This window comes from Gymnoscopelus braueri (genome assembly GCF_963280865.1).
Source record: "Gymnoscopelus braueri genome assembly, chromosome: 13".
In the NCBI taxonomy this organism is placed as follows: domain Eukaryota; kingdom Metazoa; phylum Chordata; class Actinopteri; order Myctophiformes; family Myctophidae; genus Gymnoscopelus; species Gymnoscopelus braueri.
The window spans coordinates 14,808,403-14,880,008 of NC_137615.1; the positions used below are offsets into that span (position 1 = coordinate 14,808,403).

General features: G+C 41.2%; 4 protein-coding genes across 7 annotated transcripts in view; all 4 read right to left on the reverse strand.

Annotated features, from left to right (window-relative positions):
* Nucleotides 1-13,650, reverse strand: part of cyth1a (cytohesin 1a) — a 69,316-nt gene extending 55,666 nt beyond the window's left edge. For 2 of the 3 annotated variants that reach the window (XM_080447869.1, XM_080447872.1), the window contains exon 1: nucleotides 2,619-2,953. In XM_080447869.1, the coding sequence (XP_080303995.1) occupies nucleotides 2,619-2,697 (79 nt within the window). In that variant the 5' untranslated portion in view covers nucleotides 2,698-2,953. Of the gene's footprint in view, nucleotides 1-2,618; nucleotides 2,954-13,413 lie in introns of those variants that run through there. The other variant, XM_080447871.1, reaches the window with a different exon arrangement.
* A 1,897-nt stretch (nucleotides 13,651-15,547) lies between these two features.
* usp36 (ubiquitin specific peptidase 36) lies at nucleotides 15,548-37,560 on the reverse strand. Of its 2 annotated transcripts, none has more exons than XM_080447856.1 (20): nucleotides 37,467-37,560; nucleotides 30,828-31,093; nucleotides 29,969-30,193; nucleotides 29,758-29,868; nucleotides 28,631-28,733; nucleotides 28,470-28,537; nucleotides 28,095-28,165; nucleotides 27,905-27,987; nucleotides 27,456-27,567; nucleotides 27,204-27,344; nucleotides 26,554-26,654; nucleotides 26,323-26,461; nucleotides 25,019-25,378; nucleotides 24,212-24,436; nucleotides 23,608-23,729; nucleotides 21,364-22,128; nucleotides 21,039-21,250; nucleotides 20,526-20,720; nucleotides 19,397-19,512; nucleotides 15,548-18,710 (listed from the first exon to the last, which is right to left on the reverse strand). In XM_080447856.1, exons 2-20 carry the CDS (start codon nucleotides 31,078-31,080, stop codon nucleotides 18,579-18,581), a joined length of 3,534 nt encoding a protein of 1,177 aa, XP_080303982.1. In that variant the 5' UTR covers nucleotides 31,081-31,093; nucleotides 37,467-37,560; the 3' UTR covers nucleotides 15,548-18,578. The 2 variants fall into 2 exon arrangements, with proteins under 2 accessions (XP_080303982.1, XP_080303981.1); XM_080447855.1 differs by having other exon boundaries at nucleotides 21,039-21,253.
* A 1,432-nt stretch (nucleotides 37,561-38,992) lies between these two features.
* On the reverse strand, nucleotides 38,993-51,826 carry timp2b (TIMP metallopeptidase inhibitor 2b). The gene is made up of 5 exons (XM_080447883.1): nucleotides 51,477-51,826; nucleotides 41,849-41,949; nucleotides 41,633-41,741; nucleotides 41,265-41,389; nucleotides 38,993-40,335 (listed from the first exon to the last, which is right to left on the reverse strand). Exons 1-5 carry the CDS (start codon nucleotides 51,604-51,606, stop codon nucleotides 40,138-40,140), a joined length of 663 nt encoding a protein of 220 aa, XP_080304009.1. The 5' UTR covers nucleotides 51,607-51,826; the 3' UTR covers nucleotides 38,993-40,137.
* An 8,462-nt stretch (nucleotides 51,827-60,288) lies between these two features.
* Nucleotides 60,289-65,701, reverse strand: LOC308099210 (galectin-3-binding protein B-like). The gene is given in 7 exon segments (XM_080447857.1): nucleotides 60,289-61,166; nucleotides 61,169-61,388; nucleotides 61,796-62,096; nucleotides 62,899-63,030; nucleotides 64,049-64,267; nucleotides 64,973-65,082; nucleotides 65,488-65,701. Coding segments are annotated over 6 exon segments (1,683 nt in total). The 5' UTR covers nucleotides 65,061-65,082; nucleotides 65,488-65,701; the 3' UTR covers nucleotides 60,289-60,443.
* Between the last annotated feature and the right edge of the window lie 5,905 nt (nucleotides 65,702-71,606).

The window sequence follows — 71,606 nt, forward strand, 5'->3', positions numbered from 1 at the left end:
AAATAACAATACATAAGCAAAAACGCACTTGGGGTTCTTGCCTGTCAGAGCTAAGCCTGCAAATAAATCTATTTTCCCCCTCTTGTTGTTGTTGTCGTGACATTAAGCACAGTAACTCTGCTGTCACAGCATTCTCGACACCAGAAAAATCCGGCTCATGCTTTTTCACTTCCCCACCATGTGTGGGAAATGTCTTCTCTCACATGTCACTCCACTGCTGATTAACCTATTGCGACATCACGATCGACAGGAGCGACGCTTCCCGTAGTGAACTGGACAGCTTTCAAACCACATGCACCAACTCAGTGAAGCCCCCCAAGGACGTTGGACTGTTTAACAACAGCCCCCCTGGTCGCTATAGCACACATAGGTTGCATACGCTGCTAATTACAGTATGATAAGTTACTGTGCCTGTCTAAGACCCTAAGTATTATTAGGGTATAGTCCTATATCTGTATATATTATCTTTTTATTATTGTCATTCTATTTTATTTTCTTGCATAATATTTTACAGTATGTTCTTCTTCGTTATATGTTGCACAATCTGCGGGACAAGTCCCAACAACATTTTGCTGCTTGAACCGGTATAATTTTATGCAGTTATTTTTAGTATTGACCATCTGTGTATTGTGTACTGCACAAACAAAGTTCCGAAAGGAAAATAAAGTAGTTTGAAGTTGAAGTGAAGTTGAAGCCTTTGGGCCCATGCTAACACTGTCTATAGACAAGAAACAATAAGCAAAGTAGTACACACACCACAAACAAGACGTTTTACAGCCAACACGTGTCAAATCACGTATATCCAGACCAAAGGATTAATAAATATTGAAAGCAGCTGCTTGACAAAACCTTCATTCAGCGGTCAATTTATTGAGTTATACTTTGTCCTGGGCCCAAATGAGCCAATCCGCGATGCGTTGTGAGCTTGTAGATCTGCTATTTCCGGTGCGCGACACAGTCGTAAAACGGAGCCTGAATTAGGCTGGGACGGATTACGACTTGCCAGAGACCCTGGGCCAATTACCCAAAAATCTTAGAAATCCTTGTCAGCTCTATTAGTCAGACTGCTATAGGAGCGGGGGGGGCTCAGTGGCCTTATGGTCAGAGTGTCCGCCCTGTGACTGGGAGGTCGGAGTTCGATCCCTGGCCGGGTCATACCAAAGACTCTAAAAATGGGACCCAATGCCTCCCTGCTTGGCACTCAGCATCAAGGGTTGGATTGGGGGGTAAGTCCCTCTGCGGCATACTAGCGTCATGTCCAGGGGGTGTACTTGTACGTCTAGCTGCCTCACGCTACAGAAACAGGAGACAGGCTCCTGCCCTATGGGCCACATGGCTCAGCAAGGCTTACTTATAGGAGGGGGGTTTTAATGTATAGACCGAGTGGCCCACATATTTGAGTGTTAACCTGTATACATTTTTGTAAATTGTAGAACAGTCTTGCGGCCCAGGGCCCAACTGGCCCACTGGCCCTCTTTGCCTAGGTCCATAATCCACCCCATGGAATTAGGCATTCTGCTTACATATTCTGACGTATGACGTTGTCGCACCCCGAAAAATGACAGATCAACAATCTAGTCGCAATGCGACAGGTTTGTGAGCTTTTAGATCGGCTATTTTTGGCTCGTGGACAACGACAAAGTATAAACCAGGCTGGCCCACAACACTCCTGAGCATCGGCAGGCTTATCTGTTTAGAGCTAATGATGCCCAGTAAACACATCCAGACACACGCAGCAACTCGTGGAATGTAGACCAGAGGAATCTGTCTCACACTCCACAACAGTGGAACACAGAACTTCACCAAGGAGGAATTCACAGGCTGGAAAAGCAGAAATGGAAGTGCAGCATATGCATGATATAGCAAAATGCCACTCACTGTGTGCAAAAACACCACAGATACTGTCGCGGTCAAAATGAGTTTGTCTCAATCTCAAAATCTGTGTGTGTGTGTGCGTGTGCGTGTGCGTGTGCGCGTGCGTGTGCGTGTGCGTGTGTGTGTGTGTGTGTGTGTGTGTGTGTGTGTGTCTGTGTCTGTGTGTGTCTGTGTGTGTGTGTCCAAGTAGAGATTACACCTGCTTAGTACTGAGTTAGCAGGGTTCTTTTCCTCCCTGGAGGGGAGTTTAAGCAGTGCTTAAAGCAAGTACCTTATTAGCTACAACAAGCTCTAATTTTGTCAGTCTATATGTTATCATCTCTTGGGGCAGCCACGTGTTTTTGCTATTGCTCATGCACTATCATGCCTACACACACATACACACGCACACGCACACGCACACACACACACACGCACACACACACACACACACACACACAACAACATGCCATACTATGTAATTGCATCCCCCTGCACACAAAACCTGTTGCGCTATATGTGAATTCTTGACAAGAATGTCAACAGGCTTGCTTCTGTGCTCTCACAACAGACATGCCAGACAAATCATGATCCAGGTATCCATGGTACTTTAAGGTAAGCGCTGATGTCTGCAAGGGACACAGTTTCCAATAAATCATGATGCGACCCAGCATGTCATTAGGAAGGTTGCGCTGCCTAGTGTCTACAGTAGCATCTGCACTCATAATGTACATATAGCTGCTTCCCTGAGCAGACAGCCTTACCTGAAACATCCTGGACGACCACTGCTGGACACAACATCGCCTGGAAGCTGGACACGCAAAGTTCACTCACTGTCCCCATGGCTGCAGTCAGACGAGTGCGGTACGTGTGTATGTGTATGTATTGTATTGTGTGTGTGTGTGTGTCTGAGTAAAGCGTTCTCCTAATGATTGACACAGGAGAGTGGAGAGTAAAGGGGGCGCGGTGCTGAGGCCAGCCCCCACGTGGAGAGGCTCGGTCTCAGCCAGGCACGCTGACACTGTACCGTAGAAGGATTTCCAGTCTCTAGTCCAGTGTAATCCCTGATGTGCGATCCCTAATCCCTGATGAAACCTTCCTCTCCTCTCTCTCACCCTCTCCCTCTCTCTGACTCTGAATTCAAAACCTTACAGCCCTTTTCAGTGCATTCACTTCTGCTTTCTCCCTCTTCCCCTTTTGCGCTGTTCTTCTTTTACTTTGCCTTTCTCTCCCTCCCTCTCTCTCTCCCTCCCTCTCTCTCACTCACTCACTCATTCTCTCTCTCTCTCTATCTCTCTCTCCCTGTCTCCCCCTCCCTGTCGTTCTGTCACCTCTTTCGTGTTCCCTTGCTACTTGCACAGTAACTCTACAAGATATTCTTAGACCTAACAGACTGTGCACACAAACACATAAAAAAAACCCAGGCACATTCTGGACAAAATCTCCCTACCATCACCCTCACTATATTCAATTTCACGCACACTTACACTCAAAGGACTACAATGGAAATAAGCTCTCGAGCTTTATTGTATTTGTGTCCTTTTGACAGATACTGTATGTACAAATATATGTTCATGTATAAGCATTTTTTGTTACTAAAAACGTAAATCAATCAAATCTCTCTCTCTCTCGCTATGTCGCGTGTGCGTGCATGTGTGTGTTTGTGCATGCGTGTTTGTGTGTGCGTGCATGCATGTGTGTGTGGGACATGGCAGTGCGTTAGCCTACATCTCATCTGCCCTCTGTTGTTTCAGTGACGCATCATCATTTGGCTACTAAAAGCAGAGGCAAAAGTAAATCAAGATTTCATAGTTGCTTGGCAACAGATGGGGAGAAATGATTTGTTCCTTGATGGAAACATTTGTTTTAATAATATTATTCACTCTTACTGTTCTTCTAGAAAGCCAATATCACACTATCACAGCCACATCCAGCTCTTCACAATGCAAGCCACATGCTTGCACGCATGTGCCAATGCGCGTAAATACTGTACACAGACATCATGCCTGCACGCGCACACGCACACGCGCACACGCACTCACACACACACACACACACACACACACACACACACACACACACACACACAAGGGTATTACTGAGGGCATCAACATTTTAGGATAGCAATTTTGGAAACAGCAAAGTCTTATGCACACCTGATCAGCTCAGAGACAGGTGCGTAGGCAAGGATCAGACGTATGGAATTAAATAAATTGACCCGCACACTGCCTACACTTGCACAATAAGGACAACTTTATTTAGGCAACTTCAGACCTTGTATTGTGAATTTGTACTTCCATGTACTGTTGTTCTCATGTCTTACTAAATAAAGTACATCAATCAATCAATCAATCAATTCAGGCATCTGCTGACAAATAGTAGCAACACGGATATATACAAAAACAGAGATCTACAACAACCAATCACAGTAACCCTCGCTGATGGGGTTGAGGTGCAACAGGTGGTGATCAGGTGGTGATCTATCTATATATTCAGTTAATACACATCAAGTCACTCAGTACAAAATACAATGACAGTGGATCGTCACAATGTATGAAAGAACATCAATTCATCAAAATACACCTCAATACCAAAAGATAAAATAAAGCACAGAGAATGTTTTTACATTTTTACAAAAAAACACAATAAAATAAAATAAACTCAGTTCAGGCAGAAGATTATGTGTAGTGCCTGAGTGGAGGGAAGGAATGAAAAACATTATTTTTATTCTTGACATTTGTCAAAATATAAATAAATAAATACAATTATATTTATTTTATCTTTTATACACATGGTATTGAGGTGTATTTTGATGAATTGATGTTCTTTCATACATTGTGATGATCCACTGTCATTGTATTTTGTACTGAGTGACTTGATGTGTATTAACTGATTGTATACAGACTGACTGTGATGAGATCGCTTATTCAAATGGGATCACCACCTGTTGCGCCTCATCCCCATCAACGAGGGTTACTGGGATTGGTTGTTGCAGATCTCTGTTTTTGTATATATCTGTGTTGATACTATTTATCAGCAGATGCCTGAAGAAGGTCTATTGACCGAAACGTAGCCTAAATAAAGTCGTCATTATTGTGCAAGTGTAGACGGTGTGCGGTGTGCGTTTTCTTGTATAGGGTAGCAATTTTGCAAATGCCATTTGTACTATTTCTTTGGCCATTTTGAACCCTAACGCTAGCTTCCGTTAGTTGCGTGCCATTGTTGCACACTCAAAATAGCCAAGTTACAAGCTTGTAGATCTGCAAAGCTTGGTGCATGACACATGCACACAACGCAACTAATTATGAATTGGGCAAAACTCTAACCACAACCGCTAAACCAACCTCTAAATTCATAGTCCTAAGCCTAACCACTGAATCTTTTTCTAATTGTAAGCCTAACCCCCCAAGGTTTTTAACCATAAAACCACAATTTCTCTTCTGAGGACCAGGACAATTGTCATCACAATTTCTGTTTCTGTTGCTATACTTGTTGGGACATCTGGCTCTCACAGGTGTAGTAATACAAGTTGGTTCCTTCCTTTTCTTTATGCAAAGTGACTTTGGGTACTTAAAAGCGCTATGTACATCTGAGCTATTATTATCATTATAAGTACACACGCACACACACCCACACACACCCCCACACACACACACACACACACACACACACACACACACACACACACACACACACACACACACACACACACACACACACACACACACACACACACACACACACACACACACACACGCTTAGATGCATGATGCATGATCGACTTTCACTTCGGATTTTCAATTTCCATTGTGAAGGAAAATGGAAATGATCACTTCAGTGGTAGAATGAGCAGGATTCAGCTTCCATCAGACAACAATGTCCACTCTCATTCGGCGCTCTTCACACAGCGGCTTCCTTATTCTTTGCCAATTGGGACCCTGCAGCAGCCGAGCATGGAGAGCAGTGTGACAATGACAGAGAACAGTGGCAACAACTGCAGAGTGCCGTGGCTTGGAGCTGGTACAGGCTGATAGAGATGGTATGAGGACAATGACACCCCGAGCTGTGCCAGCAGAGGAGGGCCAAAATGTTACTTGAGTAAAAGTACAAAAGTATTGGCATCAAGGTATACTTACAGTACCAACACTATGTATGAAGTACTCAGTATGAATGGCATATGTCACAATTATTTTCTAATGTAAAAAATTTAAAATAAGCACACAACACGTTGTGAGCTTGTAGATGAAGTATAAATTAGGGCTTAAGTGGTTAACGTATGTACTAAAAATCTAAATATGAAAAGTAACTAGTTACTAGTAGTTACCAAGTTTTCAAATGATTGTAGTGGAGTCAAAAGTACAACAACACTTTTGCATCTGAGATGTAATGGAGTAGAAGTATAAAGGAAAATGGAAATACTCAAGTAAAGTAAAAGTACCTCAAAACTGTACTTAAGTACAGTACATGAGTAAATGTACTTAGTTACTTTACATCAGTTCAGGTCACATGAGGAACAGGAGAGAGGGGCGGTACCACATCAGGGGTCATGTCCTCAGAAAGTGTTTTTCTTCTTTTTTTTTGCACAAAGTGCATAAGGTGCAAGCACAAGTTACTTGGATTTGTACTCTTGGATTTGTACACTCTTGGATTGAACACTTTTGTATTGGTACACTCTCAGATGTTACTGTGCGGCCTACGTGCAGCTGTATCTGAGTCATGCCCAGTGGTGGGAAAAGTACTCAAATGTTTTACTTGAGTAAAAGTATCAATACTGCAATGCAGAACTACTCTGTTACAAATAAAAGTCTGGAATTCAAAACTTAACTTGAGTAAAAGTACAAGAGTATTGGTATCGAAGTATTGGTATTGAAAATAGCAGATCTACAAGCTCACAACGTGTCGCGATGCGACGCGTTGTGAGCTTGTAGATCGGATATTTTCAAATAGCCTAGGTATATATAATAGGGCTAAAGTGGTTAATGTGTGTTTTATAATGTAATCATTTATATCTGCAAAGTAACAAGTAACTAAAGTTTTCAAACAATTGCAGTGGAGTAAAAGTACAATATTTGCCTATATAAGTAAAAGTATAGACAATTGGAAATACTCCGGTAAAGCAAAAGTACCTCAAAATTGTACTTAAGTACAGTACTTGAATGAATGTACTTAGTTACTTTACACCACAGTATCTGAGTCATGCCTAATTTATGTTCTGTCGTAGCAGGTTGTCTATTTTCTGCACACGACTCTGCCGTAATTGACAAGGTAAAAATCTGGCTTTAGATGTCACTTAGCTTGAAGGTAGCTGTCAGTGGAACTACGTACCGTGAAATTCAAAGCACCATGATTAGACTCTGGCAGTTTGTGTGCATGAGGCAAGGAGGAAGCCTTCCCCGGTGAGTTGAAAAGTACTGTACAGTCGTGTTAAAATTAGAATTTTACAGTGACGCACTGTGCTCCAAGCTCTGTTCCCTTCCATTTATCATTATGACATGCCAGTCCCCAAAAAGGGAGTGTGGGATCATATAAGTGAAAACTAAATGTTTTTTTCTGAAATGGCTGATATTGTAATGATATTGGGCCCGATTCACTAAGCTGTTTACGCCAATATTTTGAACGTAAAGGAATACAACTTCCCACGTTTAAGAGTCTGATTCATTCACGTTTTTCTGTCAGTTAATTTCGCGGGAGGTCCGCTCGTTCTCAAGTCTGCTCCGAAGCTGACTTACATGGGATCAAAGCTTGCGGATGTCTTTAGAATGCCTTATTCTTTATGAGAAATCAATTACGACCTCAAATAAAATATGTATGTGCCCGAGATCAATGTCAACACATACATAAAAAAAGAAAAAAGATGTCAAACGATTTATTGCTTGTAGCCTATGCATATTATAGGTCATGATGCAAATTCAACCAATTGTTATTTATTTTTAGTAAATATCAGTTGCATTTAGAGCTGAATTATTAGGTCCCTCAGTGTGTTTGCCAGTGTCGGCCAACTCAGCCAAAGTTTCACGTAATGATGAAAATAGACTATCATGCCTTAATGTCGCTGGAGGCACAGACGTGCCTCCATTGTGCCGTGGTGTTAATTTATAATACTGTACTGTATATTGAGCACATGATCGCCACACACAATAGCCTAATAAGAAGTCTTAACATCTGATGAGGAAACAGTGGATGAAAGCTGTGTCCAGAATAGATTCATTCCCCATTCCGACGTAGGACAGTGATATATTAATCCAAAAGACGAATTTCCCCTCAGTAATCAAGCTCTGGTCCATGATCTATCGGATAGCAGCGTGCCAGTATGCCCTGCTGGATCCTAGCATCATCTTTTTACCTCGCTAAAGGTGAGAAATGTTCAGTAGAAAAGGCTTATATCATATTATTGTTATTAGCCTATTATTTGGTGGTGGGATTAAACTTTGTAAACTTCTAACACGTGACATGAGAGTTGGCTATTTACTTTACTAACGTCTATTATCGTGTGAGGGACCTGCTTGTGCTGATCTACAAGTTGTCATGCAGTGCGTCGCGCCGCGTTATAAGCTTGTAGATCTGTCCCTTTTGGAGGGTCGCGTCGGTTTTCGTCTGTTTCCGGTTGCCTTTTATGGTCTTAAATGGAGCGTGGAGCAATGCAAATGATCTCCCACATGAACGCGCTTTTGACCTTCAGGCAAAAATGAGGAACAACTATGATCCGCACATATTAGGTATTTACACACCCCTTTGTGAATTGCACGTCGTTTTTTTGCTTAGAGAAAATACACCCTCCTTTAGTCACTTTATTTACACGTTATTTACGACCAGCTTAGTGAATCGGGGCCCATTGTGTGTTTGTAGGCACCTGCGGCCGCTCAGTCACTTGCTGCGTGTCAGAGGCCATCTCAAACCAACTAGAAGGGAGCTATGCTGCACCACCGGATGGAGATCAGGCAGCAGCTGCTTTGGGTGCTGTTGGGTCTGTGTTTGTAAGCAACAGAAGCAGAGACATCTATTCTGGGTGTGGTCTTCAACCGAGGCCACACAGAAGCTGGCTGAAGGAAGTGACTCCAGAGCAGGCTCTCACTCGGCATGTGCTGAGCGGGCGGCGGCAGAGAGGGGAACCGGAACAACGCATGCCTTCACAAGGCGGGCTTCACCCAACCCTCAGGGGCCTCACCTCAGCACTGCATGGAGGAGACCTGTGGGGTTGCCTGTTTGTGACCGACAGCGAAAGCAGCACCACCCTGGCACTGAAGGATGGGGCCGTTAATCTGCTGGTGGGGGTCACGTATAGGCCAGGGTGTCACCGGCCTCGCCCGTCCCTGCTAACATCCTACACTGCTTGGTATTTGGGTCGAGGACCTTGATCTTGTGGCTGTAGGAATCAGTCACTTACAGCATAGCCGCGATCTCCAGGCTTTTTTTTTTTTTTTTTTGCTCACTTACAGCAGGTTCTGCCCAGGAGAAACCCACTCCCATTCACATCCCCAAAGGCAGACATGATCATAATCCTCATCATTTTCAGTTGATAAAATGGCCAATCTATCCTCCATGTAAATCCATTGTCCCATGAAATAGCTGGAGAATGAGCACTCAGGTTTGCAAAAAAAGAAAAAGTGAAACCATAGACCGTTCTTGCCTTACAAAAAAGCATGAGTAAGTGCTTATGATATTTATAAGTTAAAGATACGGCATACGTTTCAGAGAAAATATGACAGCTGGTGTTTGAATGAGACGAGCCACACTCGCTGTCAGGCTGCATTAGAGCCGATAAGTGGTATGTGCCCTAACCGCTAGGCCAGCGGCGCCCCGCCATAAAAGCAATTATTGGGTGTCCGGGTGGTGCAGGGGTATAGTTCCTGCCCACCACCGTGGAGTTCAATTGGGTTCAATTCCTCCATGGTGTATCAGGCTTGGCAAGGCACTCCAATGAATACAATTGGAGGGACGGGTGCGGGAAGCCGGCAGGGGAAGGTGACCTCTGTCGCTGGCACTAGTGACTTCTAGTTTCGTCGGGTCACCTGTTCAGCAGGGAGAAGAACTAGGAAGGATAGCGTGTTCCTTTGCACTTGTTACTCCTCACTCAGGTGAAAGTTGTCTACTACACCCTTCCCAGAAGTAGTAGGGGTTGGCAGTGACAGGGACTACCGAATACAAACATAGAGTGAATAGACAGCAACTAACCAATTGGGGGGGCAAAAAAATTACATTGAATACAACCTGGTCATTGAAAAGAGGACTGGTGAAGGCTTGGTGGTTCTTTGACAGTTATACATGCAGTTATACATGCACCCCACCAAGTGGACATGACATGTAACAGCACCTTTCTGTTTCAGGTTACAGCTACCAACTCTTGCTGTATAATACTAACCGCAGTTTGTGACGTAGCAAACCTCACATTAATTCGGCAATGACATATACAATATAGTATAGGTCAAACAATACACTGGAATACCATACAAGTGGGACGTAGTAGGCTACTCAAATGTTGAAGGAAAATGTAGACTGCTGGTGAATTAAGTAAGAAAACAACAGCAGCAACAACAACAACAGCAACAACAGCATCAACAGCAACAATAACAACAGCAACAGCAGCAACAGCAACAACGGTGCAGAAACTCTTAAGAACATAAGTTGTGTCTTCTATAGAACAGACAGACTGAGAAGCCTGAATATAAGCTGGCTGTGTGTGTTGGTGGGTCTCCCACTCAGCAGCTTAATATAGCACCACCTTGACTGACTAACAATTGCCTTTGTTTTGTGTGTGTCCTGTTATTGATTTATGATTTCTTGACACATCTTACACAAAGACAATGCTATTTTGCAGGAGGAAGTGAGAGAGAGAGGAGCGAAGTGCTGTAGCACTCTGCACATTTTCCCCTACAGTCTTTTTTTTGTGGGCACTTTATGGGCACCAGATGCCCTGTCAGGTTGCACTCACATTTTCTTTCTCTGAGGCTTACTGCACTTCTCCAAGTGTCAATTATCGATCTATATTGGAGGGCTGTCCATCTTTCAGAAATAGGACTTCCCAGTTAGCTTACAAGTACAGTACAACAGTTCTACAGCCACACCAACCACGCATGCACCTGTCTCTATGCACCACACCCTAGTCAACCACCAGCACTTCCTCTGGTACAGTATGTGCAGACACTGATCAGCAAGCAGACTGCAGTGTTGCCCGATTTGGCTAGAGAAATAAGCAGCCAGGTATGTGAAAACAAGCCCAAAAGAAGCGGCTAGGCCACATTTAAACACTGCACACAGCACTTTAAACCTATATACATTGGCTATTTCAAAATAGCGGATCTACAAGCTCACAACGCGTCGCATCACGACACGTTGTGAGCTTGTAGATTGGCTATTTTCAAAAGAAAGTCTTGGAAAAAAGTGGAACATTTTGAATATTTTTTGAAACAACACAAATCTGGTATGGGGGTCCCTGGCACAAACTATTTTTAGATGGTGGGGTCGGTGGAAAAATACATTACATATTAATTTGGGGGTCCTTGACATGAGAATGTTTGAGAACAAACCTTAAACGACATTAGGAAACAAGCCCAAGCAACCGCAACCCACAACTACCAATATTTACAAGCAACTTTACAGAAAAACAACCCCAAAGTCGCTTGTCATAAGCAGACATGGCAACACTCATGGCAGACAGACAGCAGAGAGTGGCAAATTGCACCGGATAAAAGGATGAAACAGCAACAGATGACACCCAGAGCGTAGCCCACAGAGAGCATATGAGGTGAGAGACTAGAAACCAAGCCAAGCCACACCTATAGAAAGTCCCAAGATGGCTTTTTGGAGCACTAGCACCTGCACTAGCACCAAGCAACATTCTCACAGCAGAGTGAAAGAAGAGAGAAATGTGGCAGCTTTTCCCTTCTCCTGAATTACCACAGTAATCAGGCTGATGCTGATCATCCACGTCCATGTTAGGGATAGAACAATAATCGTTTATCGTGATAAAAGAACGCTCACAATAATCATATCGCAGAGATTCTAATTTATCGTGAAATTGTCCTCTGTCGTACACTAGGATGAATTCGCTTTTGTTGAGCTGCAAATTCAGTAGGCCTACCACTTTAAACCCTCTGAACTTGATAAAACTGACCTGTAAAGAGCGCATTTGGTACGCTCTTATTTCACTCTACACAAATCGATTCGCCCCAAAACAGCAGATCTACAAGCTCAAGCGGCTGTTTTTGGCGAATGTTCCCCCCAGAATAGGGATGCTGGGGTTTGAAGTGGTTAGCAAAAGTGGCATTTTAAGTGTTAAGCATATTTTGATTATCACGATAATATCGTTAATCACAATCATGTGTGCCACAATAATCGTGACATCTCATTTTCATATGGTCCCATCCCTAGTCCATGTCCAACACAAGGAATAATAATAACAGAATAACACTAGGTCTCGCTGATTCTATATGACTTCAATAAAGGTCTGTTTTGTGCTCTCAAGACCTGAAAGCCAAGGGATTCATTTTATACACTCTCCCTCTCAGACTCTCTCTCTGAATATGCTGAATCGTCACAGTGCTCAGGGAGAGATAGGATGATATGACATTCTGAATACTTATTTTCACTGAAATCCATGGGCCAGTGATCTTACTAAGGAGATGTCAGGGACAGTGAATGTTATTTGAATGTGCTGAGAGTACTGACACAGCCAATTTCCCACAGCAGGACCTGGTTATTACACAATAATGGCTGAAGTATGTAACTGAAACTTGTGAAAGAGGACATTACCACATACGCTACAATATATTTGAATTAAACTTGCAGTAGCCTACAAAGACATGTCTTTCATGTTCAAGTCGTTTGATAGCATCTAGAGAGTACAGACAGAGCCCCATTTCCATTTGAAAAGACCAGATGAAATCTTGCAATGAGGCCATTGCTGCAGGTTCTATTTTGAGATGCATTAAGATACTGTAGCAGCAAACTACACGGATAAATAATTGAGACCTGGGCTCTATGTAATCAGGCAATGAATCATCATACCCTGACATTATCATGGGTCCCTATATGTAGCTACATGATGTCATGTCAGGTCTGAATTTCCTGTAAAGATAGTGTGTTCCAATAATGAGGGCTGTCTGTCTCAGAAGTGTAGTCTTCTAGACCTATAAGTGCCATTATGATGATAATGGTAATAATGTTACTGAACGACGTCGACAATAAAGGCAATTAAATTATTTACAGCATCAAGTAGCCTATAATAAGCATAAAGTGTCAAATGTTGTGAGGCTTTTTCAATAATATTCATTCACTAGACTTGACAACAGCGTGTTCACACTTCATTCACCATGCAAATCTTTACATTCCATCAGTGAACCCGCTTCAAAGACTACCTGTTTATTACACCGAGCAAAGATCATCTAAAACTCTCAGAATTGAACTTGATGACTTTATGCAGAAGAACACCATTAAAGGCGATCGGGCAATCAAAATGTCAGTTTTACGTGGTCTTGGTGAACTACTGTATAGGTTTTGAGAGAACATGCCTGTATATTACGATCCTGTGCTAAAGGGGGGATATAAACAGACAAGACCCACCGTAATGCTGCTGTTGCCCCTCCATCCTCCTGGTGCTGATGCTGCTGCTGCTGCTGCTGCAGACTCCCACCAACCGTCCTACCGGGGGGCTTCTCTTCTCTTCTCTCTCTCTCTCTCTCTCTCTCTCTAGTCTCACCGCCCAGCAAGCAGCCGCTACAATTGTAGCGGGTTAACCCGGATACCTTGTAGCGGCGGTGCCCACCACGCCCCTGCTCAGACTGCAGGTCGCACTGTCCGAATGTGTCTAAAATGTTGTCCACTACAGTAGTGACTGTATAGGAGGTGACTTTTTTCAGCTGTACCGTGTCGTTGTAGTGTGACAGTGACAGCTGATTCTGGTCTGGGCTCACACAGTGGGCTGGAGGCTGAGATAGTCATCCACAGACGAGAAACATGAGCCCATGCTGGCCCCGCCCATCACAGATGTGATGTCACACAGTGGAACTTTATGCCTGTCATTTTCATACTATGAACAAAAAAAAAAGAAGAAAACAAATTATACTCCGTAGCAGGACGGTGTCGCTCGACAAAAAGAACGGATCATTTTTTTTAATTTTATTTAGAGTAGCCAATTGTTGTTTACCCCCTTTTTCTCCCCAATGTAGTCGTTATGCCAATTAATTCCTCCCCACACACACATTTCTGTGTTTCCTCTGCTGTTGTATCATACTGACTCACCTGGCTGCCAGTGAGGAGCCCCCTCCTTCAGGAGGACCTAGAGCTTTCCTTCTACTCCTCCCGCCCAACATTTCCTGCTGACAGGTGCCGCCCCAGCCCCTAGGCTTACATGCAGTTTTGATTGATTGATGTACTTTATTTAGTAAGACATGAGAACAACAGAAGACTCATTAAGCACTGAGCTTGTCTAAGATGAGATCCCCATGCACACAAATCATGAAGAAGTGACAATTATCCCTGCCCTCTTCCTTCCCCCACCTGGGGCTAATTGTGTTTGTGTAGGCGCCTGACAAAGCCGGATGCACCACGGTGGAATCAAACCCACAACCTCCGTGGTGGTAGTCAGGGACTTGCCCCACCCACATTTATTTGCCCAGGGTAGTTGTAGTTGAGTAGCCTACAAGTGCTCACTGTCAGCAGCGCCCTGGCGGCACATAGACAGACACACACACACACATTACAAGTAAGACGCACGAACGCGGGAAGCGAACGCAGCTCGAAAATAACAATAAGAAGAATCGAAAGGAATGAACAATTGTAGAGAAGTGGGTGGTACAGTTTTTGTCTTTTTTAAATGGTAATGTTTGTTGTTGTTTTTTTTGTGTAAATGTTTTTTGTCTTTGTAGTTGTTGAAATGTGTTTGGTGTAGGCATGTTGCAGGCTGTTGTGCATTTTAATCAGAGCATTGTCTACATTCCTGCACTCTGGCGCACTCTCGCGGCTGCACACAGGCAGTGCACGCACACAGAGACACACACGGACAGAGACACACACACACAACCCGAGCACGGTTACATAGTAAGCGCCACTTGGTCGCGCCTCCTTCCGCGTTCACAAAAACCTGGGAGCTGACCGCTGACCGGTACAACAACCACATGCTGTCTGTAGCAGTTAGGGGTTCAGTGCCTTGCTCGAGGGCACTTCAGCAGGGTGTTGGGGTGAGTGGTGGCCATTCACTTCCCCACCCAGATTTGTCCCGTCGGTCCGGGGAATCAAACCTGAAACCTTCTGGCAACAAGTGAGCTCACCTCTAACCTTTAAGCCACTGCTGCACCAATCTACAAGCTAATGTGTCCATTTATTTGTGTTTATCCTTTATTTGCATGTAATTGTTTAGGTATCGTAACTGTAAAAAAACTATTTTAATAAATAAAAATGTGGCATTTTTTGTCAAGGCATGGGAAATAGGCCTATTAATTGTCATTGGATTACTTGAGGTAAGATTAGCATCCAGTTTGCCACCATACTAGTATTTGTCTAAAATCAATACACTTTCTAATTCTCTTATTTCATAGACCGTCTCATGTTCCACAAACCATTGTTGCTTCAGCATTGTGCGCCTTAGATGGAGCCACTGCACACGTTGACTGCTATAAAGTTCAAACATTCAAAGTCAAAGTCATTCAAAGTCTTAACATTCAATAGAAGTATAAACAACAACAAAATTACACAGCCGTTTTCACAAAAGTCACAACTTTATTGCACCTGTATAGCTAACTACATACATTTTGGTAAGAGCCACCGAACTCTCTTCAGAAAAGGCAATGCAAAATAGAACCATCAATCATTCATTCACACTTGTAAATACCTGCCCGTGTCAGTTTCTTTTAAAAATCAACCTCACTGCCCATGAACGTGTTCTATGAAATTTCATTTCATATTTCTATGAGTTGTCAGGACCTTTCTTACTGCACACAACAACTTGACACAGGGCTGTGTCCTGCATGAAAACAGACAGCTCTCAAACAAATCAACAAACACATCTGCAGAGAAATTCTCAAGTTAACACCCACAGACTGCTCTGAATATTACTAGCACATTAAAGATTGGTTGTTTTCTTTAAATTATAGATTTATCATAATGTGAAATCCTAGAATTTTTATAGCCAATTCAAGGCAACATCTCTATAATGACAGGGAAATAGATGGGCATATCTTTACAGCAATGGAAGTGAACAGAGGAAGCACAAGGTGAACTGTACAGTCTTCTATAATGGCAAAGCATCTTTGTATGACATTAATATCTCTATATACTGTATGTGTTCCCAGGTAAGTGGAAGGTGTTCCCATGTTTTCCCTGCATCTGAATTACTTGTATAAAAAACAGTTTCTACAAGATAAAACTGTACATGGCGGAAAATAGTGCCGCGGAGCGACTCTGAAATGTGATTAACTGTAACTGTATGACAGTGATCTGGGTTGTGGGATATGGTAAGAGATGGAGCTGGGATGGGGTATGACTGGGTTCCTGAGGCTCAGCCCAGTTCCTAGGTCACCAGCTTGACTGTCAGAAAATTGCATAGAGATAAAGACAGGGAAAAGATAAGTTACTAGCATGTTGCAGCTTCAATCTAAACACAGTGCCTATATAGTAATAACCCTTTTATTTCTGTTCGATCTGTAAATAGATTGTGGTAAGGCCTGTTATAGGGAACGGAGGAAATCCCCAGTTTGTCGAGTGTTTCGACACAGGACCGGCGAGGTGAGATACATGCACGGTAAAATCCTCAGTGTTCATTTAAACAGAGTGTAACAAATAAAGAGGTGGCTTCCCCTGACAAGCATGAGAGGAGCCCCAGCTTGATCCAGGAGCAACCAGAGCTTCCACAGTTTAAAGAAGAACAGGAGGAGCTCAGTCTTGCCAAGTCAGATTATTTTAAGCGACTTTGGGCTTGTTTTTCTGTTAAATCGCTTGTAAATATTCATAGTTGCGGGGGGCTTGTTTCTTAAGTGTAGTTGCTTATTTGGGCTTGCTTCCTAATTAAAATAAAGTTTAAACCAGTGGTTCTCAAACATTTTCATGTCAAGGATCCCCCAAATTAATATGCATTTGTCCACAGACCAACCATCTGAAAATATTTTGTGACAGGGATGCCCACACAAGAGTTGTGTAATTAATATTCCAAATATTATATATATATAGTTTTTTTTATATGGCCCATCTACAAGCTTTAGCTTTATATATATATATATATATATATATATATATATATATATATATATATATATATATGTGTAAAGTGGTCAAACTGAGTGCTATAGTCACTCGTTTTAATGGGGACCCCTGTGTGTAATCATGCGACCTAGTCGCTTCTTTTGAGCTCGTTTCTCTTGCAAAATCTGGCAACACTGGAGCTACTTTAAAGACCAGAGAAGGTTGCTAGGTCAACGATGACATTACTAGCAGTGAAAAGTGAAGATGAACCTATGGACCAGGTCCATTTGTACACTCTGTAAAAGTAGCACTGTCCCAATTACTCAATTTAATGTTCACAGATACGCCCTTATCCTTTTATCTGGAAACGCACATTGAAAGTGAAGGTGGCCGATGCAACAAAGTATTGGATCCGATTACTGTAGCATTAAACCAGTAAATACGAACAGGAAAAACCCTTAACCATTTCTACAATTTGTTGAACCGCTTGTGTCGTTGTGGTAGTTGCCATGTTTAATAACTGTAAATCCAAAACCAGGAAATGATTCAATCTCTTCCTCTCACACATGTCAAAAAGAAAAAGTTAATAAAAACAAGGACATAATTGAACAGTGAATAGTTTGTGTGGTATGTTCAGAATCTGCAGCAAAATAAAATAACAAAATAAAAATGTATAAAATAATAAAATCAAAAAAGGATCAAATAAAATAAGCGTTTAAACTGTAAAACGATTGGGATCCTTGCAATTTGCTATACAGTAATGGGAGCTTTTTAAATCACGTTTATTTTAAGGCCACGTCTCTGTACCCTACCTAGCTTGGTAAAGCCCTCAAGTCCTCAAAAGCAGAACGGTATACCCTTTTGATTTTGAACAGGTTTCGATACAATATGCCAAGATGGCCAACAGTTACTTACCATATTTACCCTTTCACACGTATGCTATATGTTGCACCTAATTTTGATACAAGCTCAACATTGTCAATATAATCACCACCAAGGCTCAAAAGATGTAAATACAGAAAAGTCATGTCAGGGGGAAAGCCATGGCTCTGTGAGTGACTCCATGCACAAAGCAGCTTACATTATGTATTGTGATATATTTGGATTAACCACTTAAAACCATATATACTTTGTTGAGTGGTGTCCCCCAGGGGTCTAATACTAGCCCCTTCTTTTTTCTCTCTATACCAAATCTCTTTGCCTAAATTAGCCGATCTACAGTACAAGCTCGTGTTGAGAGATTGTAGAGCTGCTATTTTTTGCCAAATGTTTACCCCAGAATAGGGATGCTAGAGTTTGTGAGGTTAAAAAAGGGGATATGGGTGGTCACCTCCCTCGGCCCATAGGTAGTGAAGCCTCAAAGTGTGTCATGTTTTGCATTGATGGAACAAATGACCTGAGCAGTGTGCCCTGTTGCTTTGGCCTCGTTTTTCATTCTGTAATCCAGCTCTGGACTGAACACAACAAGGCGGACAGAAAAAAAAGGGTACAAAAGTAGGGTACATTGTTCTCGGTTTTGTGTTCAGCGTCCCCACAGCAGTGGTCCAGGGCTGTCAACGACGGATCCCAAAAGCCCTCTTCCCCGCAGGTGTCACAGACCATTTCAGCCGTCTGTCCTGGATCTTCTGGAAGATGTTGCTGCCACCCCGCCACTTCTCCTTCTTGTAGTTTTTCAGTTTTTTTACCTGTTCATCATTCACAAGTGGAAAACAATGGCAAGACGTAAGTAAGAAGGAAAGCCGGAGTTACAGATCTCAAAGCTTATTTATTTTATGTCAGGGCACTGAACAGAATGAACGTAACCCAACGACCATACCGGTGGTCGGATATGTTTTGCCCATCGACTATGACTCGGCATTTTCCGAAAAGCAAACTGAGGTTTATTTCAATTCAGTACACTAAGAAAATCAAGTGAGTTAGGTTACCCAACACACTAGATATAATTGTGCAGTTATGTTGGGTCAAAGTTACTTTATTGTTGTATTTAACACATTTTAAAGTAAAATAAATAAATAGCTGAACAGCCTTCAAGAACAGCAGTACATGGCTCTTGGAGAAAAGTGTTTCATGACTGTACAACTTAGCATTGACTTGATTATAGAATAGAATACTAAAAAAACAACAACAGTGTCACTATTCAAAAGCGTGGATTAGACACAAAAAAGCAGAATTGAGGTCCACCATGATACATACATCCAACAGACTACTATACAAACAACAACAAAACAGAATTATATGTCAAGTTCTGTAACATTTGAATGACTTTGGAGAAAATATTACCAAATGTGAAATGTAAAAATAAAGCCATTAAAGGGAAGATGACTGTGGTATGGTCCAACAAGTGAAACGTCTTGCTGGGCCTTTTTCTTACCTTTCCACTGTCAAATTCTTCATCCCACTCATCAATCACAGTCTTATACTTGGCCTGACGGGTATCTTGAATTGAATCTCTACTGATTGCAGAGGCATCTCCATCCCAAGTCAGGACTGTAAAAACAAACAAAAAAGCATGCTTATGAAAACATCTGTACAAATACAGCCAAGCGCAGAGTCATTAAAAGTAGATAATGCTGCCAAGAAACCCAGTAATGAATCAACCAAAGCTCTGACACCACATTTCTGACACTAAGGCTTACTTTGAGCAACATTCAGGGAAGAATTTTGCAGTCATCATAGCACCATGAACTGCACATCACTTGCATCTTTAATAAAAAGATATTGTTCTAAAATTATGATAGCGTAAACATTTGACACCGAGTGCAAATTGCCCTGGTTTTGCATCCGATTGAAATGATTCATATGGCAAAGTATAAATGGTGACTTTGCACCACATCATTTATTTGTGTGCTAATGGATCTTTTCAAGGAGCTGGTGGCGAGGCATAATGGCCTAGAAAAAGCCTCAAAATGGACAATGGACCAATGAATGTAGTAATCAAAATGGATCATTTTACCACCTCACTTTGTGTGTGCATGGCTTTTAGCGGCGTTGTTTTTTTAATTAGATTTCCCTTTTTTTTTTTTGCAATATAATAATTTGGTCCCCACTCCTTTTCTGTATTTTTTTGCACATTCAGGAAATCTGTCATCTGCATTTACCCATCCTAATGCTATTAGTACTAAGCTTGGGAAGCAGGTAGGGATCATGCTCAGGGACACTTCAACACATAGACCGGGGACGGGGCAAAAATCGGGGACCTTCTGATTCTCAGACGCCTCTCTACCCACTCGGCCCCCCTGATGGAGGCCAGAGACTTTGAAATGAGGCTCATTTACAAAGGAAGTGTTCTTTTTGGCAGCAAATACATAAATATTACCCATCTTAAAAACGTGCAAATAGCACTGAGGTACAGAAAAACTATTTGATTTGGCAGCGCAGTTAGGGGTGCATTTCACTCTTTGCGGGTGCTCTGAGAATTACACAGTTTCTTTCCGTCTCATTTGCGCAGGTTTAGCCGTTCAATCCTTTTAGTGACTTGGCCCCTCAGTGTCCGTTTTTACCTGTGGCTCCATAGGCCTTATCTGTAGCGTTCCTGAGCAGCTCCTCCACGACACCACTGCTCTTTTTCCCATCCCAACCCATGGGGGCCGGACGAGGAGGTGGTTCGGCATCTCCGGATCCATGGTGATCGGCAGCAGGTGCCTTGCAGCGTTTGTAGCCATCTTTCACCTGGCTGTCCCACTCCACTACTGTGACTAGAGAAAGAAAGCACTGTATGAGAGCACCAGCAAGCACAAGGTCACAAAAAAACACGCCATTCTCATAAGCTTATACCTCCCTGTTATGTATATGATACGGTGAAATTAATAATCAACCACGACGGCTGATGAGCGGTTGAGAGGTTCATGGAGTTTCCGAGAGTCGCTTTGATCAATACGGGTGTGAAACTGCAGGTTTGGGGTTGGCATGGCAACAAGGATAGTACATTGCAATGCATACTGCAGTCTGCCCGCAGTTTGGATAGGGTACATAATGTATGTGTGGGAGTAGGCACGCGTGCACATGGAACTCACCCGTAGCATGCCTGCTGATGCCGTCGCTCTCCGTGGCGTTCTTGGTAGGACGGGAATCTGTAGGTTCAGGGTCATCGTTTTGACCATTGGAGATGTGCCTCCTTTCCTGACCCACGTCGGCATCCTCTTTTAGCCTCTTCTTTTTCTTCTTCAGTTTCTTTTTCAACTCGATCAAATCTCCAGTGTCGTTGTGAAAGTCCTTCATCCCAGACCTGCTGCAAGACACATACAGCATACATATAGCAGGGTATGAGACATTGTTATATACAGGGGCCACAAATTCAATTCTCATAAGAAAGGCTAAAGCCAACGTGATATAACCCACCTTTCTGATACAGAGTGCTGCGCAACTGCATTGTGCAGATCCTCCACCAGTTGCATCTTTTTCCTCTTCTTTTTCTTCTTCAGCAGCAACGTAGAGTGCGCCCCCTTTTTCTGAGATGCATCACTGATGTGCACCGGAACCAACTGGGGACTCTGTGGCCGTGCACCCTGCGGTGGCCGTGCACCCTGTGGTTCCATCAGAAGTGGCTGGCGCTCCGAATGTGCCTCGGAAACGTCCGTCAGGTTCCAGTGCCCACCTTGACACCAGTCGTCATCCTCCCGAGCCGCGGGCGACGGCAGGTGAGACTGCACACACTCCCTCTCCTTTGGCACGCTCTCTCCGTCGTTCTCCTCCCTTTTTCTCTTCAGTTTCTTCTTCTTGCGCTTCTTCGGGCTGGCAGGTTCCGAGGGGTCCGCCTCCGCCTCCGCGGCGGGGCCTGTGGCTGGCTCCGCGTCGCCTTCCACCTCAGAGTGGCGTCGCTTCTTTTTCTTCTTATTCTTCTTCTTCTTTTGGCCGGGCGTTTGTTTTTCCGATGGGCTGCCGAGGTCCGCTTTCTGGGGACTGGCGCTGGGGTTGCTGGAAGACATGGGGCTCTTTGGAGAGGGTCCGTGAAGCCCGTTGGTTTTGAGCGAAAGGCTGGTGTTTGGTTTCTGTGGCGCGGCGCTACGGGATAGTTTCTGAGGGCTCTGTTGTTTGAGGGGTCCATTTAAGACCACATGGGCTGCAGGTGGCGACTGCACTTTGGGTGGATGAAATGGACCAGCTCTGCGAGGGAAAAAAAAAAGACCACCACCACAACAATCCGTCGGTTATTAACCCAATAAGACCTGAGGCCGATTCTACAAAATATCTTCTAAATCCTAACAGTTTTCTGAAAAAAACTCATGTTGCTGTATCAGTGGTTCTCAAGACTATTTCATGTCAAGGACCCCAAAAGTATTTGGCTGCGGACCTCCATCTCAAAATATTTAGGAAATATTCTGTATCTCGGCTCCTGTATTTTTGGCGAAACATGCTATTTTCAACTGGGTATAACAAGCGAACGGGAGGTCGCAATGACATTTTTCTTTTTTTTCACGGAAGCACAGTGAAACCCTACGTGATTAGCAACCATCAGGGGATCGATCATACTGGAGATAAATATTCTGTGGTTCTTGAAAGATTAGTCAGAATGCTTAAAGGGCAAGACCACTTTGGTAGAGGTTTGGGTTGTGTAGTTACCTTGCCATGATGTAACTCCAAAGGTGGGCAAGAAATAAAAAATAATTGCTCCATTGATTAGAAATTGATAATTCAAAATATGCTCCTCATTGACTTACATTGTATGGTAAAACTGCTAAGTCACTATTTTAGCACAAAACGAACGCAAACAAAGTTGATTCAGACAATATAGAACATCACCAAACCCAGTACTGTTTTTTTTATATAAAAATGTCAACTTCCTGTTGATTTTGCCATTTTTAATAAGTAGAAAACCCGGACTGGATCGGCGGATCCGGATCCAGATCTTCAAATAGTAAAATCAACAGGAAGTTGACATTAAAAAATAAATAAAAAACAGTACTGGGTTTGGTGATGCTCTATATTATCTGAAGCTTTGTTTGGGTTCATTTATGTGTTAAAAGAGTGACTTTGAGAGCTGTTTTACCATACAATGTAAGTCAATGAGGAGCATATTTTGAATTATCAATTTCTAATCAATGGAGCAATTATTTTTTATTTCTTGCCCACCTTTGGAGTTACATCATGGCAAGGTAACTACACAACCCAAACCTCTACCAAAGTGGTCTTACCCTTTAAAAATGCTGGCAGAAGCTACAGCCTGTTTTAGAAAACCCCTGGCAGTGAATGTGCTAAAAAAAAAAAAAAAAAATATATATATATATATATATATATATATATATATATATATATATATATATATATATATATATATATATATATATATATATATATATATATATATATATATATATATATATATATATATATATATATATATATATATATATATATTCAAATATTTTTCAAAAATAGCAGATCTACATAGCGCGACTCTCGGTGCCACGCTATGAACTTGTAGATATGAGCTTGTATATCTGCTATTTTTGAATAGCCATAAAACAATGGTTAAAGTGGTTACACAAGATGCATTCCTGGTTTTAATGGCTTAAGACGTGTTTTGTCAAAATCCCGTATTACAATGCGTTTAGTCAGTGTTTTCTGTGTGTGCACATTACCTACCTGTGTGTGTGAGTGGGTGAGGCAGAGGTGAGGGGATGAGGATGATGCATGGGATCACTGGGAGGCTGGCATAGCAGAGGGGGTGGAGCATCAGTGCTGCTCGGACTCCGGCTGCGACTGGCCTGCAGTTATCGACATAAATAAAAACTTGGTGGTCTAAAGAAAATACCCATGAATGTGACAAAACAAATAAGGAAAAGGAAAAAAAAACAAAAAAAAAAGGGCAAAATGAAGGAAAAGGGACCCATTGAGAGAGGTGGCAGGAAATGACGGAAGGAAAATAAATAAAGGGGGGAGGGAAGGGGCATGGCAGAGAAGAATTAGAAATGGTTAGAAAAAAATAAACTAAAAGTAAACGAAGACAAAGAAATACTAAACAACAAGCACTTATAGGTGGTTGATTAGACAGGAAACACAAGAGAAAAATCGGCACTCATTACAGTGCATATTGTGATTCATTTTTAAGCCAATCATCTGGCGCCATGATCCTACCTATAGAAATCAATGGTCATATCGGGGGATTAGCGGTGTGGGTGCAGGGAAACAGGGAACCAAGACAAGGAAAGTGGCACAGTCGCTGCGGTATCATGGGAACGATGTTCACCTTCCTGGCCGACAGGGCCAGTTTCTTGGCGGGCGGGGGCGACATGGTGCTGGCGGATTCGGACGTGATGCTGCCGAGCACCGGGGGTTTTAGCTTGACCGTCTTCTGCTCGTCCGTGCCCTGAATGCGATCCAAGCTCTTGGCCGGAGAGGCCAGGCCGTTGGAGACTTTCTTAGGAGTGGAGGGAGTCTCTCCAACCGGCGCACTTTTAGGACCAATAGAATCCTGGCCAAAAATACATAAAAAAGGCCATCGTTAGGGCTGTCGCGATTACAAATTTAAGTTGACGATTAATTGTCACTAAAATAATAGCGATTAACAATTTAATTTTGTGTTTGGCGTTGAACATTGGAACATGAATAAAATAAATATCTGTTTGCCTTTTAGGCTTCGGTAGATATGACAAATAACTGAAATATACAAAGAAATTATTAACATATTTAATATGTATTAAAAAAAAATCATGTAAAAATAGCAGAAATAGCTGATATACAAGCTAACAAAGCGTCGCGAAGTGACGCGTTGTAAGCTTGTAGATCTGCTATTTCTGCTTTTTTCAATATTAAAAAATGTGTGAAAGATTTTTAACATGTAGACTATTATGACAATTATGCAAAAATAACTGCGATAATCTCAAATAATTGCGATCAGACGATTATGTAATAATTGTGACAGGCCTAGCCATCGTTACCTTCCAAACATGCCTATTCATTGTCATGAGCACGTGCAAAAAATAAATAAATAAATAACGTGAGATGGACACATTGTGTGGCTACGTGCAAAAAGGACTTTTGGTGTTTCCGTTACCTTGGAGTCTGTAGTGTCAGCTGAGGAAGAGTCTGACAGAGACTTGGCTGAGGTAGATGTTGCCATGCCCCTTCCCTCGATGCTGTGCCGCTTGTCCCCCTCGGACCTGCCCACGCCGTTGGAGGGCGCCGGGGTGCCGCAGCGCGACTGCGCCTGGCTCTGGGGAGAGGGCTTCTTCAGCTTCTTGAACGGTTCCTCGATCATCGTGGGCCCGCCTGGCAGCTTAGGGGGGCCGTGGGAAGAGGAGGTCCCGTTGGAAAGCTTGGGCTGCGGCTGGGGGCCTACGCCGTTCCTCGAAATTGCCAGACCCAAACCTCCATCCATGGATTGGATTTTACGCAGCTGAGCAGGCTCGAGTTTCTGCGGAGATTAATTAAGACCATATTAAAGTTAAGGTAATTTAAAAGGGTGAGTGGAAAATGTATAGTTGTTAACCAAAATACACTTTTTAACACATTGGGTGCCAGAGGTTTATTAAAATATTATACGTTGAGTGCCAGCATTTCTTCCATCCACTTGCGTTATACGTTTCATGCTGTGAGAAGCCCCGACGCGGAAATGCATGTAAACAAAGCGTGCGTGCGAGACGGCGGAGGGTCCCGACTAACGCCTGGAACAATAATATTTCTAACGCGATCCTCCATTGCAGCGTGATCGCCGATCGAAAACGGCTCGTTTCCACCACATTAAAAAGAAATGGAGATATTAAGCTTTTAATCAAGGAGATAACATTGAAAACGCCGACCGGAAGGATTTTTGACATGGAGCCAGATCCAGCCTCTTCTTCTCAGAAACTACTTGGGTGATGTCAAAGTTTCGTTTTAGCGCCCCACGTGGCCCACATGTATAAAAATAGAATTGGGTCAAAAACGGTCCGGACCGTTTTCGGCACTTCTCGTTTGGACCCTCAAAAACGGTCCGGACCGTTTTTGGCATTCAATGTGTTAAAAAGGATCATACTGGTGTCAACGCATGAAAAAGGTAGTGCATGCACATCCGTGGCCCAGGTGCAAGACAAACAGAGTATCATAAAAAAGGAATAGACTGGTAATGCTGCAAAAATCTCTGCTTTGTATTTATTGTGTTCGTCTAACGAACGCAATAAATACAAAGCGGGGCTTTTTGCAGCATTACCAGTGTGCAGACTCTATTCCTTTTTTTAATCATACTGTTGTCAATACATGTCATTGCAACTTCTGCAAAAATATACTGTATCGTACATACAACGCGATGCATTGTGCGCCTGAATAGGGACGCTACGGTTAATGTGGTTAAAGACAAATGGCGGTGTCTGTTGCATATACCTTTCTGATCTGTGGGGAACACAGAGGCCCATTCAAGTTGGTCTTCCTTATCTGTTCAGACGAAATGCTGTTCTTCCCAGGATGCACCATTCCCTGCTTGGCAGGCAGCCCATCCACATTTTTCTTGGTATCTGGGATCCTTTAAAACACGAATAATGTTTTATATACTGAAATCCAGTATATATCCAGGAGTAATGATTTGTCACCTCTTGTAATACGGTCACATCTTACCTCAGGTAGAAAAGGACATAGGCCTGCTGGTTCAGCACCACTTTGATATTACTGGAGTGCACCATTGAATCATTCATCTGGTACCACTGTCCATTGCTTGCCTTTGGAGGACAAAGAAACATTTAATATGGTTTCAGAGAACTTCGTGTTTTGAAAACAGTTACTTTAACCACTTAACCCTTTTTAAGACTGGGAACGCATCATCCGTGTCATTTTAAGATTTCTTTGGCTATTCAAAAATAGCAGATCTACAAGCTCATAGACGCCCTATGAGCTTGTTAGAGCTTGAAAAAGGTCGAACATTTTGTGCAAATCGTTGAATATGTATTATTTTTTTGGGTGGTCCTTGACATGAAAAAGTCCACTAATATTATAGCAACATACACTTGGTGCCGTGCTATGAGCTTGCATATCTGCAATTTTTTGAATAGCCAAAGAAATAAAATTACACAAATGCGTTCCCGGTCTTAATGGGTTAAACACTATTATACTTCATTGACCAGTGACCCACAGGGAACTATTCTTAGCCTACTAATTTTCTCCCACCAAATCTCTTTGCCGAAAATAGATCTACAAGCTCACAACGCATCACATTGTGAGCTAGTAGATCTAGTAGAGAAAAAAAACATTAACATGCAATGTTTCTTTACCTTGACGTAACAATAATAGTGACCAGCGTGACAACTGTAGCCAGAGTGAACCAGAACAGCGTACAGGCCATACATAACGGGATCGCCTGAGTTCTGCGACATGTAGGGACGAATGTTCAGGAATTCTGGGTAGCCAACCTCCTAGGGGGGGGGAATAAAATAAATGAATAAATAGATAAAAATGAGAAGCACTGACATTGAACTGCAGCAGCCTTTTAAAAGCACCAGGCATTGACAGCACGTTTTGTTTACCTTCGTTATTTTCCCACCGCTGAAGTTGGCGAACCTCTTGAGAGACAGGGTCAGTACATTAGACGTTCGATGGACCGTGAAGCGTTTAGTGGCCGGCACTTTCTTCTTGCACCTGGAAAATGGAGAGAAAAGATGTCTCAATGCACAGACGCTTGCCAATTTCTTTTGGTCTTCTGTCCACGGAGGTCGATAAAAGAAAAGTTCATTATACAGGGACCTTATTGATCTTTCTTGAAAATGTACGATTTGTGTGAAGTCTGTAGGCCATTGGTTCTCAAAGTGGGATCCACGGACCCCCAGGGGTCCTTGAAGGGGTTCCCCCAGCAAAAATGGTTAACGTAGCATCACAATCATTTTAACCACTTTACCCATTTATACGTTGGCTATTCAAAAATAGCAGATCTACAAGCTCGAGCTTGTACATCTGCTATTTTTGAAAGGTCACTTACTTGGCACACATGTAGGCGTTCTCTCCACTCAAAACGTCTGGCTTAACAAACAGCTCCAAGGCTCGCACGATGTTTGCCGCTTGCTGAAAGACAGGAAGAGGTAAGGAGAGCTAATCAATATAACTGAACTCGGTTGAGAAAGTAAACCAATACCATTTATGTCATGTATTTAGACCTCATTCAAACATACCCGTATCTCAACAGCAATGTCCAGGTATGGATCATATGTGTCCGACACACTTTTGCAAATCGAACACTTGACTGAAAGGAGAAAATGCACATTGGTGTTATTGCGCTTAATGGCTGTCACCAAAGCAATACCAGGTGATAGTTACAATTGTTAATGTAGCTAAGATTTAAGATGATTATCTAATATATAAAGTTTTACTCTATTACACACATTAGCCTCTATTACACCTTGTGACAAAGCAAAACCACAAGAACTTCAAACGACTGATGAACTATCAGTATAGCACTGAACAAATGCATAATGTCCTAAAATCTTATAATGATGACATTTTATTTAAGTGCAGACTTCTACAAGCAATTACATTCATGTTCCTACCTCGTGACCTCAGGTACCCTCCAAAGATTTGGTGGACCAATGTAGTGGCCTGGGTCTGCCTGTCAAGCCTGAAAGAAGGAAACTTGCATGCTAAACGATATTCAAACAAAACGCTGATTGTGTTGCAAACTGAATAATCAAAACAGGGAAAAAGATCTTACTTGGGGTAACCATTTAGAGAGGCCTTCTGCATAGCGTCAATGGTGTACCGCAAAAACTCATGGGCATCCTCTTGACTCCCAAAGCGAAAATGTCTGGCAATTTCTGTAAAAAAAACAATAAAATAATAAAATAAAGATTGCATGTTAGACCCTCTAAGACCCTTGATTCCAAGTCCTAACAGGAAAACTGGAAATTGTGAGCTGGCAGAAGTATAACGTAATCACCACTATCGCTGTACATCCACCACATAATATCCCAGAGTAGTTAATGAGTCACTGCAGAGTGGGAAAGAGGAAATGACATAACTTGAACAGATGTGTGAGGGACCAAAATGAAGCCAACTTGGGAGATTTATAAGAGAAACATGTCCATTAGCCCTCGTCTTCATACTGAAGAATTGTTCATGTCTGTGAGGGGGCCTGAATGTTTCTGTGCTAAGGCTCGTCCTCACAGTCTGCAGTCACAAGGAGACAGAGGGCATTGGAACGAGGGAGGGAGGGAGCGAGAGAGGGAGTAAGGGAGAAAACAAAGGAGGAGGAGAGATGATTGCTGCAGTACATGAGGAGCGAGGCTGGAGGGAGGAAAGTAAAGTGCGGGCTGCTGGGGTAGTTTCCCGTGAGATTGCAGATAAGAGTGGTACTTCTCTTTGTCAAGGTCCAGCTTGCACACCTCATCCCCATTTGTTCTGCACCCGTTCGTTAATTCACAGGCTGCAGTCTCACAGGGGTCACTTCAGCCACTATAGCCCTGTCACTGGGACACCTCTATAGCCAGCGTTGCATAATCATGCTCAATTCTGCCGGGAGTAGCCTCCGGCATCCTTTAGCGTCACTCAGCTGAAAATTCTCCACTCTAAAGGTTTGAGGGTTGTCTATAATTTAAATGGAAACTTCCCAGGCACAACTTAGGCATTTAGCAGACTCCTTCTTATCCAGAGCGATTTACAAAGAGCAGGGTTAGTGTAAGCATCATGAACCCCAGTTAACAAACAAGGTATAAGTGATGGAGGAATTAAAATGCTACTAACTAACTAAGATAACAAGTAAACAACATACCTAGCATCTTTATAAAGAGTCAATAAAGGAGTTTAGCATATGAACATTACAGGGCATGGTGGCAGTCTTACTTTTTAGGTCTCTGATGAAAGAGACTGGCTTGATGGCGTTGCCCGTGTTGGCGAAGGCTTGGATGATGTGGTTCTGCATTATACAGATCATACAGAAGCCTGACTGGTGACCTGTAAAGATTGACCACAAAGCCATAAAAGATTAAGGCCAAGCGAGTCAGAGGTTAAAATGTGAAGAATTCCACACAGCATCAAGGAATCGTGTACTCACAGGCACGGCTGTGCTCCTTTGAGAGTAGGTAGTTGGCAAGCGGCGGCGTGTAAGTGAGACACTGCACAGTCGAGTTAAGGAAGCAAGTGTTTCCCAGGTTGTGGAGACCGGCTCCTACCCGGTACACACGCTCCCATCTCAGGGTAAGTTTGTTCCCTTGAAAGAGCATTTTCTGTGGGCCGGGGATGCCATCGCTCTGGCCTCCGTTCAGATGATTCTCTGAAACTGAAAGAAGATAGTTAGTATGGCTAGCAGCTGGATGAAGTTTTGAAACAACAAACCATCAAGCCATCAAAAAAAGAATAATAATTGTGTTAACCCATTGAGACCTGAGGCGATTCTTTAAAAAAATCTAAATCTCAACAGTTTTTTGAAAAAAATCTGGAAAATATTTTTTCACGATTTTTCAAAAATAGCAGATCTGCAAGCTCGTAGCGCGGCACTCGGTGCCGCGCTATGAGCTTGTAGATCTGCTATTTTTGAATAGCCCAAAGAAATCTTAAAATGAGACGCAGATGCGTCCCCGGTCTTAATGGGTTAAATGGCAACTAGATTTTTTTCCCCCCATGCTTTTTTTTTTTTTTGTACATAGTGTTTTTTTTTCTCTGTATTTTTATGTTGATATTTGAACTGTTTGGTTGCTACTATATATGTCTATGAAATTAATACCAAGGACCCCAACGGAAACAAGTCCGCAAGGACTTTTTTGGTCGGACCTTGTAGACAAAAGTATTATAAATGTAACTGTGTTGTTTTACATTCTTTTGCCTAATAAAATTTTCAATAAATCAATCAAAAAGCTTTCTTTAAAATCCAGACTACCACTGTGTCCACCACTTTGTGTGAAAGGCTTTCTTACCTTGTCTCTTTATCTGGGCTGGCTCTGTAGTTCTTTGTCCAGTGGCTCCCTCATTCCTGGGATTGAGGAGGAAATACTTGGTTTTCAGGCCATCTAGTTGATAGGAGAACCCCTTGACGGCAGGCTCAAACTCGATCTTCTGCAAGAGCACCTTCTTGGCAGAGGAGGCCAACAGTTTGTTGAGGTCACTCTCATCACCCGTGTCCTTGCGCCCAGGTTTCAGGGCCTCCTTTAGTTTATCCACTATTGGCATTGTTGGAACATCACTGTGGAAAACAGATTGGATGTCAGAGCTAGGGGTCAAACAATGGATATCAGAGCTAGGGGTCAAACAATGGATCACAGAGCTAGGGGTCAAACAATTTATAGAATAATCTATTTAAACCGATTGACAGGGAATTTATTGTTATTCAATTTCAGTAATCGAATTGGTTCAGTGATGAAAAATATTACTAATGTGTGCCAGTTACAACTTTGTTACATATTTTTAAAACGGGCAGCCGTAGTTATCTGGTAATCAGAAGGTCACCAGTACGCTTCCCGGCAGACCCATGTCGAAGTGTCCCTGAGCAAGACAATTAACCTCCAACAGTAAAGTAAAGCTGAAAGTGAATTTCCAGAGGGAATAACAAAGATCTACAAATAAAATAAAAAAGTTGTTTTTGACTGCTATGCATGTCAAGAGGTCGGTTTGGTGTTTATGTAAAAACCTGCATCTTTCAACTTATGTACAGTATCCTGAAGTGTCGGAGCGTTATATTATACAGATATTCCAAGAGCACCAAGCATATCTGAGGAGCTACAGTAGCTGGCTCTTGGCAGATATTCCTACAGTTATGCAAGACAATAGGCGGAAGGCAAATGATGTTAGAAACGATGTGTGTGTATCAAAAACGAAGTAATTAAGACGTACACTCTATAAGATAGAAGCAGCTGCTATTACTGTAAGGTCAGATTCTCATGATCTGTAGTACTTGTCTTGCCTATCTTATTACCGCCATGTGTGCGTCTGACAACTGTCTAGACAAATTAATGCCTGTTCTCTCATTAAACTAAACTCATCAAGTCTACAAATTTACTAATCAGCAGGACACGTATTTGTGGAGGCTTTTTACTGCTCCTATGCAGAGTATTAAACTATCTGTGGAGATAACTGTCTGTTCTACAACTATGTTCCGTACTGCTATCGGAGTGGTGAGTGAATGATTTCTCATGTGTCATTTATTGCAAACATTAACCCATCCAAATTACGGGGACGCATCTGTCATTTTAGATTTCTTTGGCTATTCAAAAATAGCAGGTATAAAGCTTATATAGCGCTGCACCGAGTGCGCTTGTAGATCTGCTATTTTTTTTAATAAATCTTGAAAATGTGTGGAAATCTTTGAATATATATTTTTTAAAGCGAACATTTGTAACTAAAATCTTTGCTTCTGGGGGTCCCTGGAACAAAATATTTGACAAATGTTTGCTTAATATATATATATATATATATATATATATATATATATATATATATAAATAGCAGATCTACAAGCTCCCCTAAAAATTCTAAATACCCAGCAAAAATATATCTGGATGCTGAGCCATTTTGGCTGTGGAAGCTGAAATAACCATCTATACTACAGTGTATTTCTGTGCAGTCCTGTGAAAGATGCGACCGGGTCATACTCGTAAAATAGGACAGAGAATGCCCTTTCTCCGCAATACGCTATACACTGCAAGTCCACGTCCACAACATACATACAGTACGTGTATTTACATACATATAAAGCCATTTGTAGCTCTGCATTAATATGTGCTATATAAATAAGATATTAAATTGTATTAAATGTATCGAGTTCATTTCTTACATACTAGATACAATTATTTTTTTGTACTGGCCCATAACATGACTATAAACCTCTGAAAATGTATTATTGGGGGAGCAATTTTTTTTAACCTGGATCAAACACTGGATTAAGCAATCATAATGTAAACTATACTATCGCAGAAAAAGCATCATATTGGGCTATAGGAGCAAGATCACACAACCTTGATTTACCTGGCAAAACAGTAAATACCTCAAGACTCTCGTTTGTGGCTTTTCTGAACATAAAATATGTACATTGTCACATAATATACAATTAATAATCACCAAACAGAGACCACAAGTATCAATCTCACCAGAGTGGGCAGTGATATCATAAAGGAGGGAGGGCTGATCATGCATTACATGCACAAGGTCACGCTAACCTTCATGTGCTGCTGATAGTGATACAATTAAGCATGATGACAAAGCCCACATGCTCACTTGACTGCAGAATGGTAGACTAAGCAGGAATATTCAGTTTATACACCCCAGACTATTCAAATAGAATACCCTGCCTTTTTAAAGAACGTTTTTGTCCTTTTTGAGTTTTTCTCTCACCTTAACTAACGTCCATAGTATATCATGTACACAGTATACATCTGCTGCTATGCTCATTGCTCACGCACCTTTATATCTTATCTCAGGTGCCATGTGTAAATAATGTAGATCATTTGTTTGTTTTCTTTGATTGATCTCCCTTCCCCCTTGCCCCCCCACCCTTCTTCCCTTTCCCTCTCTTTTTTCTATGGAAATAAAACGAATTTCACTCCTTTTTTTACTTCTGTAAACCTGTGATGTGACAATAAAGCTGATTCTACAGGATTTCATTTTGGGCTAGACCAAGCAGCAAACAAAAGGTCTGCTAAATGTGGATCTATGTCCTTAAAATCGAATAGATTAGAGACTGTACACATATACTGTACACAAAGTAAATCGTGTAAAATGTGAAAGAAATCCTGGGGTCTCACTGTCCACACAGTACTTGACTGTAATTGCCTATTTTAAATAAGAAATAGTGGAAGACGACAAGTGGCAAATACTTCAAACCTGCTCAGTGGTCACGTTCAAAGAATGTTTTTAAACTAAGGTGTACTGTGTAACAGTCTTTGAAACTGCGATTTGCATGATTCAGTTTGAAACAAAACTACAGAAGTAGTAAGTACCACTCCAAAATGAATGCTGCAGGATCCCAGCACAGAGGATATTTTGAAATGAATTATACGTTGTCAGAAACTGTATATATTAACATTAATACATAAATACATTCCCGGTACATTGTAGATTGTTATATTGTAGGCTATATGCTGTTGCAGGTCTTTTATTTTGAATGACTCTTCATAGTCCCAAATTTGGACAATCAGTCAATCAAGTGTCTGCTGCAATAAACGGGTAAAACACACACACACACACACACACACACACACTCTTTCTCTCTTTCTTAAAGGAAGACCAACTATGCCAGAGCCAAGACTTTTCAACAAAATCCTAAGGGCCCTATTAAGCACGTCTTAATTACCGCCAGGTCTTATTACTTAACTTAAAGACGTGACCAATGCCATTTTGCTATTATGGGTGTGGTAATCTGCGCACTGCGCCAAGGCGCTACACGGTAAAACGCCCCCTGAATTAGTCATGGGTGTGTTGTTTGGGCGTTACTTCCAATCAGAGATTGGCTGCCATTCTCTTAAAGATCAGCGCAAGACGCAATGCTATTTTCCGTGCTTTAACATATGAACACTCCCCCATGCGTTAAATATGCTGGCGAGTCTTATACCTTAAGTGTTTGCGTTCAGCGCGACTAGCAGAATAGGGATTGCGCATAAGATGGCGGCGTTATCACTTAATTACCCCATAAGGCGTGGAATTAAGACGTGCTTAATTAGGGCCCTAAGAGTCTAAAAGCCCCGTTAGCAGCCCCCAGAGGTTGGGCTCTTCATAGCAATGCAACCTAAATTTGGAGTCATCTTGTGCGCACGTGGACATTGTGATCTAAGCGTAGCTCTAGCAGAAAGGCCATAGGGTCACAAATATCTGTACAATTCATCCCTCTGAGGAACATTGCACAGCAAATTATTAATTAAGTTGTCGAACCAGTCGTTTTTTTCTTTTTAGATATACCTCTGCTTGGGAACAGTGTTGGACAGACAGACACTGCTATCCTCAGAGCCCTGCCGCCGGCGGGGCTAAACTGTCCATCTTCAGTGGGGGGGGGGGAATTGCAAGTTCATTAGGAGGTAAAGTTATTTATTGTGTTCATACTGACCTTAAATAAAATAGTGATGATGGATTCTGTGGAGTGGTTATGCAATATAAGACTTTTTCCTTCAAAGTCAGTTTAGCTATGTTCTTCCTTTTTTTTTTACAAGAATTGCTGACATGACATGAACTTTTCAGATTATATAAAGACATTTCAGCTAAGCTAGTAAGCTACCATACAACTGATGATAAGCAGCTGTAGCTGTAAGCTAGGACGTAAAATACAGCAGCATCATAGCTGAGGTTTAGTACCAATCTTCACCAAAAACTCAAGCAGCAGCTAAACTGATTGCAGAGAGAAAATTGCTCACGCCTCACAGACTTGAGTCATCAGACAGTATTTTAAGCATATTACAGAGGTAGACCAAGCATTGCATTTACTTTAATTAAGCATATCTCAGAGGCAGACCAAGCATTGTATTTACTTTAATTAAGCATATCACAGAGGTAGACCAAGCATTGTATTAACTTTAAAAGGCCACTATCTTGCTACTGATGTGCCTTTCAGCTCATTCTCATTGCATTTTAACCTTTTCCCCCCCTTTTTTTACAGAAAATTCCCCAGTGTGTCTGTTTTGGCCTCTCTTCGTGTTCCTACAATTCCCATGATGCATTTCATGGGCAAGCAATGTCCTGGCAAACACATGGCCATAATTAAATCAACCAGATTCCTATTCTCTGATGTCTGTAAAGGCAACAAACAAGGATAGCGTTTCATAATGTCACACCAAGTACCGACATTAAGGGTTGTAGTAGTTCACCACAGTGATATCATGGGAGTAGAACACGTTCAGTTTTATGGCTGCTAATAGAACATTGGCCTAATAGGGAGGGATACAATACAGGATAGTTGGGCACTAGCGACATCTGGGCAGCTCAATGTAAAATTGGCTATTTTGGCGAAAACACTAAAAGGTTAAATGAAATATTTAAACAATGATCTTAAGTAATGTAAAGTATAAATGATGTGAACATGCACGGTACAAGACTTAATTGTATCCTTCAACTTCTTGTTTATGCCCAAAAAGGACTGGATATACACGTTGCGTAGCAAGTGTAGAAATAGTAGACATCAATTGTCGAATGTTTAAGCATGTTCTAATCATGACATACTTTACTGGGAAAAACAAATCTCCTTTAACATTTTGGAAAAAATAGCCAATTTAACACCGAAGTGCCCACTCTTCCTTGGTGGCCACCTATCCTGTTAACCCTATTAGCATTACAGCAAATAGACAAAATGTTGAAAATCGTGTATCCCTTTAAAAAGGTTTAGTCTGTTAAGGTCACATCAGTACAAGTGACAGCTTTATCAGGACAGGCATGAGCCCCTGACCACACAGGGGGGCTGCTGCCCCAGACAACAATGGCTTCATTGGCCTACCTGGACATTTAAAATTGTACCTCTGTCAGCGAGCAAGGAATTGATAATGCACACAATAATAATGGATTATCCATAAAGTCATCAATATCTTCTGATGACAATTCCAAGGACTTTATACTGTACTTTCTTAATTTCAAGATATGACTTACAATTCTCTCAATCTATGTGACTTGGCTAAGTTGGCTTTCTAACTAAATGTTTGTGGAATATCTGCAATGGCTTATCTTATATGTAAAAGGACTGAGTTAAATTCAGCATTAAAGGTGGGATACTTTTCTAAAAACTGAACGAAGCCACGTGTCAAGTGAGTTATTGGTAGTGGTACCGTATAGGTCGGCATACATGACATATGTTGCCTGTAGATAACCTACACTTGTTATTTTACATGCCTGAATCCAACACACAAATCTGTTAACAACTCCACCACGAGCTGAATCTGTTGCTGTATAATCCGCACCGTGTTTTAATACTATCACTATTATTGACTCACTGACTGTATAAGTCAAGACATCTATGTTTACGTATGTAGAAAGGGTGAATAAAGAACAATCTCCCAGCTTTTCAGACACATTTAGACAACGCAAACTCGCAATCCATACCCTTTTTTTAAAAAAAGTATTATTATTCGTCCAGATAACGGTTCGTTAGCTGAGCTTGTGGATCAAAGAATGTATGTTTCCCCCAAACCAAATGTCCCCCATGCGGTGTGTCTGTGCAGCCATGCAGCCACCAAGCTGTGGACTGGACTCTGCTGCTCTGCTGGGCCGGGAGTGTAGTGTAGTCATCATAGCTGACGACAGTGTGTGGCAGCTAGCCTAGGTTAATGCTAACGACACCAGCCAGCAGACAAAACGAATATCTGACAACTGAAGACAAACGCCACGCATCTCGCGGTGTTAAAAACGCGACATTATCGCCTGTTCGATATAACGACGGTATCGTGACGTACGTCGCTTTCTAAAACATCTACTGTCGCCAACAAGGTCCCCCAGTTCTTTGACGTTAGCGATTAGCCTCAGCGTGCTAACGTGGCGACAGCCCTGCCCTGCAACGAGGGCTATTATCGTGCTTTTAGCCTGATGTTCGCCATCAATATGTTCATTTATTAGCCTTAAAACGACGATTAAAGACGACACAATCCTCTCACCTTGACGTTAAATGGTCCAAAGAGAATCTGCGAGTAATAACGACGCTTGTTGGTAGAATCCTTGCTCTTTTCGCCCATGCTGCATTATGAGAGGGCGTGTACGACGAGGATGACGGACAACCAATCCAGCCAATCAAATCGGCGGATGGTTTCTTGACGCACGTTTTTTTTTTTTTTTTTAAATGCCTGCCGTTTATACTTTGCCCGTGCGGCCGGTGTCGCGCGCCAAAAATAGCAGATGTACAAGGTCGCGACACGTCGCGCTGTGACGCGTTGTGAGCTTGTAGATCTGCAATTTTTTTGTGCGCGACACCGGCGCGTGACTGAAGTATACCTGACCGCTGTCAGTAGCAAACAACACGTGACTTTCGGGCATTCTGCGTGATACTGTACATGATAAAGTCGCGTTTATTTACGCTCCGTAGACCGTAGTACGACGGTGACGCTCGCCGAAAAGAACAGATATATATAGCTAATTTAGCTAGCCTATATATATAGTAGTATATAATAACAACAACAAACAACTGCCATGGCCATGACCATGGGTCGTATTAGCTCTAGTCCAGAGCGTTAGCGAGTTCTCTTTAAGCGGGGCTCCTCCCATGGACTGAAAATTCCACTACCGTGCGAGGTCTCCAACTTTAGTAGAAATAAAGGAAACGATGTTGCTACTCATCGAAATAAAGGCTGTTTTTGTATTGTTGAATGACTATTCTCCACGGTGGGAAACGTCTCAGGACCCCACCTTCTCTGTATAATACACTTTTTGGGCAGAAAATTCAATATGTCCACCAGACGTAAATTATTTAAATTACTCACCTGCGCCCTCTACAAATCTGGTTAATATAAATTACCATTGATCAGATCTGTAGAGGGCGCAGGTGAGTAAATTAAATAATTTTGGTCTGGCGGACAAATTTTATTTTCTGCCCAAAAAGTGTATTATACAGAAAAGGTGGGGTCCTGAGACGTTTCCCACCGTGGAGAATAGTCCACCAACAACACAAAACAGCCTTTATTTTAATGAGTAGCGACATCTTTTACTTTATTGTTTTACTGAAGTTGGTGACCTCCCACTTTTCACACAATTTTCAGTCCATCGGAGGATCTAATTCTGAATATGCTTCTTTATGTAATTAACTATTTATGTAACTCTATCTATACTATCTCGACCTCGACCTTTCTATGACGTTCTACACGCGAATCAACCAACCACTTTGATAATCAAAGCACCTTCAAAGAAAGAATGTATTAACGATGGATTGTTATGTCACTAAAAAAGAATCTCGTTTTGCAAACAGCTTGTGACTATAAACCAAGACAACCTCAAATCATAGAATACTGTAATTATTACCATAAACATGTTTATTATGTCATAACAAGTTATGGTATTATATGATTATACAGGGATGGCTCTGCTATAGCTTGCCATTGCCAGCAGAGGGCACTAGATTACTGTAATGATCAATTTTGCTTTCTGTTTTCTTATTTACATTGGGGTTGGAAAAAAATCAAACCAAAAGGAATTCTGTTGTTTTGTTTATTGTATTTGTCAATTGTACAGTATTGTTTCAGTTATTCATGCATGCAAAATGTTGCCTTCTCTCAACAAAGTCTCATGTGAAACCAGCACAAGACCATTCTACTTTATGATAGTTTATGATCAACAGGTATAGGCTTACAGAAGAATCTTTTCACATATCTGTAAACTTGAGATGATCTTTACATGAAATCATCCTCAAACTGTCATTTCATGGTCATTTTCATGATTCTTCAAGAAGATGCTTCATTTTCTTTTCTTTTTTTTAATGATATGAAGTCATCCAACCTCCTTAAATAAAATATACTCTTAAACCGAGGCATCACAAAAAGAAAAGCAAAAATTATACTTGTGTCAGAGCTGTAATACAAAAAAACAAACAAACATCAAAATAGAGGATTCAATCCCCTTGTTTTCAGACAATTATCCTTATAGAAAATATGAATGCTGCAGCAACTGTGTTCAAAGTGCATTCTACATCTATTAAAATGTTTATTTTATATTTGTTTTTTAAGAAAACATACAACTATGACAAAAGCATCAATAGTGTACACAGGCTGGCACATGAATTGTGGTCATTGACATGACACTTACTCCAAACAGTCGGATTTGCAATTCATTTAGATGGGGAAAAAAAGAAAAACATAAAACAAAATTGACCTGTGAGTTCAAGAAATAAAGTAGATTTACTAATAATAATCGAAGCAGCTAGGACAAAAATTAGTGGTACTCGTTTTTTTTTTTTGTGTGATAGCACCGCTGTCACAAAATAATCTACATCAAGATGCCAGCTGTACAATGTCTATTTATGAACAGGCAGATACAGCTTACCAGCATAGTTATAGAGTGATTGAAACTGGACCTCCCTTTTTTTTTGCCTGAAATTATGAAAAATGTGAATAAAACAAATTATGAGTACTCTTTTTTTTAAATCTTGAACAATTGGTGACTAGTAAGTGCTTTTATATATTATTACAATTTCCTTGATGAATGCAACCCTGGGTCTGATATTACACAAAAAAATAGTTTTGACTGTTTGATGAATTGAAATTTTGGGAATGTATAGGTTAGCATATTTTTTTTATCGCAGACATCCTCAGTAACATTGAACAACAGTGATGGTCGGTGAAGTTAAGGGTCCTCGATATCCATGAACTCCTTTTTGGGCGGTGACGACCCTCTGTACCAAGCACACGAGCCGTCACTCCTCTTAATACAAGCAAAGTGTTTGGCCTGGGGTCCACTGATGCTCTTCTCGATCACCCAGTCTGTCCACAGACACTCCTCTGGGGAGTTGATCATACATGGGATGGAGGTGCAACGGGTGATCTAAGGATTGTGGAAGAGATCAAAATTAGTGAGTGAACTAGGGCTGCCTGCAACAATTGATTATTGTCTTTACTTTGTCTATTAATCGAATAATCAAGAAGCGTGTTTCTTTTAAATATATTTTTTTACTTTTTATACATCAATTAATTTTATACTTCACAAAGAGTGAAAATAGCAGATCTACAAGCTAAGAGTTCATCGCATCTATTGCTGTTGCTGTTGCTGTTGCTTGTATCTCTCTCTCCCTCCTCTCTCTCTCTCTTTCTTTCACCCAGACACGGTCAAGACAGATGGCCGCCCACCGTAGGGCCTGGTTCTGCCTGAGGGGTTTTCCCGTTAAAGGGGAATTTTTCTTTAGCACCGTCGCAAAAAAAAGCTTGTTCAGGTTGAGAGACAACATCAGGTCAGTGCTCTATATGTAAACTTGTGATTCGGCACTATATGATAAAGTTGAACTAGAAAAAAAAAGGAAAAAAATGTATTGTTTGTCCCCTCATTGTCAAATAATCAATAAATCGGTTGGATATTGCTTGTAGTTGACCAAGACATTTTTTAATGCTTTCTTTCCCCATGCTGAATGAATGATTTCTTGCTAAAGCTATGTTGAACTCTAGATATAACTCTTTAATTCTACAAGTCTAAAGGCCAATAGTCAGTAGCCATTGTGAAATCAGAAGGTTAATTCCTATGTATATGAAAAGCTCTATACAAGCTTGCGTGTAGATCGGCTATTCTCACAATTTGGCGTACCACAAAGTATATACTGTAGTGTAGAGAGTGGTTCATTCAACTAATCAATTAGTCGATTGATTCTGATCACTATCAGTCGACTACGTACAGCTCTAGTCTCAACTACTGTGTAATATTACTGTGTTGTTCTATGGCTACATTCTGACCCCCCTTCCACTTAGAGATGTAATCCGTTCTACCTTGCAGGCACAGCCCATCTCGTAGCGTTGAATCAGACTCTTCTTCTGGGTAGCGCTCATGACTTCCCAGGACTCGATGAAATCACATAGTGTGACGTGCATGGTCCCATCTCTCTCCAGTTTGCCTGTAGATGTTAGAATATAATGGGTCAACATATAAATATGCAGAATAACAAAATGACATTTACTGTAGTAGTTGACCAACATTTCAGCGTGGGAATAGTATAGCAGAAGCAATGAAATACAACTCACAATGCTTGGTAATTGGTATCAAGGATAAAGAAAAAACCCTTGCCATCGTATGAACATTTGATTATCGAGGCTCAATAGTGATGAGTATACACATTGTAATGCGGTCTCAGCTGTACCTGTGAAAAGATATTCCTTCTTGCCATTGGTCTCCAGACTCACGCCACACACTGCAGAGGAGGGTGCGGTGTAGATAGCATCAACATCCTGCTGAGGACCCTTGAACATCTGTCAGTTTACACAAAGAGAATAACACCCATTAAAACAAACAGTTCGTCATGGTGTTGAACCTCACCCAGCCATGAGATGCAAGTTATTTCAATAGCGTGATTTACCTTGATCTGCTTGATGTCATACTTGATGCGTTTGACTGGATGGCCATAGACGTCGTTTCCGGCATCAACCTCTTGCCTTCCGACTACCCTTGCCCTGATCACTGTAAAGAAGAAAAGAAAAAGTGAATGATTTATTTCAGCAACACATTTTAGAATCTCCAGTCGCTTCCACTATAGTGGATTCATGGTCTGTCTGTATCTGATCACTGCTCCGCGCAGATTTGGCGCGCCACACAGTATTAATCTGGAGTGTTCTTTTAACTCAGAGCTCGTGAAAATGGTCAATGTATTCGCAGCCGTTGGCTTGGATATGAAGAGTTTGCTGTTACCATCTGCTGGGAAGACTAGGAGCCATGAGTGTTTCATCAGCTGCAGTCAGAGAGTGGAATGTGTGCCGCTTTGCTCCCAGGCTCCTGAACCGACACAGGCGGAAGCCAGTCAGCAATCTTTGAAAAGCTGAACTAAACTGCCCCCAGCCCCTGCCGAGTCGACGACCGACCTGCCTTTCTGTCTGCGCAGAGGTGCTGACATGCAAATAGACCCCTCTCTCTCTCTCTCTCTCTCTCTCTCTCTCTCTCTCTCTCTGTCGTCTTCATGCCTGCCCTTCACTCTTGCATCCTCAGCTTCAGATTGAAGATACCACGAGGTTCAGAAATGAAAACAAATCTAAATGGAAAAATCGAATCGTAGCCAAGCGAGTGAGCTTTTGAGCAACAGCAGGGCTAAATAGGCTACTCTTAATTCAATATAAAAGATCACCCATTTAATACCCCATGTACCTGTTCCATTTACAGTAGTACTATCTGTGTAATATAATATTTCAAACACAAACATAATACTGATTGTAAGGCAGAGCTTTTACATTTGGCAACACATTTGAATTCCTCAATTCTGATTGCTGGATAAGCAGGACTTCATCAAATTAATCTGTTGTAATTGAAAATTGTCACTGCCTGAGTGTTATTACTATCTTACTATGCATGAAATACGTTCAACCACATCACGCTCAGCTTTTAGCAAAGGATGGAGAGAAGCGACAGGAGGACTAACGTTTACCAGATGTCGGCTCGCAGTTTAGGTGGCAGCTGCTGACATCCTCAGACCAGCCCTAGCCTTACCAAATAAGATCCTTTCAGGGTTTTTATTTGACCCAAGTATGAGGCTGTGAACCACATGTGCTCTAATTTGATTACAATAGATACTTGGGGAACATTTCCTTTTAAGGCTATAAAGAGTCAACGGTTGGCAGGAGGAAAACAGGGAAGAAGAAAGAAAGAGAAGTGTGTGTATAAACAACGGGAGTGATCATGGAGGGTGTTTGTAGCCTACAGGCAGGGAAACAGAGGTTAGGAGGGACAGGAATAGCATAATCACGCTGCAGGTGTGGAATGAACCGCAACACGTCCCATATACAGTCAAAAGGATGGACCCACATAGAGGAATGTGATGAAGTTAGAACAAACATATAGGTTGGGGAGAGAACGAGAGGGCAGACAGTGTAGAGAGAAGAGAGAGAGAGAGAGAGAGAGAGAGAGAGAGAGAGAGAGAGAGAGAGAGAGAGAGAGAGAGAGAGAGAGAGAGAGAGAGAGAGAGAGAGAGTAGTAGGATTTACTGTAGTTTATAGCCAGGAAAAAGAAAGTGCAAAACTCCTTGTTTTGGCTGCATGCTTTTCTGCATGCGAGTTGCTTTCAGTCAGCAGATACTGACACTGATCTACAAACTGTACAAACACGGTGATTTTGCACACGCGCACGCACACACACACACACACACACACACACACACACACACACACACACACACACACACACACACACACACACACACACACACACACACACACACACACACACACACACACACACACACACACACACACACACACACAAATGCACATACAGTACATGAGCAGAAATAGATAAGCCACACACCCACAATGCCAAAGATGCACTTTGGGTCACAAATTTCACTAAAGTGATCCTTCAAAACAATCAAGGCACTGTAAGCACAGACAAAGGGGGGTACTCAGTGCTGTAGTGTTGTGTTGTTCCAGGAAGAATGAAGTAAGGAAAAACTCTTTTACTCAAAAACTCCTCTAGTTACGGGGAACATTAGTGGTAATCCCCTTTCACAGAGTGTGCAGAATCACACACACACTCCTCATAGTTCCACTGTTCCAAAGTAGGTCAGGTAAAAAGAACTATATTTACCCCTGCAAGGATTTGGACAAAGCTATCTTCTGCGGCATCATGTATGAACCAGCAGCATCTAGTCTCGTTAAAGTAGCTACTTCCAAATGACCAATGATAAAATCATTAATTCTCTCAGAGTTGATTGACAATTCAAAATTAAAATGATAAATATTTTTTTATTTGAAAATCAACCGCAGATACAGAAAGATGAGAGATTATCTTCTAATTTAGACCTTAACCACTTACTGTAAGCCCTATAGCTACTTTGTCGTGCGAGGAATAACAGATCAACAAGCTCACAACACGACGTGTAAGCTTGTAGATCTGCTATTCCCGTTTGACATTTCTTTTTAATATTCACCAATAATGGCATGACTAAAATATTGACACCAGCTTTAAAGTGGTTCAAATTGGACAACAAACCAGTTTTGTTCTATGGCTGTAGAGACTATGATGGTCAACCTTAACAGTGTCTCGGTTTAATGTTGTCAAGTCTGATACTGTAGATTGCCAGCACTTGGACTTGGACAATTACTCAACACAAGATAAAATAACACGGTAGAGAGATAAAGACCACATTGTAATTGCCTCATTGTAATTGCAGTGGAGAAAATCAGTGACTTAAGGAATTTCTTTCGGCATTTAGTGAAACTCTGTAAAGTAACATGGGTTAAAAAGTAAAGCAATGGACTCTCAGCCATTTTTCCTATTCCTGTGTTCTCTTGGTAACCTATAGAGACCACTAATGACTCATCTAGAACGTTCCCACCCCATGATGCCACGGATTGCACGGAAACAATTTGCCGTGCTTGTTCAACTAGCAAGATAGAGGTGACATTAAGGAGTCAGGTTAATCATCATAGTATGATGTGTGTTTGTGTGTGTCTGTTCCTTGATCAACTGAAGATTGGACGTGACCATTACTTAGGAGCCAAGACACACACAGTTCTTGCCGGAAATGGCAATCTTTACTGTGGGAAAGTTTTCCCAAAGACAATGACAAACACTTAGAGCTATGGAGCCGGATAGTACTGGCTATTTCTCCAGTTTTTCACAAACAATAAACAAATGTTGCAAATCGTCACTGTCAGGGAGAAACCTTGTAACTCCATATTGTATTTTATTTGATGTAATACCCTATTTTATACTTTATCCAAAAGTGGTTACGTCTGTCTTTGTGTTTTATAAATATCTAACCAATGAAAAGCATTAACAAGAGTGTTGTGATCAAATAATTACATTAGATCTGTTTGTTCTTTTTTCTATTTCCTGAAAGGTTTTGGACATACAAGGTTTCCGCCCGGCAGCAACAATATGCTTGTCATGTAATTACAGGGCCTTTGGGCATAAAGTCCCGCAGAGTCACTCATCCGCCCCCCCCCCCCCTCCCCCAAAGCCACACAGTGGTCAGTCAGAGAACAAACGTGAGTAATTGTGAAATTCATTATGATCCCTATTCAGCCCCTCTATAGATATTATCAGCCCAGGATTGTTGTTTACTGAGTGATCAATACTGTTCCCCTGTCATGCAATAAAACAAATACAAATGCCACAAATCATGAAAGCATCGTCTGAACGACCCCAAATTTGAATCGCATACTGTATTTCACTTAGACCCACGAATGTGACAAATCTTCATACAGTATGTCCCATACTGTTTGCTGTAAAATTTCAGTAACTTAATAGCATTATTGAATTGGAAAGATTCAGTCACACTACTAGTTATGGAAAAAAGGTGTTGCGTTACAGTAACGTGTTAGTTCCAACACTGGTGACCATATTTTTCACCCAAACCGTGACCCTTAAACGTATATGTACACATTCATGCACGTGCATGATAATGCACGCATGCTCGTGTATACGCGCACATGTATGCCCCACCATAGGCGTTTTCATCCGGATGGGGGACAGGGACAGTTATTTTAACACACCTAATGACTGCACCGTTCAATAGAAAGACATTGGAGTCAAAGATAGATCAACACCTTGGTTCTCCCAGGAGCTATCAGCCTTATTTAAACAAAGGTATAGTGCTTGGTCTCGTGCCAGACGCTCAGGAGATCCCGCACACTGGTTGTCCTTCTAACAAATTAGAAATGTATGCACCACGGCAGTAAGAAAAGCCAAGTCAAAATACTTTCTAGATCTTATCACTATAGCTCCTATTCTAACCCAGACAGTTTTAGGAAAGCAATCGAAAACAGATCTACAAATTCTCTGCCTACACACATCAAATATGATAACCTGGTGCTTGGAGATCAAGCTGAGATTTGCCTGGCTTTTAACAGACACTTTGAGGATGTGTAGGGAATTCTTTTGAAACAACCTATGCAGGCGCCCCTTGGGAATTCCAGCAGTGACATGTGCCAAATGGACCATCTTCAATCTTTTTCTTTTAAACCCTTCACCCCTCGTGTTGTCTTTGATGAATTAGCAACAATGAATGCAAAAAAATGATCCAAATATAGCACTTTTCTGTGCCTCTGCAACACAGATTCAGGGAGGAGCACGTTATGCATGTTTCAGGATGTCATATTAAACGATTGTGTCTTGCTCCCTCCTCACTTGACTAAAGCTGAACAGTTATTGCAAATGGCAAATTTGTTTTCACTTTCAGAGACTTTAAAATAATTCGCAGACTGTCTGCTGTGTAGATAAGATAACATAAGCTGTTTATCCACATAATATGCATCAACATGGTTTGCATGTAATTACTGCATCTGCAAGACATATCAGGAATCATTTTGATGATTTTTTGTTTTTGAAGGCTTTTTTAATGTCTTTATGGGAGGAATAGGGAAAGTAGGCTGACAGGAAATGGGGAGAGAGATGGGGGGGGTGACACGCAGCAAAGGTCGTCGAGAACGGGAATCGAACCTGCGACACGCTGTCAGGCTGGCATTGCAGCCTACGGTGCCTGGACCGTCACGCTACGGCCCAGGCCACATTAAGATTATTTTGTAATTGTAAGTAATTATCAGCTGATACCCATATGATGACCAATATATCGCGCATCCCTGAGACAAGAAAAGTGATATAAAAGGCAGTCTGTTTACCTTTTAACTCTATAATCATGTGTCCTACGCATTCCTATTAGTTGATGATTGGATGATTTTTATATTAACCTGGTCTATTATTTGCAAAGTAGATCAGTTGTGCTGTATAAAAACTAATACAATGGATATCATGTATGGTAACCATATAGCAATTTTGGGCCATAGACGCAACAGATGGATATCAGTGTTGAGCTGCACTGAGAAGCTGTGCTGAGAGCTGGCCTACATACAATTTGGACCACAAAAAGAAGGGCGCACTGGTTTAAATGTCTCCTCTGTTTACACAGCTTGCAAGGCTGTCCCTCCAGCGGAAATCAGGCTAGCATCAGCCACCTTTCAAGTTCCGAAATGATTTGCACTCTTTTCTTTCCAGAGCCGCACAGGTAGCTACATACACACACAAATCACTCCAGCAAAGCATTACAAAGCAAAGGGCAAATATAATTACCAATAAATATGTGGCCAGCAGCATTACTCTGCCTCAAGCTAAACTCATACACTGCCAAAATACTGCATGCCAATTTAACTCTGCTGTTAAATTAACCTTCAGGATTTTTTTACTGCGTATGGAAGTGATTTAAATTTATGAGGAAAGACATGTTTTGCTTCTGTTCCATCCTTTCTCATGATAAAGTGTTCTGTCTTGATGAGAAGGTTGAAAGGGAACTTCAAGGTAAACCACATCGACTGGTGGGTGCTGGGATAAAGAGGCTTCAGTTCAAAAAGGTAGAGCCCGCACACCAAAGCAGATAAAAGGTACTTCTTTATTAGCTGACAACGTTTATATCCGCTGTGGATCTTCTTCAGGTCATGTCCTCGAAACGTCAGCTAATAAAGAAGTACCTTTTACCTGCTTTTGTGTGCAGGCTCTACCTTTTTGAATTGATGAGAGGGTCGCCCATGAACATTATATCATTGCTCGTGGACAATGTAGGACTGGAACCTACAATTCTATGTGGTATTTCACCTGGATGCTCATTGTAACATGGTGAAAGCCTTGAACCTTGATATGGTACAGTTCATGCTGTTTCCCTAAGTAGTTAAATAGTTATACAGTACTTATAACTATAACTTGAGTAGACTTTTCTAAGTCTGCAGTATTACTTATACTTGAATAATGTACAATGTCTCGTATAATATCTTCTGACACAATCATGTGCTACTACTCAGTAAGCTGAAGTCCTTGAGGATGAATTGGTTGTAGGTAAGTGGCTTGTTTCCTGCCTGTCAATTAGGGACCAGACATTTTATATTATAAGTAAGCTGTCTGATATTAAGCTGAAGAGGTTTCCTCAAGGCATGTGTTTGAAAAACTCAGTTTATTTTGTTTGTTTTTTAATGAAAGCTGCATGTTCTGGTAATATGTTTCTTATACAGATGCTTCTATCTGGTCATTATCACACAAAGATTTGTGTACAGTCCAGAGCATTCTATGTGACAAATCTAATTTGTTTGTTTCACAAGCTAGGTTGAGCAAAAGCCCAGGGCCACAGGGTGGCGCTTAGAGCAATAGCCATTAAAGTGTGCGTCAGCTAAAAGTTTGAGGAACCTTTTTGAGAAAGTGCTAGAAGGGTTGTGCAAGAAAGGCTGATCTTCCTCTAAATGACAAGTGTAAATGTATGTTTGATCATATTGCAAATGATGTATGACCTTCACTACAGCTTCCTTGTTTGCGTGTTATTTTGCAAAGCTCTGTAACTTCCTTATTGTGAGTTTAATGTTATAACAGTGTCCTGTGTGTCCAACATCATGATGATGTTGGTTCCATGTTTGATGCCAGAACTGAGCTGAATGCCATGCTTTGCTGAAAGCAAATTCCACCCGCCTTGGCGGTGTGGTGGATGTTGGTATGGGCCTATCCATGGTGCTGAGGGATAATGTCCAGGTTTATGTGAGGGTATAGTGGGTACCCTCAGACCCTACATGGGCTCTGAGACTAGCGCTGCAACAATCCATTATTTTGTTCAATGAATCGATTAACCACTTAAGCGATCATTCATACTTTGTTGCTTCGTCGCAGAGTGGTGTCATGCAAAAATAGTGAAAATAGCGGCTCTAAAAATGATAATCAATTACATTTATTTGGTCGATTAACTGTTGAAACCCTTTGGGAAGACTCTTCATTGAGAAGGCCAAGGTCAGTATACTAATAAGCTCTTGTTAATTTAACTCTGGGTGTGTGTACTGTGTACACACTCCATTTCCACAGTTACTGTAGATTAACAGATTATTTTACTGTGTGTGCAGGGCCAAACAGGATCCATTGCTAATAAGGCTCATGTCTACAAGACTGACTTCTACAGTAGCTACAGACAGTCCTGGTCACAATGCTATAGATCTAGCGTTGCAAATGTGTGTGCAGAGAGATAAAAAACAACAACAACTGTTCAATGCAAATGTTTGTATGGGTCAATGCCTCAACTCACATCTTGTCAAGTTGTGAGTAATATAATCCTAAATTAGAAACTATTTATTCAACCGTGGATCAAGGGAAATTGTGTTGTGGGTCTGATGGGTATGATTTTATGATGAAGATGTGAGTTTTACACATAGTTGTTGCCCAGTTGTCAAATAAACAAAGCATGACTAAAATAACTGGTGGACATCCTTTCTTTATAATCACAGTTTGTAACAACCAATAACAATATTGCAAGTCCATACAATGACTTTGAGCATTTGTCCTTTGAATCAATGAAGATTTGAGCCATGGTCTTTTTCTTCAAGTAATATTTATAAAAAATGCTGTTGAAGACAGTTATGCAATAGAATAGATCTATATGCTAATCACTGTGTTGTGTTGTGTTGTGTTATGTGGTTCAATCCACCCCATTAAACTTGACATATTCTCTCAAAGCTGACTAAAGAGAAGTTTGAGAAATAATAACTTTCCTGATCTCTAATGAGAAAGAACTGCAGAAATTCTCTTTCCTTTTACAGCATAACTTAAACTGCATTTTTTTTGTTTTTTCCAACCTCCACAGCCATGGAATCCAATGGTAAAGGGAAACCTTTAAATAAGTCAGCTACTGTAACATACCACACGCTCAGCCAGCTCACAACCAAGAAAAAAGATCCTCAGCAAACCTCAATTTAAATAGTTAGACAAGCCGGTCACTGTTAACTGTAACATGAGGCCAATGTTGCAAGGCACCAACAGGCAATGTTTTGTAAACAGTAATATAAATGGGGGAAACATAGCGTAGGAAAAAGAGTAGCTTAAATTTGTGTTCAACCATCCTTGGTGGAATTGCAAAGGAGCATGGTCCTCTTGATGGTAGGAATTTTGTCATGCAACACTGACATCGTTTCCGCCACAGTATAGACCTCTAACTGGCAGAGAAATTGAAAGAGAAACTTGATCTACTCTCTGTCAAAATAGTCCTGTCGTGAACAGTAGGTTCACAAAAGATCCAAAAAGTAAAGTGATCAAAAGATTGAACTGTGAATGGACACAGAGATCAAGAGATGAAACTGTGCAGTAATTAATGAATAATTAATGATTAGTAAACTAGTAAACTCAACAATTGAACAACTAAACTAATTACAGGGGATATAAGTGATTGTTGTCTTTTAAAAATAAGAGTTAAATAGCTCTATATTTCCATAGTAGTCATATAGACTACAGTTTGTTCAGTAACAGGGTAGGGGTCTCCCCATCAAGAGAAAATAAATGTTCAGGTTGGGATCCCAATTTCATCCAACCAGGAGAGAGGACTCATGGATGCAGGATAAACAAGTGAAATTGGAAGTGAACATACAAAGAGGTACAAAGAAGTGAAGCGAGCAGATAGTGGGACTGGAACACTACACAATTTGAAGCTATAAAAATAAAAAATTAATACTCTCTCCTGATTGGATGAAATTGTTGACCCGCCTGAAGATTTATTTTCTGTTTATTAAAGAGCTGGAGAGAACAAACACTATAACAGTGCTTAGGCTCTCAGGTATATATATTTAACCTCTTAAAAGAAAACGTATTGTTTAAACAAAAACATAAATAAAATAATAACTTACAGCGCCTTTAAATAGGACAATAAATACAAGAAAGATACATTGCTATAGCCTATAAATTAAAATGTATTCTATTACTCAGTCAATTTAAATAGATTTCATTCAATTTAATTGATAAGTCAATTGAATTGATTAGTCTATCGATTGGTCTGTCTAGGACAATCTTCAAATTATGGACAGCAAGGACAAATGGATAGGCCTATATTTAAATATCCGAAAATATGATTATTTTTTTTACTCCTTTCCCCCCCAGATGTGTATCAAATCAATAGTGTGAGTAATGAGTATGCCAACAACACTACTATCATAATAATCATGTCCCTGAAGTCAAATGCTGCTGAATCAATGCGTTGAGCAGGAGCTACTTACCGACGTCTGCGTTGCAGAACGCCTGTTGAGGATGAGCAGGAGAACAGCTGCAAGCTTCTGCAATCTCTTCCACCCTCCAGAGGAACAGGATGGCCAGGGTGACAAAACCACTGCTAACCGTCCAAGTCATGTTTGGATTTGGATTTATAAAATACTTTAAAAAAAAAAAAAAAAAAAAAAAAGGTGCAGTCTACAATCTATAAGAAATAAGAACAAACCCGTCCACAGTTTCAAACTAGGCTACTCTCATCAAAGAGGGTCCACTTGTCACTGCTACTGCTCCAGGAATGTGTTCATTCTCCTCCAGACAGACTGCAGACAGACAGACAGACACAGTGTGTTTGTGTCTCTGCTGTCGGTAACGGTCTGGTTTTATTGCAGGCAGCCTGAGCTCCTCCCCTGTTGTGGATCCAGCCAGTGAGTCGTGAGATGAGCATCTCGTAGGTGAATATGAGCTATGATTTAATCATCAGTGTGTATTGTGTACTAGCCTATTACTTCATAATTATATGGAAAAATTATTATGGAAAAATTATTTATGGTAAGCAGCAAGAGACCTTTAGAATTAACAGGCTTTATTGTCCTTTGCAACAAGTAGCCTCAGACAGAATGTTGTTGTTGTAGCCAACTTGTTTTGTGTAATTTTCCTTTTATAATTTGCTTTACTCTTGATACAGTAATCCTAGGTAAACTTACTTCTCCCATAGAAAGGTGATGGCATTTACTGCCTAGAGTTATTTTTTCCTTTCTACTCTACTCTGTACACAATATTGTATTTTGGTGTTATTTTGTATGCTATGTTGATGAACTGAATACATAGGACCACAATGGAAACAAGTCCCCAGGACTTTCTTGTGTTAGCTCAAATGTCTGACTGTACCTCGTGCTGTTTACATCTCTGTCTAATAAAGTATTCAATCAATCAAACACTATAATCAATCTAACCAATTCTGTCATCTTTTTTGTTTGGGTTTTGTTGGCCAAGTCAGGATTGTTTCATGTGGGAGAAAACCAACAACCCTAATTATTGTTAACTGTTCCTTACTGTTACTGGTCATGTGGACTGTGGAGGAGTTCAAGTGATAATATCCATAATATTTTATGCTTATAGCCTATGTATATGCTATTACTATGATTATAATTGTTGTGATTTCAACATATATGCCTTACAAAAGAAGCACTTACAAAAGAAGCACTTTCCTGTGTGTTTAGACTTCTATGCTAGGCAAGCACAATTTCATTAGCTGTTAAAGACACCGCAACACATGAAAATGCTAAAAAAGAAGAAGGAAGGAGCAAGAAGCAGAAGTGTGTGTGTGTGGGGGGGGGGGGGCAGTGGAGAGAAGTGACATCATCCCCTTAAAGTTAATAGATTCAATCTGGTGGCGATTCCCCTAACGTAAGCTACCCAAACCTTCCTCCCTTCTGTGCTGCTCGTGCTCTAATGAAAGAAACATTATGCTATAGTCAAAATTCTTGGGTCATTTCTCATCCCTTGCGCATGCACAAAAATGGATGGCTCCTTTGTAGGAAAGTTCAATATACCGCAACAACACCGCCTCAGGAAAACGAGGAACTCGCAGTTTGGGTTTTTGTGGCCCTGCAGTGTTGATTCTGGCCCCAGAGCAGAGATCACAGTGAGGACATGGTGTGTAACTATCAGGGTTGATGATGATGATGATGATGGTGAATAATGAAAGAGGATAGAAGAGAGAGGACTGTATCTATTCTGCTGTGGGCTCCTTGCTCCCTGACATCATATTTGGCCCCTTGCTGCCTGCCGGTCTGTTGGGCTCTCCAGTAAATATTTCCACTCTTTTCCATAGTTTAGGATTTTTTTGCTTGGTTGCTTTTCCACGGGTCCCTGTTACTTGACTTTATAAAAAAGAGCCAGGGAGATGTTTAAGACGGAAATGAATTGGACACTCACTCTCCTATAATGTCCCCTCTTTGCCTTCCTAGATCGGTCACCCGTGTTGTAATCTGAGTTCCCAGAAGTTTTCGCCATGGCTCTCGCATACAAACGGGAGGGGCGAGGAAACACCCGTGTTGTGGCAATGGATATTTGCTGATTTATGCCTGACCACAGATACTATTGTAAAAACTTTCCCTTTCAAGTAAAAGTGTCTAGATTAGGAAAATCCCCAAAACGTAGAATGTTTTATGAAGCCGCATGACTCACATGCAAGAGCGGAAGTTGCCAAAGACAGTGGACCTGCTACGGACGACAGCACGGCACGGACATGACATGTAGGAGTTGGGGTAGTGGTGGGGTTGAGACGCATGAGAGGAAGTGACACATGCCAGATCAAGTGGGACGTAGAAATATGCTTTGGTCTCTGTTCCACGGTATGCCAAAGCCATCAGGACAACTGCAGACATCTATTCCTGGGAAAAGCCATGCCGCCCCCTGTCAAAACAGCTGGCTTCCTTTGCACTGAGATACCTACTGATGTGGTCTTGCAGGCATGTCCTGGCTCCTGGGCGGTGCGCCGATCCACACACACACACACACACACACACACACACACACACACACACACACACACACACACACACACACACACACACACACACACACACACACACACACACACACACACACACACACACACATACTGTACATACACACTGCGCTCCACCTCCCACCTGGACCTCAGAACCTGCGTAGGAGATAAGTAGGGGATTTGCACGTGCCTCCCATTTACAGGAAATACTTCTAAGAATTTGTTTCCTTTAAGAATTCCATTTCCTTTGCTTATAAGCAAAATACAGTCAAATGCTAAGTATCGTGGTTGTAGTATTCTCCCAACTCACTGCATTTGATTTACAGTCAAGAGACAGTGATTACAATTAGTCATAACATCCCCCAAAATTGGCTAAGTGTAATCAATCTATCATTCTCTTTGTTAGGTAGTTTTTTCCACACACTACGACTCGGGGTTGAACAGGATTTTATTCACCAGTTCAGATCCGCTTTATGGTATCAACATGAGGTTTTCATTTGTCCGTAGAGGGTGGGTTTGTCAAAGAAGTGCAATGCAAGCAGCCTCCTATGTGTACACTACGCACTACAAACACCCAGAGGGGCTTAGAAATGGCTGAACCTCCAGAGCCTAAATTACAGACTTGCAAGGGCCAGGAATATTCTCAAAAGGAAGAGCCCAGCAAAACAGAAAAAGAGGGTCTCATTGTGGGAACTGGTGGGTGCTGTGGCAGTGACCCACATCCTCTGACTTCAGCCCCCCTGTATCGCCTGCACACTGTACAAGGGCCAGTGACTCTCGACTACTGTGACCTGACCACTCCACCTTTCATGCAATACTCCCAAGCCCTTTCCCCCCCCCCCCCACCTCCTCCACACCACCCTTGTTTTCTCTTCCCTCGATGTGAGCCAGCCGCAGCCCACATATACAGTACAATTCCCGTAATCTTCCATTCAGCCAGCAAAAAGCTATTCATATATTTCATTTTGTGATAATGAGACAATGGCTCTCTGTATTGTTTGATTTCCCACTTGAGGAGGGACGGTGAGGAGAGGGAAAACATCTGTCGGAAAAACACACATGTAATGGCATCAGAGGTTTTTGGGGTCGACAGTGCCCGCAGTGTGCTGTCACGATGTGAGCGTGAATCACCAGCAGTCTGGTGCATGTCCGGAGCGCAGTGCACGGTGGAGACTGGGAGTCCAGACTATTCCACTGGAGCTGTCGTAAGAATGACCGAATAACCAGGGTATTCAGCATTCACTGCTGCAAATTGTTTACACACCCTATTTGGAACTTTCTCTTTGACGAAATCCCCCAAATGAGCGCGCCTCCAGTAAATCAGTGCACACTCATTTCCGTTTGCCCTTTTGCAGGCACCGCTGCAATATTAGGCAGGGGGATGCCGTAACCTCGGGCGTAGGCTTTCTCGCAAAAGGAGAAAGCCCAGAGGGTGAGGAGGAGGAGGATTTCTGAGGAATGTCTCCGAGGAGGAGAAACACTTTGGCATGCTGTACTACAATGTAAATAGCAGACTAGTGCTCTGCAGGTGTGAAAAGCTGAATTTTATGTCCCTCACTCGGTGGTTCCCAACCTTTCCTGGATCAGGGCCCACTTGAAAATCTCCAAAGTGTTCTCGGCCCACCCATCTGTCCACAGGCTGCCAGGACAAGTGGTCAGGTGGGTCGTGTAATGATCAATCAATCGATTGTGTTCCAGCTTGGCTCAATGGAACTATATACTTTAAGTTTCGATTTATTATATTTCAACATTGATGTTTGGATACACCCCAAATGTCAAACTTTTGGGGAATTTTGAAATGAACGCATGTTTTGGGAGTGAGTGTATATGAGCTTGGTATTACTCAATGCAAAGTCATCCCCAATTACGTTATACAGTTGTATATTACGTAGTACGAAATAGCTGAACTTTCCCCGGGGGCACTTGTTTTTGTTTGGACAGCCTGTCATGGAAATTATCTGTAGACCGGCCTACATAGTTCAGACAGACAAAACGACTAGAATTAAGTGGGCACTGGAGAGAACTGGGCACTAAAACAAAGGTGGCACTGGAGAGAATTGGGCTCTAAAACGAAGAGGTATACTGAAATCTAGATCTGTCCCTCTGAAGTTTCCCACTTCGTATCCTACAGCATAATGGTTTGATTGATCTTCATTTCCACAGTCCTACAGCGGATCTATAGGACACTGCATGTCAAACGGTTCAATTAAGGGACACATGCATATTTACATTAGATTTTCATGTCTGCCATGTTTTGTGGAAGGAAATTCATTTGAAAAGATCTGTTTTTGTCTCCGCAGACAGTCTGCTGTTGTGTGCTAAATGTGTGAAAGTGCAACAATGTCCTGTCCTGACCTGATTCTCTAGTCATTGTCTGGAGTTTATGTGAAACTGGCTCTACATTATTAGGCTACATGAGGAGGTCTGTGAGACGGACAGTCACTTTGTCAGTGGCCGTAGCAGATTTTAGAAATATGATTGATTGATTGATTGATTGATTGATTGAAATTTTTATTAGGAAAATAATGTATAACAACAAAGTTACATTTATAATGCTTTTGTCTAAAAGGTCCGGCCAAAAAAGTCCTTGCGGACTTGTTTCCGTTGGGGTCCTTGAGTTAATTTCATAGACATATATAGTAGCAACCAAACAGTTCAAAAATCAACATGAAAATACAGATAATACAGAAAAAATACCACTATGTACAAAAAAAAAAGCATTTAAAAAATATATGTACAAAAAAAGGGGGGGGAAGCATGGAAAAAAAAAATTATATACAAAAAAAACATGAGGAAATACAAAATATGTACAATAAGGAGGAGGGGGGGGGTCGTCTGTCTACAGGGAAACTGGTACTAGCTCCTCTTTCGGCCTCCAGAAAGATGGGTTTTTAGGACTGTTTTGAATGAGCCCAGCGAACTGCATTTTTTGAGGGATGGGGTTAGACTATTCCATTCCTTGGTGGCTGTGCTATAGAAGGAGAATTTGCCCATGTTTGTTTTATGGGTGGGTGGTACCAGATTGTTGTTTACGCTCCCTCTAGTTTCGTGGCTGTGGGTGTCACTAACTTTTTCGAGGTATTTATACAGATATGCGGGTATAGGGGGCATATCGGGCAAATCTGCATTTACAATTTTGAAGACCAGACCCATTTTTAGTTGTTTAACCCTGTCTTCCACCCTGAGCCAGCCTAGGCTGGCAAAGTGAGTGGGAGAGAGGTGGGTCATGGGCCCCAGTCCGAGAAGTAGTCGGATCAGTTTGTTTTGGGAGGTTTGAAGCTTAGTCTTCAGTGGATGTGGGGGAGGGGTGGTGTGGGGAAACCCTTGTGTCGACCTCGGCCAAATTCCCCCAGGCAAAGGACTGTTTGGGAAAATGGAAAGCTCTCTGTTTCCACACCGATCCCACAGGGGAAAACCATGTAGTTGTCCAGTGACCGCTTGGAGAACAGGGAAAGGAACTCCGTTTCCCAGCATTCCTCTCGGTGGGATACTATGCGGTTGTCCTGGTGTCGACTGGTGGTGGTGGTGGTGGTGGAGGAGGGGGAGGGGGGGTGGGGGTGGGGGAGGGGTGAAGCTATTGTCCCGCGTCGACGCCAAGCGGTGGTGCCAGGAGATGGTAGAAACAGGGGAAAAAACACAGTTTTCTTGTGCTTTTCTCTGGGAGATACCCTGTGGTTGTCTTGGGCCCGTGTGGGCCATGATGGCCTGTATGGTTCTTTACAGGTTCTTCTACAGGTTATCTACTGGTTCTTCAGCTTAGTTTAGGCACCTATAATGGTACAAAGGTGCTATATAGCACCCTTTTCCTGCTCTATCCTAACTTTATCCTTTCTCTTCATACTACAAATGATGTAGTGCGAGTGCAAAACAATAATTTCACCCACTTCTTCATGTAGTGTAAACCTGTGATGTGACAATAATGACGATTCTGATTCTAGGTGCTATATAGCAGTGGTTCTCAACCTGTGGGTCCCCACATGACAGTGAAGTGACAATTTAAGGACTTTTGAGACCTTTTTAATACCCCAGAAAAAAGAAAGAAAAGAAAAAAGACCATTACTGCATCAAAGGTAATCAACAAACTATAAACTATACTATAAAAATGGTCACACATTGGCCAAAATGTCAAATAATAATAATAAGAACAATTGTGAAAATAGCCGATCTACAGGCTCACAACGCCTCGCATTGCGAGGCGTTGTGAGTTTGTAGATCTGCTATTTTGAACCGAGTCAAACTAAATTGAATGCCTCAACTCATAACAAGCACTATTCCAAGTGCTTGTCAGGGTGGGGGGTACCTAGTTCAAATATGATTATTTTGGGGGTTCGCTGCCTGAAAAGGTTGAGAACCAATGCTATACAGTAGCACCTAGCAAAAGAGGTTCCCCCTATGACTACGAGCCAAAGAAACAATTCTGGTGCTATTTAGAACCATTTGTTTGAGTGTAGAACAGACAGTTCACTGAATGTCATGCATTCTAACCTTCAGTGTATTCAGTTCTGTTTAGCGTTGCTATGATAGTCAACCACTGAGTTAGTAAGGGGAACGCCTAATTTATGTTATTGCTTACTGTGACTTAATCTGATAAAAAAATATATAATATGCAATGACGTTAGTATCGTATTAACAATATTATGCAATCATGGGTGAGCAATGCTCCAGCTCAGTTACCAGTATGGGTGTTAAAATGTAAGATGGGATATAAGTTAGTCGAAATGGATTCTAATGTAAAAATGTAACAACGTACCCAGTTCTCCCCCAAAATAGTGACCAGTCCGTTCTTTCAAGTGCCAAATTCTCCAGAAAAAAAGTGCCCAATTCTCTCAAGTGTCCAGTTGGTTATCGTTTAGAAAAATACTGTACCCCTCTCCCCTTGCATGCTAGATCATTCCTGTGACTTCTACCATCTCTTGACATCTGTGAAAATGAGCTTAGATAACACAGTGAAATAATCCTCTGCATAATGTTAATAATACATCCATCATCTCCTATCTTCTGTGTCAGACAACCCACCACTCATAATTCTTAGTCAATCTATGTTACGTGACTTGAGTGTTTCAATGACCTGCCCAGGCATGTTGGTTTGTATTTTGCCAAGTGTGACTGTAACTGTCTGGTGTCTGCCAAAACACCAAGCTTTCTGTAAGATTCCATGATTCACGAAAATACCAATGTGACTCTGACTTTATACAAGACCTAACCTGTGCTATAACCACTTTCAATCTGGGGTCCCTATTTTGGACAGTTTTTTCAAAACTTCTCTAGAATTGTGACACATCGTGAGCTTGTAGATCGGTTATTTTCGCCACACATCACCATCGTACGATGATGAAGAAAACTAAATACTGTAGAGCTTATTAATTCTTTACAATACATTTCATGTCATGTTTAAGTTGCAATACTATGTGTACTGTATGCGGTTTCCATTTTCTTTAATGTATACAACGCTGACACAAGTCAACTGTTGATATCGGTGAAAATGCATTGACATAAAACTACAACAAATACAAAACAAACTACAAAATAATTGAATTGGAAAAACTTTGATATCAACACTGGTTTTCTTGTAAGACGGTCAATAGCTAAATATGGGATGTGTATCAAGGGTCACTCCTCAAGACCTTATAGGTAAATTAATAAAGCAAAAGATATCCAGCCATAAGTCATGATTTATGAGACACAATACACAATTGGGAAGGAAGGAAAGTTTGCACACTGTATATCAGCTCCCAGGAATTCATTTCAAGTAGGGTCAAAACGTTGTACCTACTTGAAATAAATTCCTGGGAGCTGATACAGTGTGCAAACTTTCTTTCCTTCCTAAATGTACGTATTTTAGTTTGGCACCTGTGACTTTGTTTGGGAAATGCATGCTTCCTTATGGATTCTGTACACAATACACAATTCAAATACAATTTAAATATACAAAGTTCAATTAGCATTTCACTTGCATATTATTTCATGTACTAATACTACTAATATTAATTCATCATAATAATTAATCTTTTATATTAATTCAAACCCCATTTTTGCTTGTGTGTGAGCTGAACAACATCTGTCTGGCTGAAATGATGGTGACAGATGGTAGATTAAGCAGCAGCGCTAGGACTGGTAAAAAATCTGCTGGACTAATCTTTCGGAAAGAGTATGCTTCCTCATTAAAGTGCTAATTCAGTCCTTGGAAAATAAGAGGTCCTACAGCGGTCAGAGAGTTGTAGAGATGAGTTTTTTGTCTGTTTATCGTTTAAAAAACAGATGCCAACTGGTGGAGAAATTAAAAACCAATAACATTCCAGTTTCTTCAAATGCCTTTATTTGTCTGGAAAACAAAATTGAAGCAAAACACAGAACAGTTTCAGCATTTGTTGCTAATCAACATCAGAAAACACATTTTATTATGAGCACTCAACTGTACCATATTCAACAAGTAAGACGCGCGAATAAGCACATTGTTGGATCACATGTATTCCGGTCTCACCACAAAGTGGTAGATGTACTGGCCATCGGGACAAGGACATGGCACGGAGGCCTGGCTGCTGTTAAAAGAAGCAATATGAGCCACATTGTTCTTGAAGTCCTGGACCTGACAGATGTACTTGCCTTGGCACACCGTCAGCAGCCGGTTACTGAAGCGAACTTTGCTCTTGTACGGGAGAAGGCTGACTTGGGCGGTCAACTGGCCAACAGGTTGGCTCGTCAAGATAGCCTCCCATCTGATCATGTTGCTCTGGAAGATCAAGCTGTTGTGGACAGGAGTGCTAAATGTCTCGCTTCTTCTAGTGTATGAACTGACAGTGGGTGGTGGCACTGTCTGATACCCGTATGGCTGATGCTGGTTGTACCCGTTATACCCGCCGTATTGGTTCCTGTTATAGTTTGGCCTTGATCTAATTGGCTGGGGTGCGGTCATCATTTTTGGGTCAATAGAAATGCTCCATGGCTTTGCTATGTAAATCCTGGGCTGGTAATCATAATCCTCTCCCTTGAAGGTTGAGCTGTTCTTCAGGGTGCTGAAGAGGAGAAAATTGAAATTAAGCGCCTTCAGGGTCTTATCACGGTACAGATTCTGGTGAGTATCGTAGAGCACCGAGCTGAACTGTAAATCATAGAGATTCTCAGCAGGGATCATAGGGAAACGGATGAGGTCCAGCAGGTCAGCCTGTGATTCTAGATTGTGATTGCTAGATACTGGAGACAGTTCTCCTGGAGAAGCAAGTCCCCAGTCTCCACTGAGTACTCATAGAGGGACACCTGGGTGTGGAACGTGATGTCCTCCGGGAGGAGCTTGGTGAAGAGTCGGCCTGTGTCCTCCATCAGCTGGGTCACCCCAAACGTGGAGGCCATCTGGTGAAGGCACTGGGCAGAGGAGATGGTCACGTCTATCTTGCGGGTGTAAATATACCTAATGAGAAACAGAATGATCATGTATTTAGTATTTAGAGTAACACAATGCATAATGTTTTGATGGTTATATGGTACAAAACTTGTAGGGCTGAGTGAGAGTCTAACCTTCTGTAGAACTTTCCAATGCATTGACAAACGTTTTTGTTTTGCTTTATTTGATGTTTGACTTTTTTCCACAATAATGTTGTTAATAATAAAGTTGTAATAATTTGGGTGACTTTACAACACATGTCCTTTGTTTGATTATACCATGAAATTAAGAAACCTTCCCATTTCTCAAGAGTAAGTTTGTTTTTTTCCATGACCATGTCTCTCAACTTCTCTTTATTGCTAAATCACTGCAAGGAAGTGGAGTAAGATTGTTTCGTTTCTTGTTTTTGTTTCTTAACCCAGCAATCAGCGTACCTGATGAAAGCAGTGAAATATGACTGGCATGACTGCCTGATGACGTAGCTCATGTTATTCCCATCTGAGGCATTGAACTGCGGGAACAGTGAAAGGATGGTTTTGTGGGCGCAGACTGTTGTTGGCCCGGCCATCTCCATGGTTCCATCCTCCTGTCGGTGGCCAGTGGGGCTCTGGACCGCCATCAGGAAGTCACAGCCCTTCCCACTGTCAAACATTTGGCCGAGCTCGTCAGACAGACCCAGGCTGTGGTCCAGCAAGTGGCTGGTATCACTGATGCCGCTTATATTCAGGCCTGGTCCTGCACGGGACAGGGAAATATGGGATTATAATGAACATATAGAGTCAGTGGTGGGAATTTACAAGTACTCAAATGTTTCACTTAAGTAAAAGTATCAATACTGCAATGTAGAAAGACTCTGTAAAAGTAAAAGTCCGGAATTACAAATTTACTTGAGTAAAAGTACAAAAGTATTGGGATCAAAATATACTTAAAGTACCGAAAGTAGAAGAACTCATGCAGAATCTCCCATTTCAAGTTTTCTAAATGAATAAAAATCTACAAGCTCACAACGCGTCACAATGCTTGTAGATCTGCTATGTTCAAATAGCCGAAATATATATAGTATGTATAATGTATGTTTAGTAATAATAATCAAAATCTACAAAGTAACTACAGTAGTAGTAATTTTCATATAATTGTAGTGTAAAAGAGATGTAGTGGAGTAGAAGTAAAAGTATTGGAAAAAAATTGGAAATACTCCAGTAAAGTAAAAAATACCTCAAACATTTTACTTAAGTACAGTACTTGAGTAAATGCACTTAGTTACTTTCCACCACTGTGCACAGTACAGGGAAAGATGGGATTATAATGAACATACATGTATATTGCGCCAGTAGGTCATGGATGTAGTGTTGGACAGCAAATGAACATGGAAAGTGCATATCCGTATGTTGTGTTTGTGTTATGTAAATGTTTCTTTGTGAAACTGAGTTTAAACTAAAGCCATGTGCAAAGCCCAGGAAATATCAATTGTCATCCATTGTTGTGTTGTATTGTTTAAAGAGACCTGAGTGTGGCAGATACCACTTTAAATACATGCCTCCATCACAAACAACTCCAGCATCCTCTTTGTGTGTGCAGTCAGTCATTGCCCAGCCTTTGAAAGAACAGCTGGACAGAGATGTTTCTGTTCCTTTACACTCCATGTCATCCAGCCATACAGGTCCAGAACCTGCCGTATGAAATGACAACTTAATTTAGACAGTAAGCATTTGTTTTGTTACTTGTGACATTAGTACAAGATGGTGAGCCTTCAAGTCAATCCTTGAATCACAACTGTGCAATGATTCTTTTTTTTTAAAAATGTGATTCTCCTGCCCTCTGGTGGGGGACTGATGGAACTAGACTAGAGCATGGGTCTTTAACAGGGGGCCCTCAAAGAGTTACAACAGAGGGGCCACCACATCTTTGTGTGATAGGAACTTCTTTTTGTTGATTTTTTTTGTTTATATTAACCACTTGAACCCTAGCATCCCTATTCTGGGGGACACATTAGCCGAAAACCATTTCCCCTTTTACACCAAAAGATGTTTGGTGTAAAAGGGGAAAAACAGAAGACTAGAGCCAAAGTGGTTAAATAACTGATAGTGCTGTCATAAGCTATCTATGAAATGTATGAAAACGTTTAATCTGCAACACAATTTCTATACAATATGTAGTGGGGGGGTCCCTGCTTGATCTCTTTCTCAGCTAAGGGGTCCTTGGCCTGAAAAACATTTGAAGATCCCTGAACTATAGAACAGTAGTTCTCAACCTTTTCAGGCCGCGACTCCCCAAAATAATCATATTTGAACTGGGGACCCCCCACCCTGACAAGTACTTAGAATCGTAGGAGTTGAGGCATTACATTTAGTTTGATTTGACTCGGTTCCACAGATTGTGAAAATAGCCGATCTACAAGCTCACAACAACGCCTCGCAACGCGAGGCGTTGTGAACTTGTAGATCGACTATTTTCACAACTGTTGCCTCTTTCTTATATTATTTTACAATTTCGCCAATGTTTGAGCAGTTTTTATAGTATACGGTAGTTTGTTGATTACTTTTGATGCAGTAATGGTATTTTTTCTTTTCTTTTTTTTAAGTTTTAAAAAGGCTTAAATTGTCACCTGGGGACCCCCCCCCCCAAAAAAAAAAAACTAAAATCATTCACGACCCACAGGTTGAGAACCACTGAACTAGAGAGTATACCTTCTCCGTAAGCCCCTCCAATGACAGCAGACTTGGCCCCAGGGAAGTGCAACTGTCGACACACCACTTGGGCTGCAGCCAGGTCCCATTTGTCATCACACACCGTTCCCCATTCCCCGTTGTGGTAGATCTCCACGCGGCCCTCGTTGATGGCCGAAGAAGAGTCCGCCAGCCTCACTTCCCCCTCCCGCGGCTGCAGCTCACGATTTGGTTCTCTCTCTGTTCATACACAAAGACAAGAACAAACTATGATGATTTCAAATGATATTTAGAAAAACATATTTTCAATATATTGTGTGCATAGTTTAGATTTTGGTAAGTTTAGAATTATAGTTATCTGCAATTGCATGGTGTTTTAAAACATGATTCTCAAATGTCAAATTCACACAAAAAAATCTGTGGTGGAAAAAGTACACATATGTTTTACTTTAGTAAAAGTATCAATACTGCAATGTAGAAAGTCTGGGTAATAAAAATGTACTTGAGTAATGGTACAAAAGTAACGTCATCAAAATATACTTATACTAAGTACTCATTGTGCAGAATGTCCCATTTCACAAGTTCAAAATGTAGAAAAGAATCTTTTGAAAATAACCGATCTACAAGCTCACAATGTGTTGCATCGCTACGCATTGTGAGCTTGTAGATCTTCTATTTTCAAATGGCCGAAATATATATACGGATGAAGTGTTAGTGTGTTTTGTAATAATAATCAAAATCTACAAAGTAACTAGTAACTAAAGTTTTCATATAATTGTAGCAGAGCAAAAGTACAACATTTTCCTCTGATGTAGTGGGGTAGAAGTATAAATACTGAAGAAAGTAAAGATACCTCAAAGCCTAAACAAACAAACAAACAAATAAATATATACAATATGGTGTTTCAAAGTGTCTTGGAGCAGGGCATGGTCCTGGTTGACTCACTGAATAGGTTCCACAGCCCAGAATCAATCATGGTGACATGAAAAAACAGCAACAGCCAACAGTAGGAAGCCACTCCATGTGTCAACATGTTCAAATGCTGAATTGGGTCTCTGATAGAGACACGGAGAAAAGTTAATAAAAACAAAATGCTTTTGAGCATAACAGCTTATGTCAATAAGATTAACCACCAAACGATGCAGGCTACATTTACACAAAATATGGCCAATACAATAACCTGAAAATAGTTACATCGACATAATATATGATGTATTGTTATATTATATGTAGTTATAGTGAAACACTAGCAGCAGCAACAAGGAATCCTTATTTAAAAATAGGCTATAATAACCTACATAATATATTTATGAATTATTAACTAAATTATTACGATATGTTATACTAGAAATGATCAACCTCAAACATGATACACTGCTGACAATTTGTGAGTTAAACAAAAAAGGTCAATTGCAGTACATAAATGCAGTAAAATTCTGTCAAGTGAAATTACCACTCACATCCCTCTATGTAGTCCTTAGATGTAGTTTTTCCTTTAGAGGTATGCTTCCAAATCTCACTGCTAATAAACCACAAGTAGGAACAAAAAGGTCTAAAGAGGTTGGATTTCGTTTTCTAAGTTTCATTTCACATCAAATCACCTCAGTGAGGGGGATTGCACAACTTTTCCTGTGAGACCGAAACCTGTGGGAGATTTTTTTTTTTAAACGTCCTTATAAACAAAGGGAAGAATCAAAAGAGGAACCAAGATATTTTCACCCCAGAATAACAGACAAGTAAATGTTATAAAGTTTAAATTATAATAATTTAAATGATCTTTCATCCAATATCCTTACAATAATGTTGACATTCATGGACAAAAACAGAATTGTAAGAGATCAAAGACCTTTAGTGCACCGAGTATGGCACGTTGACAAGACAGTGCTTTACTAGTTTGTGCATGCATTGGTGAATGTCGCTATTCCAAACTGTGTCGAAGGGGATAAAGACTGACATAAAGCTGCACTATGTAACTTTCCTGTTCTACCCCGGATCTGAACCCATATCTCCTGCACAAGTGCTAACATTTTTACAACCAACTGAGCTAATATAGCCTGTCTGCTTGCTCAAGGGGGGGGGGAAATTGACCTTCAGGTCAAAAAGGTCCAAATCCACGTCAAACCAAAAACAGGATCGTGTCAAATGACCAATTTGAAAACTATTAAAGAATTGAGGTCCTTGGCTTGCTGGCAATGTGCAAAAGAATGATGATGATCAGACTAGTTGTGTGATTAGTTGTGTGATTAGCTGCACACGCGCGCGCACACACACACACACACACACACACACACACACACACAGTACTGGATATCTGAATGGGGACTCAGTCAAACAAGATAGACAAAGTAAGGCAGAGACACGTTCACAGTTTGAGAAGAATGAGTGATATATTTTGATATCAAAATTAGTTCCAATACTTACATTTCAGTAAAACAGAATTGTATGGGAACCACCTCAGCCCTCAAACTCAGTCACTCTCTGAATGCTGGTGACTTATGACTTATATACAGATGCCACCAAATGGCAATATATTGTAATCCCACCTCCAATTTACAACCGTTTGATAAACATAGATAAACACATGACAGACTGTCTTCATTATAAATCCTTTTGTTTCCCCCAGGGGCAGAAACACATCTTTCAACTCTTCCTGCCTCACCCATACTCCATACAGGGAACAGCATAAAGACAAAAGACTAAATTTAATTGCAAATGCCACAATGGTGCCAGCCAGTCTAAAGCAGAAAAACAATCTTGCACGCGCACGCGCACACACACACACACACACACACACACACACACACACACACACACACACACACATTACAGTATCATATTATATGATACTAGTATAGTATTATAGTATTACAGAGACAATAAACAGCCTTTCTGTTGTTTCACTGATATGTGGCCGCGTGCGCATGGTATACAGTAAGTGTGATAATGCATGATGTGCTTGTTATCAAGGCCTCGGCTAATCCTAAATTGTTTTCAAAAGCCTTGCAGTGGGTTGATTTTGGAGTGCCATAATTCATCTCCAGAAGGCCTACTTCAGAACCAATTTCAGCCCACACACACCATCTCTGAACTCGATTATTTCCACCAGTCATAATCCCACTAGGTTCCTAAGATTAGGACTAATGGAACTAGAGAGCACCTTCTCCATTAACCCCTCCAACGACAGCAGGCTTGGCTCCCAGGGAAGTGCAACTGTCAACACACACCACTTGGGCTGTGATGAAGCAAATCTATATTATTATATTACATTGCTTAGCATTGATTAGTCTGTGTTGCTAGTTTGAGTTTGAGAGCTGAGACCAGACCCTCTCTGTTGATAAGGCCGGAAAAGGGAGTTCAGGTCGGCAGGTCACAGCTGCCAGAAAGTCAGTGACCCCTTTGTTTTATGGCTGTGCAGAGGAGATATGTTTTAGCACTAACAAGCTCAGGAGAAGACATCAAATGAATTATTGTTTTCCTTTAGCCAATTATGAGCCGACCGTCAGGGAAGAGCAGGTCAGTCTATCTTTGTGCCTTGCTGGAACAACATGTCTGATGTGTGAATGTTACAGCATTTATGTTACATAAATCTTTCCCTTACCATTTCATATTGCATTGCAGTCTTATGGTTTTTAAGGTTTATCTGATCTATTGTTCAGAAATCCAACCAGGCGCAACTACTCATGCGTCTGGTTGACTCAGCCCTCTGACCAGGCCAGGAGTTTGGGAGGAATTCAAGTAGTTATTGATCACACCTGTGCCTTTGATGGTTTTTATTCAATACAAATACAAACATACATTAACACACCCAGCAGCCAATCGTGCTGCTAAGCGGCCAGTCAAACCACTACCATAGTTTAACTACGATCATGCCAGTAGGCTCACATTCTACTAACAAGATCTAACCAGGTCAGGTTATAAACATAGGAAATAAACACAGAAAACACAATGACAATATTACCAACATGAATTTTCACATAAACAATAAACATATCAGCACATATAATCATCGAGTCTCCTCAACTTACTTCTACCACGTCCCAAATCCTCAACGAAACTGATTTTCCACAGACCCACACAAAGAATGTCGCCTCCCACCAGATATCATGTCCACCCCCCAAGGTGACTTGGGTCTCTCTCTCTTTCCAGATAAGGGATTTAAGGATTTTTTTACGACCTTCAGAAAATCTAAGCAAGGACCCACAGTATGTGCCTTTACTCACTGGGCAAATACTATGAGCACCTAGCAAGTGTCTTTCTCCTCCCCCATAACATAGGCATCAAGCATGTCATTTGAGCCTATCTCTCTCTCCTCTTTGAGATAAGGGAATGGTAAGGAATTTACAACCTACCAACACTCTGAGAACGGACCCAAAATATGAGACCTTACAGAGCATGCCTCAGTTAATGACTCCAAACAGGCAGTATTAACCTTCATATATGTATGTATTTTACCCTTGCCTTTATATGTCGGCCTACCACACTGGTATAATCCTAAATAAGCAGTAAATACACACGTAACTATAATCGTAATAATATCACAGGCGTCGGAGGCATGGAATAACCCCACATCTATTGAGAGTTTCTATTCCGGTAGACTTAACAACTGGGGTCCATAAATTGTAAGCAAGGATTTCCACATCAGCTGCAGCCAGGTGCCATTTGTCATCACACACTTGAATAGTAGAAGAAATGGGGAAGGGGGAGAGGGAGTCCCGCACACTCTCTTCACTTACAAAAACATTTATTGGTAAAGATCCAACGTTTCGGTCACTCAGACCTTCATCAGCACCCATTCCTTGCCATGGTAGATCTCCACACACGGCCCTCCGAGATGATCGGAAAGTGCGCCAGGCTCACTTCACCCTGCCGTGGCTGCTTCTCACGATCTGGTGCTCTCCCTGCTCATACACAAAGACAAGACAAAGTGAACGCTCTGCATCATTCTTCACATTCTATTTTCAAACGATCAGCGTATTTAGAACATTTAAAAAATATCAGTTCAATATAGATCTATAGCTTATACCAGGGGTCTTCGACGTTATTCAGACGAGGGACCCCTTAGCTGAGATAAGAGATGAAGCAGGGACCCCCACTACATATTATATAAAATTATGTTGCAGATTACATTTTTTCATAGATTTCATAGATAGCTTCATAGTCTTGTTGGACAACACTATCATCAGTGTTGTGCAAATTAATGTTTTTGTGTCTTCACCAAAAATAGCAGATCTACAAGCTCATAACGCATCGCTGCGATGTGTCGTGAGCTTGTAAATCTGCTATTTTTGGCTAATAGAGAAGAATAGTGATGCTAGGGTTCAAGTGGTTAATGAAAAAAAAGTTCCCATGACACAAAGATTTTGCACCTCCCCTGTAGTAACTCTAAGTCCCCCCCAGGGGTCCCAGAACCCCTGTTGAAGACCCCTGGCTTATACAGTAATCTGCATTTGCATGTTGTTTAAAAAAAAATAGAATAAAAAAAATAATAACACACACACACACACACACACACACACAGTAAGTATCAATACCCCACTGCACCCTAGTACTATTTCCAAATAGCCAAAGTATATATAGGGCTGAAGTGGTTAATGTGTTTTGTAATAATGAGAATCAACAAAGTAACTAGTAACTTAAGTTTTCAAATAATTGTATTGGAGTAAAAGTACAATATTTGTCTCCAGGGGTCATCAACATGTCCTCACATGGACAAACATGTCCGTGGCAAGACTTGTCTATGTCCGTGGCACTTTTTTCTTTTTTTTTAATTATAATTTCTTCCCTTTTAAAAAAAAATATTCACAATCTAATCTTAAAAAATGTGTTTGAATAATTTGGGTGAGTCATAAAGTGTCGGGATGACATGCTCATTAATATGTTGCAGGAGATTTGTGGTATTGTACCTGACACCTGTACGTACCACGCATGGTCAAGCCAGCCGTATGACCACAGTGGAAAAGAGCATGGCATGTCATCATGTTGAGGAGCACCAAAGCAAAGGAGGGCAGAACTTCAAAGTGTCCAATAATAACAATAACAACTAAATTATAGTAACACTCAACAAGCATAATCCATGGAAACCCTTGATCCACGCACGGCCTCACCATCAGACCTCCTCCTCACCTCTGATTAAGTTAGGCTCCTTTGCATCAAACTATTGTGACACTGCATTCCTTTCAATCCTGCCATGCCCTTCATTAATCACTCATCATGTAGCCTACATAATTATCTGTATGACTCCAGTCTTTTTCAATTGTTCCATCGGCATACTTTCTCATCAACATAGATTAGGCCTATTGTAACTGTTCACCTTAATGGAAACCATAACTATTGAAGCTACGTTGACAAACTAAAAACTAGTTCAGCTGGAACTTCCCGTCTCCTCCTGTCCTCAAGCAAAACTGTCCTCTGAAAAGCCATCTGTCTATATACTGTAATAAATACGCACCCACTCACCTTTGCAGCTAGGTGGCCCTTTTGCTTCTGCAATGTAAGATGGAAGCACTGTCTGTACTGTACTTGAAATCCCAAACATGGAATATACTTGGACCATGCCACATTGAATGCCTCTCTCAGGACTGCCACCTGCCAGTATACAGTGGATAGCTTCCCAATCTCCAGGTTTTTTAAAGTATAGGCTAGCTAATCACTTTAACCCTCACATCCCAATTTTGGGCATGCCATTATAGGCTAAAAAGATAAGAGAATTGCTGATCTACAAGCTCACAACATGCTGTGATGTGTTGTGAGCTTGTAGATCGTTTTCCCCCCAAAATCATTTTGATTTTATTTTTTTTAAATTGATAAGTGGCTTGTTTTAGTGCAGTGGAATAGAGTAGACACTATGGCACATCAAGAGTCCATAGTACTGTATACATTTAGGGCTAGGCCTATGTGTTTCTGGTTAATATTATTGATCACTTGTTTTGCATGTCCGTGGCAAAAATTTAATATTGATGGAAATGTCCATCACAAGCTGGCATGGTGATGACCCCTGTTTGTCTCAGATGTAGTGGAGTAGAAGTAAAATTATTGAAAATTGGAATTACTCCAGTAAAGTAAAAATACCGCAAAATTGTACTTAAGTACAGTACTTGAGTAAATGTACTTACTTTACACCACTGGGCAGGGGTGCTGTGGTCCTGGTTGATTCATTTAATAAAGGAATCAATAATGGAGACATGAAGAAAAAGCAACAGCCAATAAAAGCCAGAAAAACTAATCCATCAACATTTCTAACTGCTGGATCGGTCTCTGATATAAACACCAGGAAAAAAAGTGTCCAAATGAAAACAAACAATGTGGAGAAATACCTCCCCGTTACTGTGCTTTGGATGTTTTTGAGCATAAAACAACAAACTCAGTTGAAGAGACATTTGTTGAGAACAGCTTGTGTCAGCAAGGTTAATCACCAAACAAAATGTCTTCTAAATCCTAACAGTTTTCTGAAAAACTTATGTTGCTTCATCAGTGGTGCTCAAAACGTTTTCATGTCAAGGCCCCTCAAAATAAAATGTATTTGTCAGTAATAATCATTATTTTAATATATCATGATGATATGTTGCATTACCCTCACCAA

What these genes read in the sequence shown, in the direction of transcription:
- timp2b (XM_080447883.1), bottom strand. Translation starts at nt 51,606, where the DNA reads ATGACTTGGACGGTTAGCAGTGGTTTTGTCACCCTGGCCATCCTGTTC. An exon ending in GTTCTGCAACGCAGACGTCG is followed by an intron (nt 41,950 to 51,476) that starts GTAAGTAGCTCC and finishes TCTTCTTTACAG; the next exon opens with TGATCAGGGCAAGGGTAGTC. An exon ending in ATGACATCAAGCAGATCAAG is followed by an intron (nt 41,742 to 41,848) that starts GTAAATCACGCT and finishes GTAAACTGACAG; the next exon opens with ATGTTCAAGGGTCCTCAGCA.
- usp36 (XM_080447855.1), bottom strand. Translation starts at nt 31,080, where the DNA reads ATGCCAATAGTGGATAAACTAAAGGAGGCCCTGAAACCTGGGCGCAAG. An exon ending in TATGTCCTTTTCTACCTGAG is followed by an intron (nt 26,462 to 26,553) that starts GTAAGATGTGAC and finishes CGTGTTTTAAAG; the next exon opens with GATCCCAGATACCAAGAAAA. An exon ending in TCACCCACTCACACACACAG is followed by an intron (nt 22,129 to 23,607) that starts GTAGGTAATGTG and finishes TTTCCCTCGCAG; the next exon opens with AGCTGGTCCATTTCATCCAC.